This window comes from Lucilia sericata, unplaced genomic scaffold, assembly GCF_015586225.1.
Source record: "Lucilia sericata isolate MDLA Ls3-8-SP2 unplaced genomic scaffold, ASM1558622v1 Contig000764F_arrow, whole genome shotgun sequence".
NCBI classification, from domain to species: Eukaryota; Metazoa; Arthropoda; class Insecta; order Diptera; family Calliphoridae; genus Lucilia; species Lucilia sericata.
Genome location: NW_023994761.1, coordinates 122,259 through 194,347, shown reverse-complemented (window position 1 = coordinate 194,347; position 72,089 = coordinate 122,259). Strand labels below are relative to the sequence as shown.

At 35.0% G+C, this 72,089-nt stretch overlaps 2 protein-coding genes across 2 annotated transcripts; one reads left to right on the top strand and one right to left on the bottom strand.

Moving 5' to 3' along the window:
• Positions 1 to 16,602: 16,602 nt before the first annotated feature.
• LOC119607936 lies at positions 16,603 to 48,532 on the bottom strand. Its single transcript, XM_037962097.1, is given in 7 exon segments — positions 16,603 to 17,210; positions 18,580 to 19,530; positions 19,533 to 20,344; positions 20,346 to 21,878; positions 26,636 to 27,105; positions 39,538 to 39,849; positions 48,104 to 48,532. Coding segments are annotated over 7 exon segments (5,115 nt in total).
• A 10,436-nt stretch (positions 48,533 to 58,968) lies between these two features.
• On the top strand, positions 58,969 to 59,580 carry LOC119607935 (ankyrin repeat-containing protein kinase A-like). The gene has a single exon (XM_037962096.1). It carries the CDS (start codon positions 58,969 to 58,971, stop codon positions 59,578 to 59,580), a length of 612 nt encoding a protein of 203 aa, XP_037818024.1.
• Positions 59,581 to 72,089: the final 12,509 nt, after the last annotated feature.

Here is a 72,089-nt window from a genome sequence, read left to right as displayed (position 1 = left end):
GCGCGTTTAAGTGATTTTCGGGAGGGGACCTTGTATGGGAGCTATGACCAATTATGGACCGATCGAAAAAAAATTTCGTAGTAATATTTCTGTATGTGGGAGCAAAACTTGTACCAAATTCTATATGGTTATCTTTATTTGGTAATGAATTATGTGCGTTTAAGTGATCTTCGGGAGGGGACCTTGTATGGGAGCTATGTCCAATTATGGACCGATCCAGAAAATTTTTTCTCTGAAGGAATTCTATTGACATAAGATTTTAATTTGTAAAATTTTGTAAAGATATCGACATTGTGACGGAAGTTATTAACAAAAAACCCATTTTCCGGGAATATGTACTTTTGTATGGGAGGTATATGAAATTGTGAACCGATTCTAGCAATTTTCAGCAGGGATCAAGTTCTCATGTAGAAACTTATTCCTGGTGAATGAATTTATCTTGCATAGTTTTCGAGAAAATTGCATCCGAATGTGTAAAAAATGCTTATTTTTTTTCGAGGTTGTTTTAAATTTTGATTCATAACTTTTCCCGGTATGAACCGATTTTGCTCATTTTCAATACCAAACTGCTTAGGACAACAATGAATATTTTCGGTGAATTTGGTGTACTTCCTTTGCTTAGTTTTAACGTGAGCGTGTTTTAGGCAGACAGACGGACAGACAGACGGACATAGCTAAATCGACTCAGAATTTGATAAGGACCCAGAATATATATACTTTGTTGGGTCTCAGATGAATATTTCTTGGTGTTACACACGGAATGACAAAGTTATATATACCCTCTATCACCACTGATGGTGGTGGAGGGTATAAAAAAAAGCAAAAACAAAATACACAACGCAATGAAACCAACAGACATCCAAACATACGAAACTGAATGCACCAAGAAACAAAAACAATATACAGAAGGCAATGAAACACACAGCCATCCAAACACATGAAACGAAATGCTAAATGAATAAGCAGTGTTGTTCTTGTTGCGTATATCAAAGCATGAAAAAAATTGTCTTTATGTATTTATGGACCGATTTTGCTGATTTTAAATAGCGATCTTCTCGAAAGCATGTCTAACAGAACTATTGAAGATTTGGATCTCACCGATATCTCGTCCTCTAAAAACTGATTTCAACAAACACACAGACGGACAGACAGACGGACAGACAGAATGACATAGCTTAATCAACTCCGCTACCTATAAGGATCCAGAATATATATAGTTTATAGGGTCGGAAAATTATATTATAGAAATTACAAACGGAATGACAAACTTATATATACCCTTCTCACGAAGGTGAAGGGTATAAAAAGAGCTCCCCGTCTTCTAATACACAGTCGAAGCCAAGCCATACTTCACTCAAAGGAATCTCAAGTGAGAATCCTGCGAGTAAGGGTGACAACGCCAAGCCAGATATTCCGAAGACGAACACGTCGGCGAAATCAACCTCGAAGGTAAGGGAATCTTAAAAGAAGTCCCGAAAAACGAGGAAAAGGAAAAGAGCCGCCATCTTACGCCAAAGTTTGCCAGAAGTAGGCACCGGGACGATCTCTGCTATGCGGTTTACGATGCCGGTAATCTGACAAGCAAAATTCCAATAGACCAACAGAGTAAAAGGATGTGGCAGTAATGAGCGTATACTGGAAATTCTTGGAGGTCAAAATGCTGAGCTGGCCTTGGAAAAATGGGATGTCTTTTACAGGAAAGAAGAACCTGAGGGAACTTTATTTGTAATAGGTATCGACCAGAAATCCATGGCTAGCCTTGCCAAGAATAAAGGTAGGGCTTACTTCGCCTCTAAAGCTGTCATATTCAAAATTGGGAAGGTGCTGATTGGAAGGGCTGTTACAACAAGCCTCGAAAAGGACACTAAAAAACCTAAGACCACAGCATCAGTATCCACTACTGATAACGTTGAGGAGTCAAATCCTAAAATTGAGGAATTTACCATTAACTCGCCGGTCCCGACAAGGACACTAAAACACCTAGACAGTACCCAAAGCATCATAAGCAAGTACTGGCAATGTTGAGGACTCAAATCCTAAAAGCGAGGAGGAAATCACTGCTATTATTATGCCTGATAAGGACACCGCAGAGCCATCAACAGTACCCACTGAATTAATAGCCACTTCAGGCTATCCGGAGGAGTCAAATCCAAAGAGCGAGGAGGTGACCACCAACTCGCTGGAAGACAGTTTAATGGATGACCATGATTGAGGTTATCCAAATAAACCTCCATCGGAGCGAGACAGCTACCAACGCTCTGATGGCTAAAATTAACACAGGTAAAATACATATTGCTTTAATCCAGGAACCTTGGACGATTCGCAACAAGGTTTCTGGATTAAATCACGTAAATTTCCAACTTTTCTACGCTGATACAGGATCTCGCCCGAGAACATGTATCTTATGTCAGAAGAACTTATGTTTTCTCCTCTCAACAGGATTATCGGATGCATCGGATGCAACGGTGCTGAAGCAAGGTCGTGGCAACATATTCCTTGCATCTGTTTACCTGCCTTTCGATTCTCCGACACTACCATCAACGTCGGATCTGATGAAACTGGTTGAAGAGGCACAAAGAAAAAATAAGAAAATTGTAATAGGTTGTGATGCCAACCTATGTAGCTTGGGGTAGTACAAACACCAATTGCAGAGGACAAGCCCTCATGGATTTCCTTAATACTAAAGACTTGATAACATTGAACTTAGGTAATAAAGCTACCTTCAATAGAATCAGAGAAGAGGTATTAGATATAACTATATGTTCAGAAGAGCTTATAAACGAAATTCAGGATTGGAGAGTTTCGGACGAGCACTCCTTTTTTGATCATCTAAGGCCACCACCAAAGCCGATAAAGTTTCGGAATAAGTCTAAAACTAATTGGACAATGTTCGGGACCTTACTAAAGAACCGTTTAGGTCAGGACACTTTTCAATGTCGAAATAAAGAGGATATAGATGCCAAAGTGGAAACGTTCACAAGTGCCCTGGTTGAATCGTTCGAGGACAGCTGCCCTCTGCGAGAGCGGAGATCTACCCAGGAAAAAACCCTGGGTAACTGGGGAGATCCGGAACCTTGGGAAGACTCTTCGCAAACTATTTAACCGGGCACGGCGTAAAAAGGCCGCAGTATACTGGGATGAGTATCGTAATAAACTTGGTGAATATAAGAAAATCGTTCGAAAAGCCAAACGAGACTCCTGGAAACTTTTCTGTGAACAGGTAGATAGCGTAAATGACGTATCGAAGATAAAAAAATTCCTATCCAAAACTCATGTCCAACCAAAATCTATGATCGATGACACGGGCAGGAGGCTTAAGGATATGGAGGAGACAATTAAACTCCTAATGGATTCTCATTTCCCACCCGGTATATCGAATAACATAGATGAACCGATATTGGAGGAAGGGGAGGGTAACACGGAAATAGTTATTACAACTGACATGGTTAAAGGGGCAATCAAGTGTTTTGCTTCCTATAAAGCTGCAGGGCCGGATGGAATTTTCCCGGCACTTTTGCAGATGGAGGCGGGACTGGTTTCCGTACATCTGTCACAGATATTCACTGCATGCTTAAAATTGGCATATACCCCAGTTAAATGGCAGGATGCAAGGGTAATATTTATACCCAAACCAGGGAAACCTAAGTTCTATCGACCGATAAGTCTTACGTCCTTCCTACTTAAAACCTTGGAACGGATAGTTGATAGCATGGTTAAAAGCAGCATACCATACAAAGACCTTAAATATAAGCAGCATGCTTATGTAAAGGGACGATCGGTGGAAACCGCTTTAAACGAAGTTGTCCACTACATAGGTGAATCTTTCGATAACAAACTGTATACACTCGCGGTATGCATTGACATCGAAGGCGCCTTCAACAACGTGCACACTGATACCCTTATCCAATCCCTAGACCAGTTTTATGTTGACCGGGTGCTCCGTAACTGGATCAACTACATGCTAAGGAACAGATGGATAAGCTGCGAGATGTACGATATAACTATCAGGAAAAAGGTATTTCGCGGTATACCACATGGTGGCATTTTGCCACCTTTAATCTGGGTCACCACAATTAATAGCCTCCTAAGGACCCTAACCGAGAAAGAATTTAGACCTGTCTGCTATGCAGACGATGTCGTAATACTTTTAAAGGGAAAGGATCCAAATTACTTGTGTAGAAGAGCTGAGGAGGCTCTGAATACGGCCTTCAGCTGGGCTCAACCGAGAGGCCTCAATGTTAACCCGGCGAAGACGGAAATCTGTTTTTCACAAGAAAGACAAAAATTTCTACATATACTGAACCTTGCTTCCTGGGCAAGAAGATACCGGTGACAGACAAAGTTAAGTACTTAGGTGTAATACTTGACCGGAAATTAAAATGGAGACACCACATAGAGGATAGGATCAACAAGGCACATCGGCGCTAGGCGATATGTAGGAGAACCATAGGCATGAAATGGGGTCTTAGTCCTACTATGACAAATTGGCTTTATAAAAGTGTAATTAGACCAATTCTAGCTTATGCTTCAATAATCTGGTGGACTGCTTTGGACAAAAAGTGCAATATCAAACTACTACAGGGAGTTCAGCGTACATGCTGCTTGGGTATAAGTGGTGTCATGTGTACTACTTCAACCAAGGCTCTGGAAACGTTGCTAGATATTCCACCCATTGAAACATATATAAGATATGAGGCGGCGCTTACAGCCGAACGGCTCTTTACTTTAGGCGAACTGGCCAAAAACGGTTATAGGACACGTCATCAATGTATACTGGACACATTGGAAGGTTATACACATTCATCGGACGTGCCTGAGCTCGATGTAGTTAATCTGAAAAACGCAAAACCATTCGACGCAACAAATGCTGAACTAAAAATATGGATGAGAGAATCCCATAAGGCCTCTTGGAATAATGAAACGGTGGGTAGAACCACAAAGATTCTATGGGGTGACCCTGATGAGAGCAAGACGAGAAATCTTCTCAAAATGAGCAAGTCTGTGGTTAATATGATGGTACGTACGTATTCTGAGTGGACACACAGGATTACGAGCACATCTATAAAAAATTGGACGTGCGGATTCAGACGAATGTAGAGCATGTGGAGAGGACAGTGAAACTCTGGAGCACTTTCTTTGCCATTGTCAGGCATTCGTCGAAGATAGATCCAAGTATCTTGGAAGTGATGTTATTCCGGAAATAACATTCTTAACCAACACCGATTGGAAGATTCTTAGGAATTACGTCCAGGAAACTGAGTTTCTGAACATGGAAAAATAATACATTCAGTGAACAAATATATCGAAATCAGTCCACAATTTCTTGTACCACCCATAGGGATTAAAAAATTGATTATTTTTCGGAAAAAAATATATAAAAACTGTCTAAAACGAACAGGATTCGAACTTAAAATCTCCCAGTTGCTAGTTTTACGCCATTCCCACTACACTATTTACTAGCTTCGTAATTGTTTGCAACTAATGTTCACACAGAAATTCTCTTTCATGTTTGTGTAAAAAATTGTTGTTAACACAAGATCAAATAAAATGTGCGCATTGAGAAAGTGTAACTGTTAATTTCTTATGCTATTCAGCAACATCAGTGTTGATAAAAGTTATTCAGCAGCAATATTTTGTACAAACAGAAAATAACATATATGAAAAGTATTAGTTAACTCAGGACAAAATAGTGAAGTGGTGTAGTGGATGGAAGGAAGAATTAACAAACTGAGCATTGCAGGTTCGATTCCTGGTCGATTTATCTTTTTTTGTCATAAATAATTATTTTTTTTTAAATCAAATTAAGTGTCGAAATTCGGTTCAACAATAAAAATTTAAAAGCAATTTTTTTTTTATTTTTTTTGCATAGGATCAACAACGTTGAAAATCTATTGTACCTCCCGTACAAAATTATATAAGTTTTATAACTATAACTATTGCCATACATTTTTCTCACATATAGAAATTATTTTAAATACAGAACATAGGTTAAATTTAGTACGCTCTATAACAGTCTGTTAAGTGGTACTTTTGTTTTTAATTGCATATTGTAAGGCGTAATGAAAGTAAGTCTAAAATATTAAAGTAAATTTAAATCAATCCATAAAAATTGATAATTTATGAAACCAGTTTAAGGTGGAGGGTATTTAAGATTCGGCAGAGCTGAGTATAGCACTCTAACTTGTTTTTATATAAATATGCCATGTTATTTTCTGTTTGTACAAAACGTTGCTGCTGAATAACTTTTATCAACACTGATGTTGCTGAATAGCATAAGAAATTAACAGTTACATTTTCTCAATGGGCACATTTTATTTGATCTTGGGTTAACAACAATTTTTTACACAAACAGGAAAGAGAATTTCTGATTTTCTTCAAATTTGGAACATGGTTAGATCTATACTTAGAGAGTGTTATAGGCTATATATTGGACTAGGAGGGGGAAAAATCAGATAAAATGGGTGAAAAACGGGCAAAATGAGTACTTTTGATAGTAAATACTGGTTTTGTCTATCCTTAAGCAAAATCATTTTCGATTAAACTACTTAATTTGTTAGAAATATATATTACCAAAGTGCCGTTGCGAAAATTGGACCGGAAGGGGACAAAAGAAATAGGCCAAATGGAGAAAATATGACAAAATTAGTACTTTTGTGCTTTAAGAACGATTTTTTCTATTCTAAAGCCAAAATATTATAAACTATGATTTTGATAGTCTCAGACATATGTACATATATTTAGAAATCCCACCCTTAGGGGAAAAAACGGGTAAAAAAGGGAAATCTGTTTTTGCTGCGTAAAGAGACTTAATAAATCCATATTTTCAGACAATTCAAACTACTTCAATGAATAAATAACACAAATAAATAAACAAGTAAAAATTTATAGTTGGGTATGGCTGACCATATGATGCCCTACACCAGTGATTATGATACAAATGTTGATTATTTTTTAATAATAAAGCATTTAATTTTATTTTTACCTTAATTCAGAAATATTTTAACAATTTATTGACAAAAAAGGATTTTCTAAAAGAGGGTTATATGGGGGTAGATGGTTAATATGGGCCTATCCTTATAAATTTTGGTAAAGGGATTTACGTCTACATTAAAGTTATTTATGTAGAATATCGCCGTAATATTAGTGTTTATAAGTGAATTTGAACCATCAAGTCCTTTTATGAAGGGGACTTTATATGGGGGTTGTGATCAAATGAGGACCGATCATTACGAAAATCAGCAGTGTCATTAAAAATTATAAAAAACTTAGTTTTGCCGATTTTTGGTGTGATACAAGAACATTTAACATATTTATGAACTCAAAAGCCATATTCAGGGGTGCGATTGTATGGGGGCTATGCGAAATAATGGTCCGATTTTAACCATTTTCAATAGGATTCGTCCTTGGAAGAGTATGTGCCAAATTTCATCAAATTATCTTGCAAATTGCGACCTGTTGCTTGTGCATAATGTTTTTAATTACACTTAATTTGAAACATATGTAGTTAGATATATCGTGTGATATACTATATTGTTTTCCAAAACATGGATAAGAAGGGACAAGAAGGGGTATGTAGATGAAAAAGAGACAAAATTCGTACTTTTGGGAGTAAATACTAATTATTGTCTAATTATTGTTTAAAGTGTCTAAAATATGTATTATGTAGCAAAGTTCCGTTTCGAAATAGGAGAAAAGGCGAAAAAAAGGAAAAATGTTTACTTCTATGTTATAGTCTGATTTTTTTTTTCGTTATAAAGTAAAAATATTTTAGACGATGAGTTTTTAGTTTCAGAGATATGTGTATTCGAAAGTCCACCCCTAGAGGGAAAAACAGGAAAAAGAAATTCAATCTAAACGGCTAATTAAAAACGGCTAATTATGTGTTCCTTTGCTAAATTTTTTTTGTACTTATTTTTTTATTAATATTTTTCCGTAATCGGTCAAAGAATGTGTTTTTCAAAAATGTTTTTGCAAAACATCATTTAAGAGGGAAAGGTTCCTCTCTGTCGTGATTTTCTTAATATATGTTTTACAATATCGATTTCTGAAATGATACAAAATATATTAAACAAAATACATAAATTTGAATAATTCAATGGAGAAAGAGGTATGGGTAGTATTTTTGTACTGTGTCGGTACCTTTTATAAATATTCAATGAAATTTCTTTTATAGCTTTATAAGATCACAAAGAAATTGTAAGGAGTTTCTTCATAAGGAGACCTTCAGCATTTTTTGAAACATGATTAAGTTAGGGATAAACTATCACTTTATGCTTTAAGTCAAGAATTATTCTTTCTCCTAAGTTAAATATATATATATGTTATGGTTTTACCTAACTAGATAGTATTAGAATTATAATTTTGGAATCTTTTAGCTTTGTAAATTGGAAAAAAAATTGTGAAGTAATCTCTTAGTGAGGAGTAAAATGAGTACAATTTTTTCATTTCGTAAATGCAATGTTATGTTATTTAAATCAACGAAATTTTTATATTTCTGAATGTTGAAAAATTTCAGAAATTGATCTATGGACATAAATCATATTTTTTAATTTACTCTAACGGGAGAATACTTAAGTATAATGTTATGAAACCACTTAAAACCCCGGGCAACGTCGGGTACAAAAATCTAGTATAATATAATTTTAAATTTTATGCTTCTTGAAAAAAATCTTAAAAATATAAATTTTGATCCTCGATAAAATCTAAACTGTAATGAATTTGGAAATTTTGGAATACCTTAAATTTAGTAAAAATCTAAAAAATCGATAATTTTTGATATCTCTCGGTTTATTTTAACGAAAAAACTTTCATATCAAAAATTGCTTATAATCATCAAAATCAAGTAAAATCGTCACTACCAAAATATATACCGAGCGAAAAAAAGTTCCCCCACCCAAACGCTTGAGCTGGATCCGCGTCTGTCTGAGACTCAACAAAGTATATATATATTCTGGGTCCTTATGAAATTCTGAGTCGATTTAGCTATGTCTGTCCATCCGTCTGTCTGTGTAAAACACGTTCACGTTAAAACGAAGCAATGGAATTTAACGAAATTCAGCCAAAGTATTCATTTTTATCCGGTACAGTTTGGTATTGGAAATGAGCAAAATCGGTTCGCATCGGGAAAAGTTGTGAATCAAAATTTAAGACAACTCCGAAAAAATTAGCATTTTTTACACATTCTGATGTAATTTTCTCGAAAATTATGCAAGATAATTTCATGAAAGTCATCATACATTCGATTCTACACAAGATCTTGATTCCTGCGGAATCGGTCCATAATTTCATATACCTCACATACAAAAGTACAAATTCCCGGAAAATGAGTTTTTTGTTAATAACTTCCGTCAGAATGTTTTACAAATTAAAATCTTATGTCAATAGAATTCATTGAGGGAAAAAAATTTCTGGATCGGTCCATAATTGGTCATAGCTCCCATACAAGGTCCCCTCCCGAAAATCACTTAAACGCGCATAACTCATTACTAAATTAAGTTATCCATATAAAATTTGGAATAAGTATTGCTCATATGTACAGAAATATTACTATGAAATTTTTTCCGATCGGTTCATAATTGGTCATAGCTCCCATACAAGAACCCTTCCCGAAAATCACTTAAACGGGCATAACTTATTACTAGATTAAAATATTCATATAAAGTTTGACTCAAGTATTGCTCATATACACAGAAATATTACTATGAAAGTTTTTTCGGATCGGTCCATAATTGGTCATAGCTCCCATACAAGGTCCCCTCCCGATAATCACTTAAACGCGCATAACTCATTACTAAATTAAAATATCCATATAAATTTTGACACAAGTATTGCTCATATACACAGAAATATTACTGTAAAATTGTTTTCTTATCGGTCCATAGTTGATCATAGCTCCCATGCCAGGTCCCTTTCAGAAAAACACTTAAAGACACATAACTCATTACCAAATAGTGATACCCATAAAAAATTTGGCATACATACTATTTTTTTTACACAGAAATGTTATTTCAAAATATTTTCACGATCGGTTCATTTTTGGTCATAGCTCCCATACAAGGTTCCCTCCCGAAAATCACTTAAACGCACATAACTCATTACAAAATATTGATATCCATACATTTAGCACAAATATTTCTCTTATATACATAAATTACACTATAAAATTGTTTTACGATCGGTCCATATTTGGTCATAGCTCTCATACTAGGTCCCCTCCAGAAAAACACTTAAATGCGCAATATTCATTACCAAATAATGATATAGATACAGAATTTTGAAATTTTGTCTTTATATGCAAAATTGGTCATAGCTCCCATACAAAATTGATACAAAATTTAGCACAAATATTAGTTTTGTATACACAAATTCTATTTCAAGATTTTTCGATCGGTTCATAACATCCTTGCGGCCGGTCCCATACAAGGTTCCCTTCTGAAAATTTTTGTTCTTTTTCATTTTATTTATTCTTTATTGAATCTTTCTTATATAGAACTTTACAATAAGTATTAAAATCTTAACCTAAACTATAACTAACGTAGTTATTGCGGCTGCAACAAAGTTCTCGATAATTTGATTATCCGGCAAAATCCAATGTTTCCGTTCTTCTCAGTCGTCTATGACCCTCAAATGACAGCAACTCCCTGGCAAGGGGATTTTGGCGATCCATTAGTTTCGACATGTAGGTTAAACATGAGAGTTTGATCTACTCGCGTATTATGGGGACATTGAGATCCCTATGAATATTACTATTGCGAATGTACCACGGGGCACCTGTTATTGACCTTAACAGTGCTGACTGCTTGCTTTGTAATTTTTCAACATTAGATGAGGAGGCTGTTCCCCACAGCACAGTGGGGCAGAATCGAAATTTTTTGGATATAAATCTGGCATTTCTAAACGGCTGATCCGATCGGTATAAAATTTGGCGTTAGCGTAGCCAAGGAGTATTCGAGTTTAAGTTTTGAAGATGAACCCCGCAGATGCCCCAGGGACGGCACTGTGGCGGCTCAAAGTAGGGTACCTACGACATGTAAAATTTTTAAACTCGTGCCATTTTTTTGTTTTTCATCCAAATACAAAGGTTTTTATATTTTCTGAAAGCGCTCGACGAGATCTCGTCGCTCGACGTGCTTGGACATACTACTTATCTCTTATAATATCCGAGATATAGGCATTTAAAAATTTAGTAATACAAAATTTACCATACCTTGGTCCGCTTTTTTTTGAATACCGGGTGTAATTTTTGACCAAATGGTCTCAATTTTTCCTTGTTAGTTAGACAACAAAATTTCCAATAATATACAAAAAATTTCAGATCAATATCATTTACAGATCCAAAAATATACGTTTTTTAATTTAAAAATTAAAAAAATTTTAGATTTTTGCCGTTTTTTGCCAAAAATGTGTCTTAACTCTTTTATTAATAAAATAAAATTTTCTTTAAGAACAAATAACATTTATAGTTTTCTAAAAGGTATCTTTACGCAGAACGCTTTGACGTAAAAAACTTGTCCTATTTTTTTGAAAATGTTGCCACTGCGTCCTTCCGAATATGAACTATTTTTTATCAAAACTTCAACTTTGGGCGACATGTTCTAAAATCCTAAAGCTGGGATCAGAAAACTGAAAGCAGTTTTGCAAACCTCAATATGTTTTATATTTACTCCAAAAGAATTTTCCCAGCCCTGAAAGAAATGTGGACCCTATGGGCAAAAATGTAAAAAATCCCATTTTTGGGATTTTCATTCATATTTTTGGGAATTGCGGGATGCCCTTTGACCTTTTCAATATTTTTTTTTTTGCATTTTCTTATTTGAAATGACAAATTTAACAAGCGTTGAAAATTTCATTGAGTTTTGTTCATAAATAAAGAGTTTGTCTTATATTACATATTTGTTAAATTTCGAAATATAAAACACAATTTATTACAATATCATCAGTTAGTATAGCTTTTTTTATTTGAACTGTTTATCTTAAACATAATACAATTAATTCTTACAACCTACTTATATAGTTAATTCCTAACACTACTTATTTTCTATAAAATAATCTGTCATATCGGTATATGTACATATCCAGAAGGTAATATAAGTCCTTTAAATCTTCCTTGTTTTGAGATGATAGAGTTTCATAACAAATCCATCTTTTTCGCATAGTTGAAAGAACAGGATCAGAAGATAGAAGTAAACTATTAAAAATATCTTCATTCTGTGATTGCCTGGAGCATTTTCTTGAGCTGAATAGTTGAACATGCTTAAAATCTCGATTCCTCGCTTCCTGGGCTTCTTCTGTTAACTCTCCAAGTGGAAGAATATTCGATTCAATTATTATATGACCATGACACAATACTTTGTGTACTGTTGGTGTTAGTTCCCTCCATGGATACAGAGATACAAGTAATTTTGAAATTTCAGATGTATATTCCCCAAATCGATTTCCATTAATTTTATGTTTACTATTCAGTGCCATTAAAATAGTGTTAACTCTTCGAAGCAACTCCTTGTCGATTCCAGTTATTTTTAAAGTAATTTCAAAATCACGATAAAATCTTCTCGCCGTATTACCGTCATTTGTACTACCGCAACTTGGAAGTAGTTTGTCGATGTTTAATCCCATCTGAACTTTAAATTCTTCTTGGATTCTGCGGCACACTTCTATATTTCAGGTCGCATGCTATGTGTAAAAAGTAATAAAATCGTATTCTGGCATGAAGTGGTGAAATTCCGAAAGACAGGACTTCTTCATTAATAATTCTGCTTTTGTTTATATTTCAGAATTGCGACTTTTTCTCATTACATATTGAGCATCTCCAGAAGGAAGAAGTTTCTGTTATGGCATTGTTGACCTTTCCATCAATCATTGTTAAGCTTAGCTGATATGATACGTTAATAGAGAATTCCTTTATTTTTATGCAAAAGGGCTCCAGTGCATTTATTTCATCTTTTAAATATTCCACTAAATCTTTTGTTGTTTTCTTTGACTCCTTTATATATTCAAATCCAATGGGTCTACAAAAATTTTTTGAACCCGGAGTTGTATTGATCCATATATCTTCAAATGAATTTCCAATGCTTGACGATGATGGATTAAGGGAATATGAACGAATTCGTAATGGCACTAATGATGACATAAATACACTTTTGTAGTTTGCTAATGTCCGATTTCCACAAGCTTGTTTGTATTCTGGAAGTGCTGATAAACCGTCACATCCCCACTTACACATTAAGACAACATCACAGTTATGAATTTTCCTTAGTTGGTCTTCTGAAAAGTCTGACACAATTCTTGATGCTGTGTTTTCGAGCAAAGATGATATATCAATACAAGCTTCCATATCATTAACAGCAATAGGTGATGGTAGGATAGTTTGTTTTTTTTCCTGGATCGCCTTGTATGATGGTAATATAATGTGTCCTTTTTCATGCAGAGCTTTACTTAATATTTGGTACTTATTTCGACTGAGACCCAGTTCCAACATAAGCGCTATTGCTTCCTCTTCAGTAAAATTTGATTGTGATGTTGGAGTTGGTATACTTTCCACAATTCGCTTAAGTCGTTTTGGTGATGCATTAGGAAGAATAGTTGCAATATGTACGGCATCCATAGGTTGGTTTTCCTTTTTCAGCATTTCGTTAAATGTATCAGCAATTTCCTCATTTGAGATTGAAAAAAGTTTTTGTGTGACCCTCTTTTTTTTTGACCTTGAACATAAGTCTTCGTATGACTTGCAAGGCGCTCCTGTTGATGTGTTGTAAGTTGAGATTTCCGTAGTAGTTTCCATCCAACTACAAAATTTTAATCGAAATTTCTTTTGATTTCCATCCACAGACTTACTTTTTACATCAAAAAGTTTTCAATTTTTGATATGCCTGTTTTGTCTACTTTTCTACTATATGTAGTTTTTATATAATTTGAAATGTTTTCAATTCTTTCTGGCCCTTTTGAAGATACACTCCATAAAACGGAACACAACTCTTCGTACTTTAATGTAATCTTCATTGTAGATTTATTAAATATGGTACTTAAAATCTGAGAATTTTACTTATATACCAATTCTTGTCATTTCCGATACAGGTATTCCAAAGTAAAAAATTACGAATTGTCTACCTATTAACATTAGGACTATATTACTATAACCTGTAATTCAGTCATTGATATTTCTTATTAGTGAATGAATCGAAATTATCATTACCTGTATATTTTTACCTACATGATCATAAACGAAACAGAACGAAATGATCTGTCGAAAAAATTGAGGTAAAAAATAGTTATAAATTTCTGAAAATTTAAGCAAACAAATAGAAAATAGGTAAATATAAGATTCAAATATGTTCTGTCATATTTAATACTAAAATATGAAAAATATGAAATTTAAGGATACAGGTTTAAATGAACATATTTTTGAATGTAATTGAGATATTGGCTTGAAAATTTTTGTAAAGAATCGAGAATTTCCATATCTAACTAAAAAATATATTAAGGGATAAATATGGACTAAATTGTTGTAGCTATCTGCGACCCTATTAAAATTTTGATATAAATCATAGTTTTAGAAATTAAACAAATATGTAATATATGACAAAATCTTTATTTATGAACAAAACTCAATGAGATTTTCAACGCTTGTTAAATTTGTCATTTCAAATAAGAAAATGCGAAAAAAATTGAAAAGGTCAAAGGGCATCCCGCAATTCCCAAAAATATGAATGAAAATCACAAAAATGGGATTTTTTACTTTTTTGCCGATAGGGTCCACATTTCTTTCAGGGCTTGGAAAATACTTTTGGAGTAAATAGAAAACATATTGAGGTTTCCAAAACTGCTTTCAGTTTTCTAATCTCAGCTTTGGGATTTTAGAACATGTCGCCCAAAGTTGAAGTTTTGATAAAAAATAGGTCATATTCGGAAGGACGCAGTGGCAACATTTTAAAAAAATAGAACAAGTTTTTTACGTCAAAGCGTTCTGCGTAAAGATACCTTTTAGAAAACTATAAAATTGTTATATGTTCTTAAAGAATATTTTATTTTATTAATAAGAGAGTTAAGACACATTTTTGGCAAAAAACGGCAAAAATCTAAAATTTTTTGAATTTATAAATTAAAAAACGTATATTTTTGGATCTGTAAATGATATTGATCTGAAATTTTTTGTATATTATTGGAAATTTTGTTGTCTAACTAACAAGTCCATTTGGTTCAAAATTACACCCGGTATTCAAAAAAAGGCGGACCAAGGTATGGTAAATTTTGTATCACTAAATTTTTAAATGCCTATAACTCGGATATTATAAGAGATAAGTAGTATGTCCAAGCATGTTTTTTCAAGATCTCGTCGAGCGCTTTCAGAAAATATAAAAATCTTTGTATTTGGGTGAACGAGTGAACGAGGCACGAGTTTAAAAATTTTACATGTCGTAGGTACCCTACTTTGAGCCGCCACAGCGCCGTCCCTGGGGCATCTGCAGGGTTCATCTTCAAAACTCCTTGGCTACGCTCACGCCAAATTTTATCCCGATCGGATCAGCCGTTTAGAAATGCCAGATTTATTTCCAAAAAATTTCGATTCTGCCCCACTGTGCACAGTTCAATGCCGTATAGCAATATCGGTTTTATAACTGTTTTGTACAAAAGCACTTTGTACTCCAAGTCTAGAGCAGACCGTGGTCCAATTAGGCAGTACATTTGAGTTGACTTTAATTTTATCTGTGTAATCTTGGCTTCTATGTGGTGAGTCCATGTTAAGCGGCGATCAAGGTGGATACCATAATATCTCACATGGCTTCGTTTATCTGTACTGGAGTACAATTTTCCCGTCTTAAAGTAAATGTAACGTGAGTACATTTTGTGGCATTGACTTTTATTTTCCATTTGTCCAGCCACTTTTCCAATTCGCCGATGTGAGACTGGAGTTGTTCAGAAGCTATTGAAGGGTTTTCATGTATACTTACAAAAGCGGTATCGTCCGCAAATGTAGATGTGTGAGTCAGTGCGCTCGTTGGCATATATGCAGTGTAACGACGGAATTTCTCCTCAACGCTGGGGTAGCTCAGCGTTGTCCAAGATCGTACAGAAATTTATTAATAAAAACAAATTATGATTATTTTTTCTTTAACCGTTATAAAAAAAATCATATTTATTAAAAGGATAATTAAAGAGAAATATAAACATTTAACACTTAATACGCGCACTAATTATTAAAAAAACATATTTAATAACAAAGCAGGACAAACCAACTCCGCATTGTTATTTTTATATTTTTTTATAAGTAAACTAGCCAACAAACTAGTTAACTCACCAACAGCCAATATCAAACTGCCCCTTGTATTATTGTTGATCTTTCTTTTATACTTTTCTACGAGCACACAGACGCACACATACATGTAAACACACATTTGACAGAATGGTACAACTCTGTTGTAGAGTTGTAGTTACACAAAACAAATCATTCACAATAGACGACTATTTGAATTTAACGGACAAACACATTACACAAAACATTTAATATAATAAAATTATTTTATTTAACATAAATTCATTGTAAAACATAAAATTAATAAGTTTTTTTTGTTGGTGGAACCAAAACACGGGTACCAACTTTGGTTCTCACACATCTTCCCTTCTTCGGTTGATGAGCTTGATCAAGAAGAGATTTGGTCGACGGAATAATATTCGATAAACACTGTCATCGAGAGTTACTATCATGCTCGTTCTACGAGTAGTTGAGGTGAGACGGCTGCGTATTCTTAACAACAGTTCATCAATTATGGTTTGAGGAAGATTTCCTGCTTCCACAATATCTTCCAAAGTATTCGATAGTGTTGAAGAGGAAATGTCATTCGTTGAATTTGTTCCCATAGATTGTTGCCGTTCTTGGTTTTGTGACTCGATCCATTTTTCGACTAAGTCAATTTTCTCGGAACCTTCTTCACTAGCAGTAGTTATATTGGTAGATGTTACTGGTCCTGGCTCCTCTATCAATATTACGTCTGGTGTTGGGATACGCACCTCCATTGCTGATAATGTTGAAGATGTTGAAGAAGATGATGTTGATGATGACGACGATGTTGACGCTGATGATGATGTAGTGGATGATGCCGGTTTGGTGGATGATGAAAGCGTTTGCAATGTTTGCGTAACTCGATTATCCCTTCCGGTAATGGACAGACTTTCAAAAGACTTAACGGTCTCTCTGACACTAATGTTGTCATCCCCTGGGGTCCGGGAGTTATGAAATCCTTCTCTTAAGAACAAGGTATCCTTGGAGTAGGTGGACACATGGTAGATTCAGCGGTTGCAAAGAAACCAAATGATGCCTCAGAAGAACTTGATTTCTTGTACAGCGTTCCTTTGAAAGATTCTGGGATCGTCGGGGTTATAGGCCTACCCTCATCTATAGGTTGACTAGAAAACCGAATCATTCTTCTTGGTGAGTCGTTTGAGGTGGATTGGTTCATACTAGCCTCCAAGGCTTCATCTTGTGAAGTAGGGTGGTGTGGTTGATCCGAGATCTGCTCTTGAGGAGTGCTTTTAATCAAGTAGGTGTATCTAATCACCCCCTCTACCATTTTAAGATCTCCTAGAACATTCCGATGTCTTTCCACCGTATCTACCGACATAAAATAACGTTTAGGTGGTTAATCTTCTTCCTTATGAGGTAGAGGTCTTGACGTTGTTGGTGATGAGGATGTTGAGGATACAAAGGTAGATGGCAAGGTTCTCGTTGTACGGGCTCTCCATCAGAATCAACATCGGCAGAATACGGCGGATCAATTGGGAAAAAACTTTGTTGGTGTGGGTAAACAATGTTTTCTATGTCTTCATATTGTTGGCGAAGGAGTCGATATGCTTCGTCTGATTCAGTTAAAATATTCTCAACTGAAGGTGCATAGGGCGATCTCTGAATGTTGTTGTTGTTTTCAGTATGATCCGGGGATGTTGAAAAATTTACATGTTCGACTTCCGAACTGGTACTGGATATGGATAGCCGAGTGCTGTTTTGTCTCATGGGGCTGACTATAGCTACTGATGGCATTCTCCATGACATGTGCGATGGAAAATCGTTCATTGTTGCTTCATATCGATGTCTAATTAATGCGGCTGATGGCATAGTGGAGTCGATTCCTGGTCTTATAACCGAGCGAAAGAGGCGATTTGCAGACGGTGAGGGTTGAGGGTCGGCCGGTAATAAAATAGATCGCCTTCCTCTGGATTGTTCTTCCTGTAACCGTCGCCGAAAGTTTTCTCCAGATTGCTGGAATCTTCTCTCTTCTGCCATTTTCTCCTTTTCTTTCTTATATAGTTTGCTATAAGATAGAAAGGAAAATTTATGAGTGCATTGTAAAAGTTATTAGTGGTAATTTTTTTTATTTTTGTAAATAAAAATATAAAATGAATTAAATATTGAAATAAGGTTTGATATCGTTTATATATGAAGTTTTGATGTCTCCTTTATCACGACCCTTAAGTTTTACGATGACCTTTGAAGGCATTTCTACTATAGTGTAAGGTCCATCAAATTTTGGAGCTAGTTTTGCGGCAAACTGGTCCACTGCTTTAGATAGCTGGTGTTGACGGACTAACACTTCTTGGCCAACTTAGATTGTAGTTGATCTTGGCTAGCCTTAATCAATTTATTCTGAATGATTTTAAATATTTCCTGTAGTCGAATAGATTTATCTTTCGGATCTTGAGCTATTTCTCCCGTTCCGTTGGTCACTTCATCGAATAGCGCGTTTGGTAGTCGAGGTTCTCGACCTTGAATTATAAAGGCTGGCGAATAACCGGTTGTCTCCGACAGACTTGTGTTTGTAGCCAACGTTATTTCTGGTATTAATTCATCCCAAATAGTATGTTTATTTTCGGAAAATTGTGATATCATTGTTTTTATAACTCTGTTAACTCGTTCGGTAGGATTTTGCTGGGGGGTATTGGGTGCTGTGTACTGTAGTTTGACTCCAATGTCTTCCAGATATTTTTGAAATAGTTTACTGGTGAATTGAGTACCATTATCGGTAATGGCTACTTTTGGAACACCAAATATCGACAATATACGTTCTCTGAAGGCTTTTATTAAATTTTCTGATGTGGCTTTTCATAGGGGTATAATTTCCGTCCATTTTGAAAATCGGTCTACTATCACGAGTATCATTGTATTTCCATGTTTGGTTCGTGGTAATGGACCTACAAAGTCTAGGCAGATTGTGGCCCAAGGTTCTTCGGGTAATCTTATCAACATTTCTCCGACTGGTTTGCGTTGGCTAACTTTGTATTTTTGACAAGACTGACATTTTCTCACGTAACGGGTAATATCTCTAAACAAGCCTGGCCAATAGTACCGATTACATACGCGATTTATAGTCTTCCGAATTCCGAGATGGCCAGCTGTTGGATCATCATGATTCTCTTTCAATACACGTTCTCTGTCATTAATACCAACACAAAGTTTCCATGGATGGCAGTCTTCATCGTTGTGGTTACGTGGAAAATGTCTGTAAAGAGAATTATTTATTATTACAAAATCAGGATATTTTTCCATGGACATTCTATTTTCTGCTCACTAGTTACCATTCTCTGAAAAGTTTCTAAAGGTTGTCGAGATAACGCGTCGGCGACCACATTTTGAGATCCTTTTCGGTACTGTATGGAGAACTGGTATTGCTGCAACTCTAGAGCCCAGCGGGCTAATCGGCCTGTTGGTGATTCTATAGAATTTAGCCATTTTAGCGATAAATGATCCGTGATAACTATGAAATTATATCCTTCTAAGTACATTTTCATCTTTCTTATACCCCATACGATGGCTAGACATTCTTTCTCCGTCGTAGTATAATTTTTCTCCGCTTGATTTAAGTGACGACTTGCGTAGGCAATGACTCGTTCCGACCCATCAAGTTCTTGGGTGAGTACTGCGCCAAGTCCAAAATCACTTGCGTCAGTTTGAAGATGAAATGTTTTTGAAAAGTCCGGGCAAGCCAGTATTGGAGATTCTGTTAATTTTTGTTTTAGTTCGTCGAATGCTGTTTGTTGCTCTTTGTTCCATTTAAAATGTTTTCCTTTTTTCAATAATGACGTTAACGGTTGGGATAATTTCGCGAAGTCGGGAACAAAGCGTCTGTACCAGGACGTGATTCCTAAAAATCTTCTGACATCCTTCAAGGTTTTAGGAGGTTGCATTTGGGAGATGGCTGCTATTTTATCGGGGTCCGTTTTGATACCATCGTCACATACAACGTGTCCCAAGTATTTAGTCTCGCGTTTGAAGAATTCACATTTTTCCGGGTTTATCTTTAGTTTGGCTTCTCGTAATCGTCGGAAAACCTCCTTCAGGTGCTGGACATGTTGTTCAAATGTCTGCTCCAATAACTTGATCGAGTGTTCGCTGGAATGTTGCCGGTGTTGAATGAAGACCAAAGGGCATCACTCTCCATTGATATAGTCCACGGCCGGGTACTGTAAATGCCGTATACTTCTTACTGTCTGCTGCCATTGGTATTTGCCAATAACCGTTTTCCAAATCGAGGCAACTGATAAATTTCGCTTCTCTTAAGCGATCCAAAATGTGATTTATACGCGGTAGAGGGTAAGCATCGGGGGAAGAACGGCTGTTTAGTTGACGAAAATCCATACAAAGTCTCCATGATCCATTTTTCTTCTTGGCTAGAGTTATTGGGAAACTATATGGACTTGATGAGGGCTCTATACATCCTTTTGCGAGTAATTTGTTAACTTCTTTATCTATTATTGACTGCATCGCGGGGTTTCGATTAGCATATCTAATTTTAATGGGACGGTCATCCTGCATTATAATTTTATGTTCGGTTAGATTCGTGGGTCCGCGAATATTTCTAAACTCCTGTAATTCATCTTCAATAAATTTTTTAATTATTTCCTGGTTTTCGGTGACGTTGTCAGTATTATTGGTCCAGTCTGTCGTTGGAATGGATACACTCACCGGATTAGTTATTTCCTGTTGTTCATCCGAGGGATTTGAATGTGAAATATGGTCGGAGGGGGTTACCTCAATTACTTCTGGGGATGTTACACATTGGTTTTCCGCGGTATTTTTAGTTACTATTACCATGCATGTTGGGTCAATAGTTGATGATGTTTCGTCTAAATACAATGATAGACCGCCAAATGACACAGTTGTCTTGAAGATTTTCAGTAAATTTAGTCCGATAATCATCTCTTCTATGGCTGTTGGCATGATCAGGAACGTTATGGTTTGTGTCTCCTGACCAATTTTTATAGGTGTCCGAATAGCGCTCCATATTTTGTTTACTGATCCATCGGCTAGTATGACCTCTAGGTTGGTGTTGATTTTTGGATAGGCAGTAAACATTTTTTCAGCTAAATTTTCGCTAATATAGCTGCTGGTTGCTCCCGTATCAATCGTAGCGATTAAGGTGTTTGCTCCTACTTTCACAAGTGCGCTTAATCGATTCGTATCACATTTTATATCAGTTAATTCTAAAGGTGTCAGTGGTTCTTGAGTCGCATCTTCTGATGTTTGGCGACGATGGTAACTGAGGTCAGGTTCTATTTCCATGGAGTTATCATAACTGACAGGCATTTGGTTTGTCATCATTCGGTGTTGTTCATATCGTGTGGGTTGCGAGTTATTTGGTGGGTTGTTTGCTGTTGGAATGCTTTCCAGATCTTCTGCTAGGCATAGCAGCTCGTGAAGATTTCTGAAGTCTTTTCTATGAATATACCATAAGTAGTTGGGTTGAGCGTTTCGATAAATTCGTTCCAACTTTTGGTCTTCAGTCATCTCAGCATGCCGCATTAAATTCTGGAGGGCTAGGACATAATCTTTGAAAACTTCTCTTGGTCGTTGGTATCTTCTTCGGATGTCATCTTCCAATTTTTCAAAGTATCTAGCAGAGAGGAAAAATTTAAGAAAATCGGATTTAAAGGATTCCCACTTATCCCAATGTTTATTATTATTTCGGAACCATATCAATGCTCTTTCCTTGCATAACTCTGGCATAATGTTTGACAAGAAATTTTTATTGACTTCATATAATTCCGACATTTCTTCTAATCTTTCAATAAACAATAATGGGTCTTTTCCTCCGTCATAATATATTCCCCACTTTCGGACTAAATCAATAATTAATTGTTTATCCTATCTCGCAATTCCGTGCGCGTTATTTTCATTAAAATCATCATTCCCAGGATTACAATTTTGTACAGACATACCTGATTCCATTTTTAGTGGGCTCGATTCTCCGTTTATTTGAATTTTGGGAGCTTTCGATGGTGACACTGATGGGTTTGGAGAGTTACCTGAATTTTCATACTTAGCCGCAGTATGCAGTTCGAGTAACCGGTTTAATTGGTCAGGAGAGTGTGGGCTACCAATAAATTGTGCCATCTGCCTTCTCATCTCTTCCACGCTGCCAGCTGGTTGAATTCCAAACTCGTCCAAGTAGCATAACAGGTCGTCTTTTCGTAATGCATACGCCCAGGAAGTTTTCAACATGATGTTATTTTTATTTCTTTTTAATGAAGCCAGTGTTAAATATTTTACTTTAATTTATTTTGTAAAGTTTTTAAAGTTTATTTCAAAACGTATTTTATAGAGTGTAAATCCGCGATTATAAATTTATATTTAATAGTATTATTTTCGACCCAATAATTTTCTCCACGACACGCGTAAATATACATTTATTTATTTTATTCTAACGTTTAACGCGACACAAACACAAATCACGACAGTCAGGTTGGTTTGGTATCACTTTAATTTATTTATATAACTTAAACCGCGCTGTAAAATATATTTGTTTTATATGTCCCGTTTTAAATTTCGAAAAATATTTAAGTTATAAAATTTTTCATGACACCACTAGTTCATAATGTTCGTTGATTTTTTTTTGTTTATTTATTTACACGATCCTGATTTATTTAACTTTTTGTTTTGTCCCGCTTTTACATTTTCGATTTTTCATCCACTTGTTCGTACCGTACCGCTTTTATCTCTCAATATATATTTTTTTCTCCACTCTTTTGCTTTTATTATACAGTCTCTCCTTTTATTTAATTTTTATTGTTCGTAGTCCCGGTTTTATATTTTTTTTTTACGATTTGTGCTTTTAATGTCCCGTTGATTTTTTTTTTTTTACACTCAATAACACGAACACAGTTCACAAAAAAAAACTTTTCACTTCACAATTAAATTTCCATTTCAAATAATTAAAAAAAATGTCCGTTGTTTATTTAAAATATATTTAATTTTTTTATATATCCTTTTATTTGTTTTAAAAGACTCCTTTATTTATTTAAAGAAGTCCCTGCTCGGGCGCCACTGTAACGACGGAATTTCTCCTCAAAGCTGGGGTAGCTCAGCGTTGTCCAAGATCGTACAGAAATTTATTAATAAAAACAAATTATGATTATTTTTTCTTTAACCGTTATAAAAAAATCATATTTATTAAAAGTATAATTAAAGAGAAATATAAACATTTAACACTTAATACGCGCACTAATTATTAAAAAAATATATTTAATAACAAAGCAGGCCAAGCCAACTCCGCATTGTTATTTTTATATTTTTTTATAAGTAAACTAGCCAACAAACTAGTTAACTCACCAACAGCCAATATCAAACTGCCCCTTGTATTATTGTTGATCTTTCTTTTATACTTTTCTACGAGCACACAGACGCACACATACATGTAAACACACATTTGACAGAATGGTACAACTCTGTTGTAGAGTTGTAGTTACACAAAACAAATCATTCACAATAGACGACTATTTGAATTTAACGGACAAACACATTACACAAAACATTTAATATAATAAAATTATTTTATTTAACATAAATTCATTGTAAAACATAAAATTAATAAGTTTTTTTTGTTGGTTTTTTTTGTTGGTGGAACCAAAACACGGGTACCAACTTTGGTTCTCACAGCAATATATTTTATATAGGAACGGACCTAGAATACTCCCCTGGGGTACTCCAGCAGATATTTTTCGACGTGAAGAGATCACATCTTTTGATCTGATTTGAAAAGATCTTTCATATATGTAATTTTTAAGCAGTTTGTGAACATTCGCAGGTAGTAATGTGATAATTTTGTGTATTAGTCCATGGTACCAGTCTTTATCGAAAGCTTGAGAAATATCTGTGAATAATGCTGAGCAATATTGCTTGCTCTCGAAGGCCTTCCGAATAAGAGTAGTTATTCGATGTACCTGTTCGATAGTGCTGTGCTTTCTTCTGAAACCAAACTGATGGTCAGAAATAATGCAATTATCGTTGAGGTGTTCAAGAAGGCTTTCAAGTAATAACTTTTCAAAAAGTTTTGAGAATATAGACAACAGGATAATGGGACGGTATCTTTTCCCGGTTTTGGTATCATAACAATTTCGGATACTTTCCATGAGGTAGGGAAATATCCAATACGTAGCATCGAGTTAAAGATGAACAAAATAATTCTTAGTGCTGAATTGGGCAGGTTACTTATAATTGTGGTAGTAATTTTATCTATACCAGGTGATTTTCCTGCCTTTAGACCTTTGATTGTCGTTTTCACGGTAGAGAACCCGAATTTTATTGGGCGTGGAACCACATTATTTATAATGTTAGCACTAATAGAAGAATCAGTATCATTTCGAGTAAACACATTCTCCAAGTGATTGGCGAATGCTTCAATTTTTTCTGATTATTTCTTGCCCATTCACCATTCTGGAGGCGTATGGGTGACTCATACGCAATAGAGCGTATGGGTGACTCATATGCAATAGAGAGTATGGGTGACTCATATGCAATAGGGCATTGCATATTCTTAATTGCTTTCCAGAGACTATATTCTGTTTTCTTAGTAGGGTCTAAGTTTTTGAGATAGTTTCTCAGATTAGATTCCTTATTAGTTTTTAAGGCGATGTGAAGTCTTCTTTGGCACTGATTAAGTTTAACCTTTATGTTTGGAGATCGCGATTGTTGCCATTGACGTCTGAGTGTTCTCTTTTCTTTAATAAGAGACTCAATGTTTCTAGGACATTTCGAATTTTATTATTCTCCCAAGGTGACTGGGGGTGTAGACACTTTGACAGCATCTTGTAAGATATCCGTAAATATATCGACAGCGGATTGTATTTCATGGTAATTTTTCAATGAAATGTTTTGTGGCAAGTGTGAGCTAACATACATTTTATACTTTAACCAGTTCGTCTCCTTGTTAGGGAAACAAGAACAATAGTTTTCCAATTTATTTGGGGTTTCTAATAACGTTAAAAATGTAGGCGAGTGGTCTGACGAAAGGTCCAGTGAAGGGATCACTGAAATAAATTCTCGTTTTATATTTTTGATTACAACAAAGTCAATTAGATCGGGAATCTTATTGAGGTCTGTAGGCCAATAGGTAGGTTGGCCACTAGATATGGCATCTAGTCTGTTATGCGATATTGCTTCTAGCAATTGTCTGCGAGAGCCCCAAAACGTATGTTTTGCATTATAACCACCAGCTGCTATGAATCTTGTTCTCGATTAACATTATACCTAGGAGGACAATATATTGAAGATATTGTAACTCTACTATCGGGTATATTTATAGAGGTGGCCTGGATATGGTCCTTTTTGTATTCTGGCATTGGGAAATGTCTAATATTTTTTCTCACTAAAATAGCTGTTCCACCACTGGCTCTGCCACTTGGATGTTTAAGTATAGTATCCATTAATTCTGAAACAATTCTTTAGGGTAAAGTGTGTTTCAGAGACGAGTAGTACGTCAATTTCCTGAAGTAGCAGAAATTGTTCTACTTCATTCTTGTGTTGGCTAAGGCCGTTAGCATTCCAAAAACAAATTCTTAGCGAATTCATTTTTTATTTAGCAGGATCTGCATGAGCATGCTTTGATTCTGCATTAATTGTTGAAACATATTTTGCATATTTGCCATGAAACTGTTCATGGTTTGAATTCGATTCTCAATAGAGCTTTGAGAATTTGTTTCGGGTGCGGGTACACCCTTTTTTAATGCATGTGCATATGAAAATAATGGAGTATTATTTTCATTATTTGTCTGCAAATTTTCATTATTCTATATTGGACTCTAGAAGTTTGTTTTGCATTCATTTGGGTAACGGAGCCATCTTTTGTCGTACGATTTATTCTGATTACTTTTATTTGTAATACTTTTATATTGAGCACTAGAAGTATTAGGAAGGTTTGTGAAGTTAGAAGCTTTATATTGAGCATATAAAGGTCTTCTGGCCTTATTTGATTGTTGGATGTGTAGATATACTGGACATCCGCGATAGTTTGCAGTGTGATTTGGGCCACAGTTACTTGGGTTTTATGGATGTCTCCGCATGTCACACAAACAGATGGTAATTTGCAGAAAGTTCTGGTGTGACCGAACTCTTGGCAATTTAGGCATTGAAGAGGACCTCTGTGCTTAATTGGTTCCTCTACAGTTATTTTGCGATTAAGAAGATATCTCAAACTGTATATTGGATGAGTATCACCCTTTTTCTTCAATTGTGAAGAGTTAAAAGTAATTTCAACTCTAAACATTGGTTGAGGAATTTTGTCCTTGTTAAATATATTGTGAATGGAATTCACTTCATAACCTTCAGACTCTAGCGCATTTTTAATGTCATCAGTTGGTACAGAGCTGTCTGTACCCTTTGATAACTACTGTCAAACCCTTTGCACTTTTTAGTTGATACGTGTAATAATTTCTTTTCTCAGAATCAAAATTATCAACTATTGTCCTAAAAGACTTTTCTGAATAAGTCTGTATTTTTGTTTCCTGAATGTTTCCTTTGCGTAGAGAGACTACGTGGAAATTTTCTTTGCCAAGTTGGGACAACTTATAACCCAATAGATTGGTGGTAGGTTCGTGCAAATACAAGGGAGGTGGCTTGCAGTCTTTTAAAGGCATGGATGGTATTTTTTCACTTTCTTGGTTATCAAGGAGTGCAAAACGATTTTGACTTACCGAATTTGTTTTCGCCTGTTTTGGATTTGGTTCCAATTTTGAAGTCCTAGGGCTCGACTTACGTTTTGTATAAGTGACATAACGGTCCATTCCCGTTTGGATCTTTTCCGTTTTATGCGAGCTCAATGTATTTTTTGGTATGGCACCAGTATACTTTGACATTGACATAAAATATTTGGACAATTTTTGAAAATTATTTAGTTAATTATTTTATTAAAGACTATAACATTGTATATACAATAAAAAATGATAATTTTATTATGAGCCACGCACAACAACACCTAAATCACCCCACACAAACCACCTTTCCCGACCAGTTAGTATAATAGCTTTTTTTATTTGAACTGTTTATCTTAAACATAATACAATTAATTCTTACAACCTACTTATATAGTTAATTCCTAACACTACTTATTTTCTATAAAATAATCTGTCATATCGGTATATGTACATATCCAGAAGGTAATATAAGTCCTTTAAATCTTCCTTGTTTTGAGATGATAGAGTTTCATTACAAATCCATCTTTTTCGCATAGTTGAAAGAACAGGATCAGAAGATAGAAGTAAACTATTAAAAATATCTTCATTCTGTGATTGCCTGGAGCATTTTCTTGAGCTGAATAGTTGAACATGCTTAAAATCTCGATTCCTCGCTTCCTGGGCTTCTTCTGTTAACTCTCCAAGTGGAAGAATATTCGATTCAATTATTATTTGACCATGACACAATACTTTGTGTACTGTTGGTGTTAGTTCCCTCCATGGATACAGAGATACAAGTAATTTAGAAATTTCAGATGTATATTCCCCAAATCGATTTCCATTAATTTTATGTTTACTATTCAGTGCCATTAAAATAGTGTTAACTCTTCGAAGCAACTCCTTGTCGATTCCAGTTATTTTTGAAGTAATTTCAAAATCACGATAAAACCTTCTCGCCGTATTACCGTCATTTGTACTACCGCAACTTGGAAGTGGTTTGTCGATGTTTAATCCCATCTGAACTTTAAATTCTTCTTGGATTCTGCTTTTTTCCGCAGCTCTCAGTTCTTTCAATTCTTCATTATTTTTTGTTGATTTAGTAAGATTCTCTGGCACACTTCTATATTTCAGGTCTTGATTTCAGGTCGTATGCTATGTGTAAAAAGTAATAAAATCGTATTCTGGCATGAAGTGGTGAAATTCCGAAAGACAGGACTTCTTCATTAATACTTCTGCTTTTGTTTATATTTGAGAATTGCGACTTTTTCTCATTACATATTGAGCATCTCCAGAAGGAAGAAGTTTCTGTTATGGCATTGTTGACCTTTCCATCAATCATTGTTAAGCTTAGCTGATATGATACGTTAATAGAGAATTCCTTTATTTTTATGCAAATGGGCTCCAGTGCATTTATTTCATCTTTTAAATATTCCACTAAATCTTTTGTTGTTTTCTTTGACTCCTTTATATATTCAAATCCAATGGGTCTACAAAAATTTTTTGAACCCGGAGTTGTATTGATCCATATATCTTCAAATGAATTTCCGATGCTTGACGATGATGGATTAAGGGAATATGAACGAATTCGTAATGACTCTAATGATGACATAAATACACTTTTGTAGTCTGCTAATGTCCGACTTCCACAAGCTTGTTTGTATTCTGGAAGTGCTGATAAACCGTCACATCCCCACTTACACATTAAGACAACATCACAGTTATGAATTTTCCTTAGTTGGTCTTCTGAAAAGTTTGACACAATTCTTGATGCTGTGTTTTCGAGCAAAGATGATATATCAATACAAGCTTCCACATCATTAACAGCAATAGGTGATGGTAGGATAGTTTGTTTTTTTTCCTGGATCACCTTGTATGATGGTAATATATTGTGTCCTTTTTCATGCAGAGCTTTCCTTAATATTTGGTACTTATTTCGACTGAGACCCAGTTCCAACATAAGCGCTATTGCTTCCTCTTCAGTAAAATTTGATTGTGATGTTGGAGTTGGTATACTTTCCACAATTCGCTTAAGTCGTTTTGGTGATGCATTAGGAAGAATAGTTGCAATATGTACGGCATCCATAGGTTGGTTTTCCTTTTTCAGCATTTCGTTAAATGTATCAGCAATTTCCTCATTTGAGATTGAAAAAAGTTTTTGTGTGACCCTCTTTTTTTTTACCTTGAACATAAGTCTTCGTATGACTTGCAAGGCGCTCCTGTTGATGTGTTGTAAGTTAAGATTTCCGTAGTAGTTTCCATCCAACTACAAAATTTTAATCGAAATTTCTTTTGATTTCCATCACAGACTTACTTTTTACATCAAAAAGTTTTCAATTTTTGATATGCCTTTTTTGTCTACTTTTCTACTATATGTAGTTTTTATATAATTTGAAATGTCTTCAATTCTTTCTGGCCCTTTTGAATATACACTCCATAAAACGGAACACAACTCTTCGTACTTTAATGTAATCTTCATTGTAGATTTATTAAATATGGTACTTAAAATCTGAGAAGTTTACTTATATACCAATTCTTGTCATTTCCGATACAGGTATTCCAAAGTAAAAAATTACGAATTGTCTACCTATTAACATTAGGACTATATTACTATAACCTGTAATTCAGTCATTGATATTTCTTATTAGTGAATGAATCGAAATTATCATTACCTGTATATTTTTACCTACATGATCATAAACGAAACAGAACGAAATGATCTGTCGAAAAAATTTAGGTAAAAAATAGTTATAAATTTCTGAAAATTTAAGCAAACAAATAGAAAATAGGTAAATATAAGATTCAAATATGTTCTGTCATATTTAATACTAAAATATGAAAAATATGAAATTTAAGGATACAGGTTTAAATGAACATATTTTTGAATGTAATTGAGATATTGGCTTGAAAATTTTTGTAAAGAATCGAGAATTTCCATATCTAACTAAAAAATATATTAAGGGATAAATATGGACTAAATTGTTGTAGCTATCTGCGACCCTATTAAAATTTTGATATAAATCATAGTTTTAGAAATTAAACAAATATGTAATATATGACAAAATCTTTATTTATGAACAAAACTCAATGAGATTTTCAACGCTTGTTAAATTTGTCATTTCAAATAAGAAAATGCAAAAAAAAATGAAAAGGTCAAAGGGCATCCCGCAATTCCCAAAAATATGAATGAAAATCACAAAAATGGGATTTTTTACTTTTTTGCCCATAGGGTCCACATTTCTTTCAGGGCTGGGAAAATACTTTTGGAGTAAATAGAAAACATATTGAGGTTTCCAAAACTGCTTTCAGTTTTCTGATCCCAGCTTTGGGATTTTAGAACATGTCGCCCAAAGTTGAAGTTTTGATAAAAAATAGGTCATATTCGGAAGGACGCAGTGGCAACATTTTAAAAAAATAGGACAAGTTTTTTACGTCAAAGCGTTCTACGTAAAGATACCTTTTAGAAAACTATAAAATTGTTATATGTTCTTAAAGAATATTTTATTTTATTAATAAAAGAGTTAAGACACATTTTTGGCAAAAAACGGCAAAAATCTAAAATTTTTTGAATTTATAAATTAAAAAACGTATATTTTTGGATCTGTAAATGATATTGATCTGAAATTTTTTGTATATTATTGAAAATTTTGTTGTCTAACTAACAAGTCCATTTGGTTCAAAATTACACCCGGTATTCAAAAAAAGGCGGACCAAGGTATGGTAAATTTTGTATCACTAAATTTTTAAATGCCTATAACTCGGATATTATAAGAGATAAGTAGTATGTCCAAGCATGTTTTTTCAAGATCTCGTCGAGCGCTTTCAGAAAATATAAAAATCTTTGTATTTGGGTGAACGAGTGAACGAGGCACGAGTTTAAAAATTTTACATGTCGTAGGTACCCTACTTTGAGCCGCCACGGCGCCGTCCCTGGGGCATCTGCAGGGTTCATCTTCAAAACTCCTTGGCTACGCTCACGCCAAATTTTATCCCGATCGGATCAGCCGTTTAGAAATGCCAGATTTATTTCCAAAAAATTTCGATTCTGCCCCACTGTGCACAGTTCAATGCCGTATAGCAATATCGGTTTTATAACTGTTTTGTACAAAAGCACTTTGTACTCCAAGTCTAGAGCAGACCGTGGTCCAATTAGGCAGTACATTTGAGTTGACTTTAATTTTATCTGTGTAATCTTGGCTTCTATGTGGTGAGTCCATGTTAAGCGGCGATCAAGGTGGATACCATAATATCTCACATGGCTTCGTTTATCTGTACTGGAGTACAATTTTCCCGTCTTAAAGTAAATGTAACGTGAGTACATTTTGTGGCATTGACTTTTATTTTCCATTTGTCCAGCCACTTTTCCAATTCGCCGATGTGAGACTGGAGTTGTTCAGAAGCTATTGAAGGGTTTTCATGTATACTTACAAAAGCGGTATCGTCCGCAAATGTAGATGTGTGAGTCAGTGCGCTCGTTGGCATATATGCAGTATATAAAATATATAGGAACGGACCTAGAATACTCCCCTGGGGTACTCCAGCAGATATTTTTCGACGTGAAGAGATCACATCTTTTGATCTGATTTGAAAAGATCTTTCATATATGTAATTTTTAAGCAGTTTGTGAACATTCGCAGGTAGTAATGTGATAATTTTGTGTATTAGTCCATGGTGCCAGACTTTATCGAAAGCTTGAGAAATATTTATGAATAATGCTGAGCAATATTGCTTGCTCTCGAAGGCCTTCCGAATAAGAGTAGTTATTCGATGTACCTGTTCGATAGTGCTGTGCTTTCTTCTGAAACCAAACTGATGGTCAGGAATAATGCAATTATCGTTGAGGTGTAGTATACGGCTTTCAAGTAATAACTTTTCAAAAAGTTTTGAGAATATAGACAACAGGCTAATGGGACGGTATGATGTCACTTGAGTGACATCTTTTCCCGGTTTTGGTATCATAACAATTTCGGATACTTTCCATGAGGTAGGGAAATATCCAATACGTAGCATCGAGTTAAAGATGAACAAAATAATTCTTAGTGCTGAATTGGGCAGGTTACTTATCATTGTGGTAGTAATTTTATCTATACCAGGTGATTTTCCTGCCTTTAGACCTTTGATTGTCGTTTTCACGGTAGAGAACCCGAATTTTATTGGGCGTGGAACCACATTATTTATAATGTTAGCACTAATAGAAGAATCAGTATCATTTCGAGTAAACACATTCTCCAAGTGATTGGCGAATGCTTCAATTTTTTCTGACGTATTTCTTGCCCATTCACCATTCTGGAGGCGTATGGGTGACTCATACGCAATAGAACGTATGGGTGACTCATATGCAATAGAGAGTATGGGTGACTCATATGCAATAGGACATTGCATATTCTTAATTGCTTTCCAGAGACTATATTCTGTTTTCTTAGTAGGGTCTAAGTTTTTGAGATAGTTTCTCAGATTAGATTCCTTATTAGTTTTTAAGGCGATGTGAAGTCTTCTTTGGCACTGATTAAGTTTAACCTTTATGTTTGGAGATCGCGATTGTTGCCATTGACGTCTGAGTGTTCTCTTTTCTTTAATAAGAGACTCAATGTTTCTAGGACATTTCGAATTTTTGTATTCTCCCAAGGTGACTGGGGGTGTAGACACTTTGACAGCATCTTGTAAGATATCCGTAAATATATCGACAGCGGATTGTATTTCATGGTAATTTTTCAATGAAATGTTTTGTGGCTAACATACATTTTATACTTTAACCAGTTCGTCTCCTTGTTAGGGAAACAAGAACAATAGTTTTCCAATTTATTTGGGGTTTCTAATAACGTTAAAAATGTAGGCGAGTGGTCTGACGAAAGGTCCAGTGAAGGGATCACTGAAATAAATTCTCGTTTTATATTTTTGATTACAACAAAGTCAATTAGATCGGGAATCTTATTGAGGTCTGTAGGCCAATAGGTAGGTTGGCCACTAGATATGGCATCTAGTCTGTTATGCGATATTGCTTCTAGCAATTGTCTGCGAGAGCCCCAAAATGTATGTTTTGCATTATAATCACCAGCTGCTATGAATCTTGTTCTCGATTAACATTATACCTAGGAGGATAATATATTGAAGACATTGTAACTCTACTATCGGGTATATTTATAGAGGTGGCCTGGATATGGTCCTTTTTGTATTCTGGCATTGGGAAATGTCTAATATTTTTTCTCACTAAAATAGCTGTTCTACCACTGGCTCTGCCACTTGGATGTTTAAGTATAGTATCCATTAATTCTGAAACAATTCTTTAGGGTAAAGTGTGTTTCAGAGACGAGTAGTACGTCAATTTCCTGAAGTAGCAGAAATTGTTCTACTTCATTCTTGTGTTGGCTAAGGCCGTTAGCATTCCAAAAACAAATTCTTAGCGAATTCATTTTTTATTTAGCAGGATCTGCATGAGCATGCTTTGATTCTGCATTAATTGTTGAAACATATTTTGCATATTTGCCATGAAACTGTTCATGGTTTGAATTAGATTCTCAATAGAGCTTTGAGAATTTGTTTCGGGTTCGGGTCGAAAAATTTAGGTAAAAAATAGTTATAAATTTCTGAAAATTTAAGCAAACAATAGAAAATAGGTAAATATAAGATTCAAACATATTGAGGTTTCCAAAACTGCTTTCAGTTTTCTGATCCCAGCTTTGGGATTTTAGAACATGTCGCCCAAAGTTGAAGTTTTGATAAAAAATAGGTCATATTCGGAAGGACGCAGTGGCAACATTTTAAAAAAATAGGACAAGTTTTTTACGTCAAAGCGTTCTGCGTAAAGATACCTTTTAGAAAACTATAAAATTGTTATATGTTCTTAAAGAATATTTTATTTTATTAATAAAAGAGTTAAGACACATTTTTGGCAAAAAACGGCAAAAATCTAAAATTTTTTGAATTTATAAATTAAAAAACGTATATTTTTGGATCTGTAAATGATATTGATCTGAAATTTTTTGTATATTATTGGAAATTTTGTTGTCTAACTAACAAGTCCATTTGGTTCAAAATTACACCCGGTATTCAAAAAAAGGCGGACCAAGGTATGGTAAATTTTGTATCACTAAATTTTTAAATGCCTATAACTCGGATATTATAAGAGATAAGTAGTATGTCCAAGCATGTTTTTTCAAGATCTCGTCGAGCGCTTTCAGAAAATATAAAAATCTTTGTATTTGGGTGAACGAGTGAACGAGGCACGAGTTTAAAAATTTTACATGTCGTAGGTACCCTACTTTGAGCCGCCACGGCGCCGTCCCTGGGGCATCTGCAGGGTTCATCTTCAAAACTCCTTGGCTACGCTCACGCCAAATTTTATCCCGATCGGATCAGCCGTTTAGAAATGCCAGATTTATTTCCAAAAAATTTCGATTCTGCCCCACTGTGCACAGTTCAATGCCGTATAGCAATATCGGTTTTATAACTGTTTTGTACAAAAGCACTTTGTACTCCAAGTCTAGAGCAGACCGTGGTCCAATTAGGCAGTACATTTGAGTTGACTTTAATTTTATCTGTGTAATCTTGGCTTCTATGTGGTGAGTCCATGTTAAGCGGCGATCAAGGTGGATACCATAATATCTCACATGGCTTCGTTTATCTGTACTGGAGTACAATTTTCCCGTCTTAAAGTAAATGTAACGTGAGTACATTTTGTGGCATTGACTTTTATTTTCCATTTGTCCAGCCACTTTTCCAATTCGCCGATGTGAGACTGGAGTTGTTCAGAAGCTATTGAAGGGTTTTCATGTATACTTACAAAAGCGGTATCGTCCGCAAATGTAGATGTGTGAGTCAGTGCGCTCGTTGGCATATATGCAGTATATAAAATATATAGGAACGGACCTAGAATACTCCCCTGGGGTACTCCAGCAGATATTTTTCGACGTGAAGAGATCACATATTTTGATCTGATTTGAAAAGATCTTTCATATATGTAATTTTTAAGCAGTTTGTGAACATTCGCAGGTAGTAATGTGATAATTTTGTGTATTAGTCCATGGTGCCAGTCTTTATCGAAAGCTTGAGAAATATTTATGAATAATGCTGAGCAATATTGCTTGCTCTCGAAGGCCTTCCGAATAAGAGTAGTTATTCGATGTACCTGTTCGATAGTGCTGTGCTTTCTTCTGAAACCAAACTGATGGTCAGGAATAATGCAATTATCGTTGAGGTGTAGTATAAGGCTTTCAAGTAATAACTTTTTAAAAAGTTTTGAGAATATAGACAACAGGCTAATGGGACGGTATAATGTCACTTGAGTGACATCTTTTCCCGGTTTTGGTATCATAACAATTTCGGATACTTTCCATGAGGTAGGGAAATATCTACTACGTAGCATTGAGTTAAAGATGAACAAAATAATTCTTAGAGCTGAATTGGGCAGGTTACTTATCATTGTGGTAGTAATTTTATCTATACCAGGTGATTTTTCTGCCTTTAGATCTTTGATTGTCGTTTTCACGGTAGAGAACCCGAATTTTATTGGGCGTGGAACCACATTATTTATAATGTTAGCACTAATAGAAGAATCAGTATCATTTCGAGTAAACACATTCTCCAAGTGATTGGCGAATGGTTCAATTTTTTCTGACGTATTTCTTGCCCATTCACCATTCTGGAGGCGTATGGGTGACTCATACGCAATAGAGCGTATGGGTGACTCATATGCAATAGGGCATTGCATATTCTTAATTGCTTTCAAGAGACTATATTCTGATTTCTTAGTAGGGTCTTAGTTTTTGAGATAGTTTCTCAGATTAGATTCCTTATTAATTTTTAAGGCGATGTGAAGTCTTCTTTGGCACTGATTAAGTTTAACCTTTATGTTTGGAGATCGCGATTGTTGCCATTGACGTCTGAGTGTTCTCTTTTCTTTAATAAGAGACTCAATGTTTCTAGGACATTTCGAATTTTTGTATTCTCCCAAGGTGACTGGGGGTGTAGACACTTTGACAGCATCTTGTAAGATATCCGTAAATATATCGACAGCGGATTGTATTTCATGGTAATTTTTCAATGAAATGTTTTGTGGCAAGTGTGAGCTAACATACATTTTATACTTTAACCAGTTCGTCTCCTTGTTAGGGAAACAAGAACAATAGTTTTCCAATTTATTTGGGGTTTCTAATAACGTTAAAAATGTAGGCGAGTGGTCTGCCGAGAGGTCAAGTGAAGGGATCACTGAAATAAATTCTCGTTTTATATTTTTGATTACAGCAAAGTCAATTAGATCGGGAATCTTATTGAGGTCTGTAGGCCAATAGGTTGGTTGGCCACTAGATATGGCATCTAGTCTGTTATGCGATATTGCTTCTAGCAATTGTCTGCGAGAGCCCCAAAATGTATGTTTTGCATTATAATCACCAGCTGCTATGAATCTTGTTCTCGATTAACATTATACGTAGGAGGACAATATATTGAAGATATTGTAACTCTACTATCGGGTATATTTATAGAGGTGGCCTGGATATGGTCCTATTTGTATTCTGGCATTGGGAAATGTCTAATATTTTTTCTCACTAAAATAGCTGTTCCACCACTGGCACTGCGACTTGGATGTTTAAGTATAGTGTGACCATGTTAAGCGGCGATCAAGGTGGATACCAAGATATCTCACATGGCTTCGTTTATCTGTACTGGAGTACAATTTTCCCGTCTTAAAGTAAATGTAACGTGAGTACATTTTGTGGCATTGACTTTTATTTTCCATTTGTCCAGCCACTTTTCCAATTCGCCGATGTGAGACTGGAGTTGTTCAGAAGCTATTGAAGGGTTTTCATGTATACTTACAAAAGCGGTATCGTCCGCAAATGTAGATGTGTGAGTCAGTGCGCTCGTTGGCATATATGCAGTATATAAAATATATAGGAACGGACCTAGAATACTCCCCTGGGGTACTCCAGCAGATATTTTTCGACGTGAAGAGATCACATCTTTTGATCTGATTTGAAAAGATCTTTCATATATGTAATTTTTAAGCAGTTTGTGAACATTCGCAGGTAGTAATGTGATAATTTTGTGTATTAGTCCATGGTGCCAGACTTTATCGAAAGCTTGAGAAATATCTATGAATAATGCTGAGCAATATTGCTTGCTCTCGAAGGCCTTCCGAATAAGAGTAGTTATTCGATGTACCTGTTCGATAGTGCTGTGCTTTCTTCTGAAACCAAACTGATGGTCAGGAATAATGCAATTATCGTTGAGGTGTTCAAGAAGGCTTTCAAGTAATAACTTTTCAAAAAGTTTTGAGAATATAGACAACAGGCTAATGGGACGGTGTGATGTCACTTGAGTGACATCTTTTCCCGGTTTTGGTATCATAACAATTTCGGATACTTTCCATGAGGTAGGGAAATATCCAATACGTAGCATCGAGTTAAAGATGAACAAAATAATTCTTAGTGCTGAATTGGCAGGTTACTTATCATTGTGGTAGTAATTTTATCTATACCAGGTGATTTTCCTGCCTTTAGACCTTTGAATGTCGTTTTCACGGTAGAGAACCCGAATTTTACGCAATAGAGCGTATGGGTGACTCATATGCTATAGAGCGTATGGGTGACTCATATGCAATAGGGCATTGCATATTCTTAATTGCTTTCCAGAGACTATATTCTGTTTTCTTAGTAGGGTCTAAGTTTTTGAGATAGTTTCTCAGATTAGATTCCTTATTAGTTTTTAAGGCGATGTGAAGTCTTCTTTGGCACTGATTAAGTTTAACCTTTATGTTTGGAGATCGCGATTGTTGCCATTGACGTCTGAGTGTTCTCTTTTCTTTAATAAGAGACTCAATGTTTCTAGGACATTTCGAATTTTTGTATTCTCCCAAGGTGACTGGGGGTGTAGACACTTTGACAGCATCTTGTAAGATATCCGTAAATATATCGACAGCGGATTGTATTTCATGGTAATTTTTCAATGAAATGTTTTGTGGCAAGTGTGAGCTAACATACATTTTATACTTTAACCAGTTCGTCTCCTTGTTAGGGAAACAAGAACAATAGTTTTCCAATTTATTTGGGGTTTCTAATAACGTTAAAAATGTAGGCGAGTGGTCTGACGAAAGGTCCAGTGAAGGGATCACTGAAATAAATTCTCGTTTTATATTTTTGATTACAACAAAGTCAATTAGATCGGGAATCTTATTGAGGTCTGTAGGCCAATAGGTAGGTTGGCCACTAGATATGGCATCTAGTCTGTTATGCAATATTGCTTCTAGCAATTGTCTGCGAGAGCCCCAAAACGTATGTTTTGCATTATAATCACCAGCTGCTATGAATCTTGTTCTCGATTAACATTATACCTAGGAGGACAATATATTGAAGATATTGTAACTCTACTATCGGGTATATTTATAGAGGTGGCCTGGATATGGTCCTTTTTGTATTCTGGCATTGGGAAATGTCTAATATTTTTTCTCACTAAAATAGCTGTTCCACCACTGGCTCTGCCACTTGGATGTTTAAGTATAGTATCCATTAATTCTGAAACAATTCTTTAGGGTAAAGTGTGTTTCAGAGACGAGTAGTACGTCAATTTCCTGAAGTAGCAGAAATTGTTCTACTTCATTCTTGTGTTGGCTAAGGCCGTTAGCATTCCAAAAACAAATTCTTAGCGAATTCATTTTTTATTTAGCAGGATCTGCATGAGCATGCTTTGATTCTGCATTAATTGTTGAAACATATTTTGCATATTTGCCATGAAACTGTTCATGGTTTGAATTCGATTCTCAATAGAGCTTTGAGAATTTGTTTCGGGTGCGGGTACACCCTTTTTTAATGCATGTGCATATGAAAATAATGGGGTATTATTTTCATTATTTTTGTGCAAATTTTCATTATTCTATATTGGACTCTAGAAGTTTGTTTTGCATTCATTTGGGTAACGGAGCCATCTTTTGTCGTACGATTTATTCTGATTACTTTTATTTGTAATACTTTTATATTGAGCACTAGAAGTATTAGGAAGGTTTGTGAAGTTAGAAGCTTTATATTGAGCATATAAAAGTCTTCTGGCCTTATTTGATTGTTGGATGTGTAGATATACTGGACATCCGCGATAGTTTGCAGTGTGATTTGGGCCACAGTTACTTGGGTTTTATGGATGTCTCCGCATCTCACACAAACAGATGGTAATTTGCAGAAAGTTCTGGTGTGACCGAACTCTTGGCAATTTAGGCATTGAAGAGGACCTCTGTGCTTAATTGGTTCCTCTACAGTTATTTTGCGATTAAGAAGATATCTCAAACTGTATATTGGATGAGTATCACCCTTTTTCTTCAATTGTGAAGAGTTAAAAGTAATTTCAACTCTAAACATTGGTTGAGGAATTTTGTCCTTGTTAAATATATTGTGAATGGAATTCACTTCATAACCTTCAGACTCTAGCGCATTTTTAATGTCATCAGTTGGTACAGAGCTGTCTGTACCCTTTGATAACTACTGTCAAACCCTTTGCACTTTTTAGTTGATACGTGTAATAATTTCTTTTCTCAGAATCAAAATTATCAACTATTGTCCTAAAAGACTTTTCTGAATAAGTCTGTATTTTTGTTTCCTGAATGTTTCCTTTGCGTAGAGAGACTACGTGGAAATTTTCTTTGCCAAGTTGGGACAACTTATAACCCAATAGATTGGTGGTAGGTTCGTGCAAATACAAGGGAGGTGGCTTGCAGTCTTTTAAAGGCATGGATGGTATTTTTTCACTTTCTTGGTTATCAAGGAGTGCAAAACGATTTTGACTTACCGAATTTGTTTTCGCCTGTTTTGGATTTGGTTCCAATTTTGAAGTCCTAGGGCTCGACTTACGTTTTGTATAAGTGACATAACGGTCCATTCCCGTTTGGATCTTTTCCGTTTTATGCGAGCTCAATGTATTTTTTGGTATGGCACCAGTATACTTTGACATTGACATAAAATATTTGGACAATTTTTGAAAATTATTTAGTTAATTATTTTATTAAAGACTATAACATTGTATATACAATAAAAAATGATAATTTTATTATGAGCCACGCACAACAACACCTAAATCACCCCACACAAACCACCTTTCCCGCCCACCGAAATATAAAACACAATTTATTACAATATCATCAGTTAGTATAATAGCTTTTTTTATTTGAACTGTTTATCTTAAACATAATACAATTAATTCTTACAACCTACTTATATAGTTAATTCCTAACACTACTTATTTTCTATAAAATAATCTGTCATATCGGTATATGTACATATCCAGAAGGTAATATAAGTCCTTTAAATCTTCCTTGTTTTGAGATGATAGAGTTTCATAACAAATCCATCTTTTTCTCATAGTTGAAAAAACAGGATCAGAAGATAGAAGTAAACTATTAAAAATATCTTCATTCTGTGATTGCCTGGAGCATTTTCTTGAGCTGAATAGTTGTACATGCTTAAAATCTCGATTCCTCGCTTCCTGGGCGAGTGGAAGAATATTCAAGTGGAAGAATATTCGATTCAATTATTATTTGACCATGACACAATACTTTGTGTGCTGTTGGTGTTAGTTCCCTCCATGGATACAGAGATACAAGTAATTTAGAAATTTCAGATGTATATTCCCCAAATCGATTTCCATTAATTTTATGTTTACTATTCAGTGCCATTAAAATAGTGTTAACTCTTCGAAGCAACTCCTTGTCGATTCCAGTTATTTTTGAAGTAATTTCAAAATCACGAAAAAACCTTCTCGCCGTATTACCGTCATTTGTACTACCGCAACTTGGAAGTGGTTTGTCGATGTTTAATCCCATCTGAACTTTAAATTCTTCTTGGATTCTGCTTTTTTCCGCAGCTCTCAGTTCTTTCAATTCTTCATTATTTTTTGTTGATTTAGTAAGATTCTCTGGCACACTTCTATATTTCAGGTCTTGATTTCAGGTCGTATGCTATGTGTAAAAAGTAATAAGGAAGAAGTTTCTGTTATGGCATTGTTGACCTTTCCATCAATCATTGTTAAGCTTAGCTGATATGATACGTTAATAGAGAATTCCTTTATTTTTATGCAAATGGGCTCCAGTGCATTTATTTCATCTTTTAAATATTCCACTAAATCTTTTGTTGTTTTCTTTGACTCCTTTATATATTCAAATCCAATGGGTCTACAAAAATTTTTTGAACCCGGAGTTGTATTGATCCATATATCTTCAAATGAATTTCCGATGCTTGACGATGATGGATTAAGGGAATATGAACGAATTCGTAATGGCACTAATGATGACATAAATACACTTTTGTAGTTTGCTAATGTCCGATTTCCACAAGCTTGTTTGTATTCTGGAAGTGCTGATAAACCGTCACATCCCCACTTACACATTAAGACAACATCACAATTATGAATTTTCTTTAGTTGGTCTTCTGAAAAGTCTGACACAATTCTTGATGCTGTGTTTTCGAGCAAAGATGATATATCAATACAAGCTTCCACATCATTAACAGCAATAGGTGATGGTAGGATAGTTTGTTTTTTTTCCTGGATCACCTTGTATGATGGTAATATATTGTGTCCTTTTTCATGCAGAGCTTTCCTTAATATTTGGTACTTATTTCGACTGAGACCCAGTTCCAACATAAGCGCTATTGCTTCCTCTCCAGTAAAATTTGATTGTGATGTTGGAGTTGGTATACTTTCCACAATTCGCTTAAGTCGTTTTGGTGATGCATTAGGAAGAATAGTTGCAATATGTACGGCATCCATAGGTTGGTTTTCCTTTATCAGCATTTCGTTAAATGTATCAGCAATTTCCTCATTTGAGATTGAAAAAAGTTTTTGTGTGACCCTCTTTTTTTTGAGCTTGAACATAAGTCTTCGTATGACTTGCAAGGCGCTCCTGTTGATGTGTTGTAAGTTGAGATTTCCGTAGTAGTTTCCATCCAACTACAAAATTTTAATCGAAATTTCTTTTAATTTCCATCCACAGACTTACTTTTTACATCAAAAAGTTTTCAATTTTTGATATGCCTGTTTTGTCTACTTTTCTACTATATGTAGTTTTTATATAATTTGAAATGTCTTCAATTCTTTCTGGCCCTTTTGAAGATACACTCCATAAAACGGAACACAACTCTTCGTACTTTAATGTAATCTTCATTGTAGATTTATTAAATATGGTACTTAAAATCTGAGAAGTTTACTTATATACCAATTCTTGTCATTTCCGATACAGGTATTCCAAAGTAAAAAATTACGAATTGTCTACCTATTAACATTAGGACTATATTACTATAACCTGTAATTCAGTCATTGATATTTCTTATTAGTGAATGAATCGAAATTATCATTACCTGTATATTTTTACCTACATGATCATAAACGAAACAGAACGAAATGATCTGTCGAAAAAATTGAGGTAAAAAATAGTTATAAATTTCTGAAAATTTAAGCAAACAAATAGAAAATAGGTAAATATAAGATTCAAATATGTTCTGTCATATTTAATACTAAAATATGAAAAATATGAAATTTAAGGATACAGGTTTAAATGAACATATTTTTGAATGTAATTGAGATATTGGCTTGAAAATTTTTGTAAAGAATCGAGAATTTCCATATCTAACTAAAAAATATATTAAGGGATAAATATGGACTAAATTGTTGTAGCTATCTGCGACCCTATTAAAATTTTGATATAAATCATAGTTTTAGAAATTAAACAAATATGTAATATATGACAAAATCTTTATTTATGAACAAAACTCAATGAGATTTTCAACGCTTGTTAAATTTGTCATTTCAAATAAGAAAATGCAAAAAAAAATTGAAAAGGTCAAAGGGCATCCCGCAATTCCCAAAAATATGAATGAAAATCACAAAAATGGGATTTTTTACTTTTTTGCCCATAGGGTCCACATTTCTTTCAGGGCTGGGAAAATACTTTTGGAGTAAATAGAAAACATATTGAGGTTTCCAAAACTGCTTTCAGTTTTCTAATCCCAGCTTTGGGATTTTAGAACATGTCGCCCAAAGTTGAAGTTTTGATAAAAAATAGGTCATATTCGGAAGGACGCAGTGGCAACATTTTAAAAAAATAGGACAAGTTTTTTACGTCAAAGCGTTCTGCGTAAAGATACCTTTTAGAAAACTATAAAATTGTTATATGTTCTTAAAGAATATTTTATTTTATTAATAAAAGAGTTAAGACACATTTTTGGCAAAAAACGGCAAAAATCTAAAATTTTTTGAATTTATAAATTAAAAAACGTATATTTTTGGATCTGTAAATGATATTGATCTGAAATTTTTTGTATATTATTGGAAATTTTGTTGTCTAACTAACAAGTCCATTTGGTTCAAAATTACACCCGGTATTCAAAAAAAGGCGGACCAAGGTATGGTAAATTTTGTATCACTAAATTTTTAAATGCCTATAACTCGGATATTATAAGAGATAAGTAGTATGTCCAAGCATGTTTTTTCAAGATCTCGTCGAGCGCTTTCAGAAAATATAAAAATCTTTGTATTTGGGTGAACGAGTGAACGAGGCACGAGTTTAAAAATTTTACATGTCGTAGGTACCCTACTTTGAGCCGCCACAGCGCCGTCCCTGGGTCATCTGCAGGGTTCATCTTCAAAACTACTTGGCTACGCTCACGCCAAATTTTATACCGATCGGATCAGCCGTTTAGAAATGCCAGATTTATTTCCAAAAAATTTCGATTCTGCCCCACTGTGCACAGTTCAATGCCGTATAGCAATATCGGTTTTATAACTGTTTTGTACAAAAGCACTTTGTACTCCAAGTCTAGAGCAGACCGTGGTCCAATTAGGCAGTACATTTGAGTTGACTTTAATTTTATCTGTGTAATCTTGGCTTCTATGTGGTGAGTCCATGTTAAGCGGCGATCAAGGTGGATACCAAGATATCTCACATGGCTTCGTTTATCTGTACTGGAGTACAATTTTCCCGTCTTAAAGTAAATGTAACGTGAGTACATTTTGTGGCATTGACTTTTATTTTCCATTTGTCCAGCCACTTTTCCAATTCGCCGATGTGAGACTGGAGTTGTTCAGAAGCTATTGAAGGGGTTTCATGTATACTTACAAAAGCGGTATCGTCCGCAAATGTAGATGTGTGAGTCAGTGCGCTCGTTGGCATATATGCAGTATATAAAATATATAGGAACGGACCTAGAATACTCCCCTGGGGTACTCCAGCAGTGAAGAGATCACATCTTTTGATCTGATTTGAAAAGATCTTTCATATATGTAATTTTTAAGCAGTTTGTGAACATTCGCAGGTAGTAATGTGATAATTTTGTGTATTAGGTGTAGGGATTTTTCCCTTTTTGTAGGGATTTTTTTCAAAAATTTCACGTGTAGGGAAAAAGGGAAAGATTTCTTACTATTGTCAAATTGTAGGGATTTTTCAATTTCATAGTTTTTAACAACTAAAAATATACTCTTTCATGTATTAAACTTTTAAATTAAAAATGAAATCAGTTTTAAGTGTATCGTTAGTAAAAATTCCGCTTGTAATTTCTAATTCGGCTTTCTTGAACTAAGGTCTTCAAAACATGCGACATACTAAAATCTTTCATATAGATTTATGAAATTTCAAATATGTCTATTATTTTCGATGTGAAATCGATTTTTTGTAAACGTAAAAACTAAAACCCACGTTTTTGTGAATATTAGACAACTAAAAATTTAATTTCAATTTAGATGAGAAACATATTAACCTCAACTATCTGAATCTGGATTTTTAAAACCCCTTGATTTGTTTAAAAGTTATTAAAAAAATAGTTAAATGTCATTAAATATTCATATCCATTTTTCTTGAAACGACTTTTTGGATTATGCCAATTCTGTAGGGCGATATATTCTGACTCCTTATAGATAGAGTAGTCGGGGGCTTAATGCAGTAACTCAGGATTGAAAAAATGAATTTAATGTTCTGAAAATTTATAAAAGTAAACCGCAAAAAGTAAACGCAAAAGTAAACCTTATTTAAAATAATTATTTTATGAAATTTTTTTTGTTGGAGGCACATAAAATAAATTTTTATCACGATTCGATATACTGCCATAAATCTTTCAATTGTTTTTTTTTTAATCTTAACTAAAGAGTCAGGGTTAGAAGATTTGTATGATGTAAAATTGAAAGAAAAAAAAAATTAAAATTTAAATTCTAGAAATCTCATTCCTAAAAATTAAAAAAAAAATACATATATGTATATTATAAAACGGAGCTAATATTTTAGTTTTTGATGTTATTTTTGTATTTTTTTAAGATAAACTTTGAAAAAAAATGGAAAAAAGTAGTGTAGGGAAAAATGTAGGGAAAATAAAAAGTGGGTGTAGGGAAAAAAGGGATTTTTTCTCATAAGCGTAGGGATTTCTGAAAAAAATCTCCTGGCATCACTGAGTCCATGGTACCAGACTTTATCGAAAGCTTGAGAAATATCTATGAATAATGCTGAGCAATATTGCTTGCTCTCGAAGGCCTTCCGAATAAGAGTAGTTATTCGATGTACCTGTTCGATAGTGCTGTGCTTTCTTCTGAAACCAAACTGATGGTCAGGAATAATGCAATTATCGTTGAGGTGTTCAAGAAGGCTTTCAAGTAATAACTTTTCAAAAAGTTTTGAGAATATAGACAACAGGCTAATGGGACGGTATGATGTCACTTGAGTGACATCTTTTCCCGGTTTTGGTATCATAACAATTTCGGATACTTTCCATGAGGTAGGGAAATATCCAATACGTAGCATCGAGTTAAAGATGAACAAAATAATTCTTAGTGCTGAATTGGGCAGGTTACTTATCATTTTGGTAGTAATTTTATCTATACCAGGTGATTTTCCTGCCTTTAGACCTTTGATTGTCGTTTTCACGGTAGAGAACCCGAATTTTATTGGGCGTGGAACCACATTATTTATAATGTTAGCACTAATAGAAGAATCAGTATCATTTCGAGTAAACACATTCTCCAAGTGATTGGCGAATGCTTCAATTTTTTCTGATTATTTCTTGCCCATTCACCATTCTGGAGGCGTATGGGTGACTCATACCCAATAGAGCGTATGGGTGACTCATATGCAATAGAGCGTATGGGTGACTCATATGCAATAGGGCATTGCATATTCTTAATTGCTTTCCAGAGACTATATTCTGTTTTCTTAGTAGGGTCTAAGTTTTTGAGATAGTTTCTCAGATTAGATTCCTTATTAGTTTTTAAGGCGATGTGAAGTCTTCTTTGGCACTGATTAAGTTTAACCTTTATGTTTGGAGATCGCGATTGTTGCCATTGACGTCTGAGTGTTCTCTTTTCTTTAATAAGAGACTCAATGTTTCTAGGACATTTCGAATTTTTGTATTCTCCCAAGGTGACTGGGGGTGTAGACACTTTGACAGCATCTTGTAAGATATCCGTAAATATATCGACAGCGGATTGTATTTCATGGTAATTTTTCAATGAAATGTTTTGTGGCAAGTGTGAGCTAACATACATTTTATACTTTAACCAGTTCGTCTCCTTGTTGGGAAACAAGAACAATAGTTTTCCAATTTATTTGGGGTTTCTAATAACGTTAAAAATGTAGGCGAGTAGTCTGACGAAAGGTCCAGTGAAGGGATCACTGAAATAAATTCTCGTTTTATATTTTTGATTACAACAAAGTCAATTAGATCGGGAATCTTATTGAGGTCTGTAGGCCATTAGGTAGGTTGGCCACTAGATATGGCATCTAGTCAGTTATGCGATATTGCTTCTAGCAATTGTCTGCGAGAGCCCCAAAATGTATGTTTTGCATTATAAAAACCAGCTGCTATGAATCTTGTTCTCGATTAACATTATACCTAGGAGGACAATATATTGAAGATATTGTAACTCTACTATCGGGTATATTTATAGAGGTGGCCTGGATATGGTCCTTTTTGTATTCTGGCATTGGGAAATGTCTAATATTTTTTCTCACTAAAATAGCTGTTTCACCACTGGCTCTGCCACTTGGATGTTTAAGTATAGTATCCATTAATTCTGAAACAATTCTTTAGGGTAAAGTGTGTTTCAGAGACGAGTAGTACGTCAATTTCCTGAAGTAGCAGAAATTGTTCTACTTCATTCTTGTGTTGGCTAAGGCCGTTAGCATTCCAAAAACAAATTCTTAGCGAATTCATTTTTTATTTAGCAGGATCTGCATGGGCATGCTTTGATTCTGCATTAATTGTTGAAACATATTTTGCATATTTGCCATGAAACTGTTCATGGTTTGAATTAGATTCTCAATAGAGCTTTGAGAATTTGTTTCGGGTGCGGGTACACCCTTTTTTAATGCATGTGCATATGAAAATAATGGGGTATTATTTTCATTATTTTTGTGCAAATTTTCATTATTCTATATTGGACTCTAGAAGTTTGTTTTGCATTCATTTGGGTAACGGAGCCATCTTTTGTCGTATGGGCATACGATTTATTCTGATTACTTTTATTTGTAATACTTTTATATTGAGCACTAGAAGTATTAGGAAGGTTTGTGAAGTTAGAAGCTTTATATTGAGCATATAAAGGTCTTCTGGCCTTATTTGATTGTTGGATGTGTAGATATACTGGACATCCGCGATAGTTTGCAGTGTGATTTGGGCCACAGTTACTGCATTTTCTTTTATTGTTATCTGTTTTTGGGTGGGGACAATCTTGGCTTTTATGGATGTCTCCGCATCTCACACAAACAGATGGTAATTTGCAGAAAGTTCTGGTGTGACCGAACTCTTGGCAATTTAGGCATTGAGGAGGACCTCTGTGCTTAATTGGTTCCTCTACAGTTATTTTGCGATTAAGAAGATATCTCAAATTGTATATTGGATGAGTATCACCCTTTTTCTTCAATTGTGAAGAGTTAAAAGTAATTTCAACTCTAAACATTGGTTGAGGAATTTTGTCCTTGTTAAATATATTGTGAATGGACTTCACTTCATAACCTTCAGACTCTAGCGCATTTTTAATGTCATCAGTTGGTACAGAGCTGTCTGTACCCTTTGATAACTACTGTCAAACCCTTTGCACTTTTTAGTTGATACGTGTAATAATTTCTTTTCTCAGAATCAAAACTATCAACTATTGTCCTAAAAGACTTTTCTGAATAAGTCTGTATTTTTGTTTCCTGAATGTTTCCTTTGCGTAGAGAGACTACGTGGAAATTTTCTTTGCCAAGTTGGGACAACTTATAACCCAATAGATTGGTGGTAGGTTCGTGCAAATACAAGGGAGGTGGCTTGCAGTCTTTTAAAGGCATGGATGGTATTTTTTCACTTTCTTGGTTATCAAGGAGTGCAAAACGATTTTGACTTACCGAATTTGTTTTCGCCTGTTTTGGATTTGGTTCCAATTTTGAAGTCCTAGGGCTGGACTTACGTTTTGTATAAGTGACATAACGGTCCATTCCCGTTTGGATCTTTTCCGTTTTATGCGAGCTCAATGTATTTTTTGGTATGACACCAGTATACTTTGACATTGGTCTTGAATGACTTTCCTTATTATTAATGGTTTTAATAGTGTTAATATTGTTATTATTACTATTTGTGGTATTGTTCACATTAGCATTACTATTTACATCAACCATTAAATCAGTTGTTTGTTTATCTATTTTTTCTTTTTCGTTGTCTTCCACACAATTGTCTTGTTTTGGCGCACTTGAGAGAGCAGATCTCTCGTTTCTTGTTGTTCTTACACTTAAATAGTTTTTATAATTTTTTGGATCATAATTATTGTTGTTGTATGGAGAGCTCATAACAAAGTATGCATTTTTTCCATTGCTACTAAGCCTCCTTTCACTTGTTGGAGAGTTAGAGAAACTCATGCACAATAACACAAACACTACACTTTATTGAAGGTATTGTTGTTATTTATTATTTTTTTTCTTTATGCTTTTTTTTGCTACAATTTGTTATTGTTAATAATTGCATTAAAAAAATGAAAATTTATTTAATTTAAATGTATTTTTAATATTTAAAATATATATAAGTATGTATTTAATTAGCGTCCATTCGCTGTTACTTATCTTTTTTTATATTTTTATTAAGAATTTATGTTCACAATGTTATTTTCTCGTGAGAGCGATTTTAAACACGTCTATCCACTATGAGAAACACTACAAAAAAATTACTTAAACACACATTACTTATTACCAAATTACGATATAGATACAAAATGTGACTGGAAATATAGCTTTTATGTACAAAAATTTTGCCTACAGAATTTTTTACGATCGGTCTATAATTGGTCATATCTCCCATACTAGGCCCTGCCCTTAAAGTTGCATTATCAATTTGTGTAGAACAAAATTATATATATGTATTTTGAAAACCTTTAAATCTTTCACACACATGCATACATTATTAAATATTTCTAAAGCATATCTTATGGAGCTATATAAATATAAAAGAAAATGGTGTTTGTAATGTTCAATAAATCTTGGAATTGTAATAAATTTAAGCTGTTTAAATCTTGGGCTTTTTCTATTTAAGACATGAGAAAACTTATTTCTACAAATATTTGATCAATTAGAAAAATATGAATATAGAAGTAGGGTATTTAAGATTCGGCTCAGCCGAATATAGCTCTCTAACTTGCTATACCCTCCACCACCATCAGTGGTGATAGAGGCTATATATAAGTTTGTCATTCCGTGTAACGCCAAGAAATATTCATCTGAGACCCAATAAAGTATATATATTATGGATCCTTATGAAATTCTGAGTCGATTTAGCTATGTCCGTCCGTCCGTCTGTCTGTCTGTGTAAAACACGCTCACGTTAAAACGAAGCAATGGAAATTAAAGAAATTCAGCCAAAATATTCATTATTATCCGGTACAGTTTGATCTTAAAAATGAGCAAAATCGGTTCACATCGGGAAAAGTTGTGATTCCTGCTGAAAATTGCCAGAATCCCTTCATAATTTCATATACCTCCCTTACAAAAGTACATATTCCCGGAAAACGAGTTTTTTGTTAATAACTTCCGTCAGAATGTTGATATCATCAAAAAATTTGACAAATTAAAATATTATGTCAATAGAATTCATTGGAAGAAAAAATTTTCTGGATCGGTCCATAATTGGACATAGCTCCCATACAATGTCCCTCCCGAAAATCACTTAAACGGGAATAATTCATTATTAAATTAAGATATCCATATAAAATTTGGTACAAATATTGCTCTCACATACAGAAATAGTACATACAAGGTCCCCTCCCGAAAATCACTTAAACGCGCATAACTCATTACTAACTTAAGATATCTATATAAAATTTGGAATAAGTATTGCTCATGTGCACAAAGATATTACTGTGAAAGTTTTTTCGAATCGGTCCATAATTGGTCATAGCTCCCATACAAGGTCCCCTCCCGAAAATCACTTAAACGCACATAACTCATTACTAAATTAAGATATCCATATAAAATTTGGTACAAGTATTGCTCTCACATACAAAAATAGTACTATGAAATTTTTTTCCGATCGGTCCATAATTGGTCATAGCTCCCATACAAGGTCCCCTCCCGAAAATCACTTAAACACGCATAACTCATTAGTAAGTTAAGATATCCATATAAAATTTGGTACAAGTATTGCTCATATGCACAGAAATATTTCTGTGAAATTTTTTTCTTATCGGTTCATAATTGATCATAGCTCACATCCAAGGTCCCTTTCAGAAAATCACTTAAAAGCACTTAACTCATTACCAAATATTGATACCCATAACAAATTTGGCATACATACTATGTTTGTACACAGAAATGTTATTTCAAAATTTTTTCACGATCGGTCCATAACATGGGTGCGGTCGGTCCCATGCAAGGTTTCCTTCAGAAAATCACTTGAACACACATTACTTATTACTAAATTACGATATAGATACAAAATTTTACTGAAATATAGCTTTTATGTTTTGCTTAAAGAATTTTTTACGATCGGTCTATAATTTGTCATATCTCCCATACTAGGTCCTGCCCCTAAAACCAATTTAACCGTATTTAACTAGCTGCATTATCATTTTGTGTAGAACAAAATTATATACATATGTATATGTATTTTGAAAATCCTTAAATCTTTCACACACATGCACATTATTAAATATCGTTAAAGTATATCTTAGGGCGCTATAAAAATATAAAAGAAATGTTCAATAAATCTTTGAATGTAACAGATTTTAACTGTTTATATCTTGGGGTTTTTCTATTTAAGACATGGGAAAACTTATTTCTACAAATATTTGATAAATTAAAAACGTATTAATATAAAAGTAGCTGGTGGAGGGTATTTAAGATTCGGCTCAGCCGAATATAGCACTCTAACAACTCCCAAACAATGGTTTTAATGACACAAAATTATTGAAAATTTCGTTGAAAAATTCTTAATAAATCTTGATGTATAGATGTCAGAAAAATATGTATGAGAACGATTTACTCTGATCCATAAGTTTGTAATTCTGGAATAAAATGTCAATATTTTTTTGAACTTTATTTACTTTTTTTTAAAGGACGTTGTATAAATATTCCAAAAAATTTGGTAAAAAGTAACCAATTCCTAAATTTTATATTATTACTAGCTATACCCAGTGTGCTTTGCTACCCTAAAAGCAATATAAATAAAAAACCCCACTTAACGATTTTGAAGATTCAAACTATAATATTTTTTTTATATAGATATATGTATATTAAGATGCAAATTTTTCCAAACTTTAATTAACATTTAAATGTAACCCATGAAAAATGTGAATAAAATTATAGTTTCCCAGATATACGCAATTTTGTATTTAATTCATATGGGAGGTGTCAATCCTGCATTGAAATTCCGCCCATTTTTCTCTAAATGTTTACATGAATGTCAAAGTTCTTCACTTAAAAGATTCTAGCTCTAATAGTTTCTCAGATATACAAATTTTTCAATTTAATTCATATGTGGGCTTTAAGCCCCCCAGATGAAAGTCCGATCTTTTTCCTCTAAAATGTTCAGGCGAATATTTAAGTTCTTCGTGAAAAATTTTAAGAATCTTGTTCTATTAATTTTCCTGATAAAAGAATTTTTGTATTTAATTCATATGGGAGGAGCCGCTGCACAGTCGTATAGGAAAAAAAAGAGGGAAATAATTCGGTAACTTCTAAACGGTTAATCCGATTTTAATGAAATTTGGTATGCACAAACAGGAGGTATTGTCGAGTTTAGGTATAGAATCTCCTCATCGAGCACTATGAGCAGTAAATTATCTCTTAAATTATTATTTAAATTTTATATACATCTTCTTAGAAACTTTTTAGATAACTTAAAAAGAAAAAGATACTTTTTTCCCAAAAAAATGACAAAAAATCGCATTCTTTTATTTTTTAAATTAAAATGCCTATAACTTTGGACTCTATAGTCATGATTTTTACATAATTCTTTCACTGCTTGATATATAAACTTGTTGTTAAGCGAATAAAAAAAAATGGCGAAAATCGGGAATATTTGGACCCGCTATTATCAAAAAAACTAAAGTAAGGACGGTAAAAATTTTAAAATTTTAATTTTCAAATGCGAATGTCTCCTAAACTATAAGAGATAATTTACTGCTACATTTTTTATAGTGCTCGATGAGGAGATTCTATATACGATTTTTTTTTTTAAATCGGAACTCAAATGAAGAAATAGGATCGTTTTAAAAATTTAGCATAGCCGAGGTGTCCTAATTTGAGGACCCCCCGCCGGGCCCCTGGTTGGCCTATAAGGTCCAAATTCAAAACCTAAACTCGACAATACCTCCTCTTTGTGCATACCAAATTTCATTAAAATCGGATTAACCGTTTAGAAGTTACCGAATTATTTCCCTCTTTTTTTTTCCTATACGACTGTGGAGCGGCTCCTCCCATATGAATTAAATACAAAAATTCTTTTATCAGGAAAATTAATAGAACAAGATTCTTAAAATTTTTCACGAAGAACTTAAATATTCGCCTGAACATTTTAGAGGAAAAAGATCGGACTTTCATCTGGGGGGCTCAAAATCCCCCATATGAATTAAATTGAAAAATTTGTATATCTGAGAAACTATTAGAGCTAGAATCTTTTAAGTGAAGAACTTTGACATTCATGTAAACATTTAGAGAAAAATGGGCGGAATTTCAATGCAGGATTGACACTTCCCATATGAATTAAATACAAAATTGCGTATATCTGGGAAACTATAATTTTATTCACATTTTTCATGGGTTACATTTAAATGTTAATTAAAGTTTGGAAAAATTAGCATCTTAATATACATATATCTATATAAAAAAACTATTATAGTTTGAATCTTCAAAATCGTTAAGTGGGGTTTTTTATTTATATTGCTTTTAGGGTAGCAAAGCACACTGCGTATAGCTAGTAATAATATAAAATTTAGGAATTGGTTACTTTTTACCAGATTTTTTGGAATATTTATACAACGTCCTTTAAAAAAAAGTAAATAAAGTTCAAAAAAATATTGACATTTTATTCCAGAATTACAAACTTATGGATCAGAGTAAATCGTTCTCATACATATTTTTCTGACATCTATTCATCAAGATTTATTAAGAATTTTTCAACGAAATTTTCAATATTTTTGTGTCATTAAAACCATTGTTTGGGAGTTGTTAGAGTGCTATATTCGGCTGAGCCGAATCTTAAATACCCTCCACCAGCTACTTTTATATTAATACGTTTTTAATTTATCAAATATTTGTAGAAATAAGTTTTCCCATGTCTTAAATAGAAAAACCCCAAGATATAAACAGTTAAAATCTGTTACATTCAAAGATTTATTGAACATTTCTTTTATATTTTTATAGCGCCCTAAGATATACTTTAACGATATTTAATAATGTGCATGTGTGTGAAAGATTTAAGGATTTTCAAAATACATATACATATGTATATAATTTTGTTCTACACAAAATGATAATGCAACTAGTTAAATACGGTTAAATTGGTTTTAGGGGCAGGACCTAGTATGGGAGATATGACAAATTATAGACCGATCGTAAAAAATTCTTTAAGCAAAACATAAAAGCTATATTTCAGTAAAATTTTGTATCTATATCGTAATTTAGTAATAAGTAATGTGTGTTCAAGTGATTTTCTGAAGGAAACCTTGCATGGGACCGACCGCACCCATGTTATGGACCGATCGTGAAAAAATTTTGAAATAACATTTCTGTGTATCAATATTTGGTAATGAGTTAAGTGCTTTTAAGTGATTTTCTGAAAGGGACCTTGGATGTGAGCTATGATCAATTATGAACCGATAAGAAAAAAATTTCACAGAAATATTTCTGTGCATATGAGCAATACTTGTACCAAATTTTATATGGATATCTTAACTTACTAATGAGTTATGCGTGTTTAAGTGATTTTCGGGAGGGGACCTTGTATGGGAGCTATGACCAATTATGGACCGATCGGAAAAAAATTTCATAGTACTATTTTTGTATGTGAGAGCAATACTTGTACCAAATTTTATATGGATATCTTAATTTAGTAATGAGTTATGTGCGTTTAAGTGATTTTCGGGAGGGGACCTTGTATGGGAGCTAAGACCAATTATGGACCGATTCGAAAAAACTTTCACAGTAATATCTCTGTGCATATGAGCAATACTTATTCCAAATTGTATATAGATATCTTAAGTTAGTAATGAGTTATGCGCGTTTAAGTGATTTTCGGGAGGGGACCTTGTATGTACTATTTCTGTATGTGAGAGCAATATTTGTACCAAATTTTATATGGATATCTTAATTTAATAATGAGTTATTCCCGTTTAAGTGATTTTCGGGAGGGACATTGTATGGGAGCTATGTCCAATTATGGACCGATCCAGAAAATTTTTTCTCCCAATGAATTCTATTGACATAATATTTTAATTTGTCAAATTTTTTGAAGATATCAACATTCTGACGGAAGTTATTAACAAAAAACTCGTTTTCCGGGAATATGTACTTTTGTAAGGGAGGTATATGAAATTATGAAGGGATTCTGGCAATTTTCAGCAGGAATCAAGATCTTGTGCAGAAGCGAATGTATGATGATTTCCTGAAAGTATCTTGCACGGTTTTCGAGAAAATTACACCAGAATGTGTAAAAAATGCTAATTTTTTCGGAGTTGTTTTAAATTTTGATTCACAACTTTTCCCGATGTGAACCGATTTTGCTCATTTTTAAGATCAAACTGTACCGGATAATAATGAATATTTTGGCTGAATTTCTTTAATTTCCATTGCTTCGTTTTAACGTGAGCGTGTTTTACACAGACAGACAGACGGACGGACGGACATAGCTAAATCGACTCAGAATTTCATAAGGATCTATAATATATATACTTTGTTGGGTCTCAGATGAATATTTCTTGGCGTTACACGGAATGACAAACTTATATATAGCCTCTATCACCACTGATGGTGGTGGAGGGTATAGCAAGTTAGAGAGCTATATTCGGCTGAGCCGAATCTTAAATACCCTACTTCTATATTCATATTTTTCTAATTGATCAAATATTTGTAGAAATAAGTTTTCTCATGTCTTAAATAGAAAAAGCCCAAGATTTAAACAGCTTAAATTTATTACAATTCCAAGATTTATTGAACATTACAAACACCATTTTCTTTTATATTTATATAGCTCCATAAGATATGCTTAGAAATATTTAATAATGTATGCATGTGTGTGAAAGATTTAAAGGTTTTCAAAATACATATATATAATTTTGTTCTACACAAATTGATAATGCAACTTTAAGGGCAGGGCCTAGTATGGGAGATATGACCAATTATAGACCGATCGTAAAAAATTCTGTAGGCAAAATTTTTGTACATAAAAGCTATATTTCCAGTCACATTTTGTATCTATATCGTAATTTGGTAATAAGTAATGTGTGTTTAAGTAATTTTTTTGTAGTGTTTCTCATAGTGGATAGACGTGTTTAAAATCGCTCTCACGAGAAAATAACATTGTGAACATAAATCTATAGATATAAAATTCTAACGTTACTGACTGACTGACTGACTGATTGACTGATTCATCATCGCACAGCCTAAACGGTTCAAGCTAAAGAGCTGAAATTTGGACAGGGGGTTGGTCTCCCACCAAATAGATCCACTAAGACGGGATTTTTGGAAATTCGAATGTTTAGGGGGTAAAAAAGGGTAAAAACGGGTAAAATCGGTATCCTCATATCTCCGAAACTAGAAAAGATACAAAAATAGTTTAAAGCTTATCGTCGTTCATTTAAAAAATAAGCGGACAGGTGTCTGGTACTTTTTTCAATTTCGGCCCCTTTAGGGAATAAACGGGTAAAAACTGTATTTTGGTACTTTTTTTGCACCCCATGTATCTTTTAAACCAGTGAACATTCAAACAATATTTTTGACTCCTTCATAACTTGACGAAAAAATAAAAATATATATATTTAGTACTTTTTGGTTATTCGGATGTTTAAGGGGTGAAAATTGTACCTATTTTTGGTACTTTTTTCATAAAACATTGATTTTGGTTTATTAACTTATACATATAAATACATAACAGCGGACTCCCACTACGATGTTGCAACATTTTGGAATATAATTTTTATTTCGTTAATGGGTAGAAAAAAAGTACCAAAAGGGGTTAAAACGGGAAATTTGATTTTATTCAAACACAATGATCCAGTTTAGATAAAATTTTTAGATTTAGAAACACTAAATAAGCTAATGAGGTGTTATTTGGAACCCCGGTACCAAGTGATATTTTTTGGTACTTTTTCATTCTCCATCTGGTACTTTTTGAGTTTTCTTTGATATTGAAATCGAAACATGAAATTAATAATAAAGGGACTTTTCGGTACTTTTTCGTTCTACACAGGTATTTTTTTGAATTTTCTTTAAAATTAAACCTAGAAGCATGAAATTAAGCATGTAGAACCCGGAGTAAGTGAGAATGAATTTTCTATAATATTGAACCTAGAAACATGAAATTAAGCATGTAGAGCCCGTAGTAAATGAGAATCTATAAAAGCGGACTTTTTGGTACTTTTTCGTTCTACAAAAGTTACTTTTTGAGTTTTCTATAAGATTTAACCTAGAAAAATGAAATTAAGTATGTAGAGCCCGGAGTAAATGAGAATCTATAAAAGGGGAGTTTTTGGTACTTTTTCGTTCTTCAAAAGGTACTTTTTGAATTTCCTATAATATTGAACCTAGAAACATGAAATTAAGTATGTAGAGGATGGATTAAGTGAGAACCTATAAAAGGGGACTTTTGGTACTTTTTCGTTCTTCAGAAGGTACTTTTTGGATATTTGTATAGTATTGAACCAAGAAACGTGAAATTAAGCATGTAGAGCCCGGAGTAAATGAAAATCTATAAAAGGGAACTTTTTGGTATTTTTCGTTCTTCAAAAGGTACTTTTTGAATTTCCTATAATATTGAACCTAGAAACATGAAATTTACTATGTAGAGCCTGGATTAAATGAGAACCTATGAAAGGGGACCTTTTGGTACTTTTTCGTTCTTCAAAAGGTACTTTTTAGATTTTTGTATAATATGGAACCTAGAAACGTGAAATTAAGCATGTAGAGCCCGGAGTAAATGAGAATCTATAAAAGGGGACTTTTTGGTACTTTTTCGTCCTTCGACTGGTACTTTTTGAGTTTTCTATAAAATTTAACCTAGAAACATGAAATTAAGCATGTGGAGCCCGGAGTAAATGAGAATCTATAAAAGGGGACTTTTCGTTCATCAAAAGGTACTTTTTGAATTTTTTATAATATTGAACCTAGAAACATGAAATTAAGTATGTAGAGCCTGGATTAAGTGAGAACATATAAAAGGGGACTTTTTGGAACTTTTTCGTTCTTCAAAGGTACTTTTTGGATTTTTGTATAATATTGAACCTAGAAACGTGAAATTAAGCATGTAGAGCCCGGATTAGGTGAGGACCTATAAAAGGGGACTTTTTGGTACTTTTTCGTTCTTTAAAAGGTACATTTTGAATTTTCTATAATATTGAACCTAGAAACATGAAATTAAGCGTTTAGAGCCTGGATTAAGTGAGAACCTATAAAAGGGCACTTTTTGGTATTTTTTCGTTCTTCAAAAGGTACTTTTTGTGTTTTTTATAATATTGATCCTAGAAACATGAAATTAAGCATGTGGAGCCCGGAGTTAATTAGAATCTATAAAAGCAATCAGGAATTGAGTGAATAAAAATTTAAACTGAAATATTTTCTGGTACTTTTCGAATTTTCTATAATATTGAATCTAAAAACATAAAATTGGACATGTATGATTGTATAAAAATCTTTATGCGATTTTTTTGGTTTCTGGTTGAAAATTAAACATGCGTCATCCTGATTTAATGAAAATATATAAAAAGGCACTTTCTCGTACTTTTTCGTTCTTCAACTGTTTTTTTAATTTTCTGTAATATTGAGACTAGAATCAAACTTAAAGAGTTCTCTAAAAGGGGCATTTTTGATATTGCAGATATATATACATTTACAATAATGATATTTATTTTATTCCATTACGATGAGGGTAGCGAAGCACACTGGGTATAGCTAGTTCTTAATAAAAATATAAAAAAAGATAAGTAACAGCGAATGGACGCTAATTAAATACATACTTATATATATTTTAAATATTAAAAATACATTTAAATTAAATAAATTTTCATTTTTTTAATGCAATTATTAACAATAACAAATTGTAGCAAAAAAAAGCATAAAGAAAAAAATATAATAAATAACAACAATACCTTCAATAAAGTGTAGTGTTTGTGTTATTGTGCATGAGTTTCTCTAACTCTCCAACAAGTGAAAGGAGGCTTAGTAGCAATGGAAAAAATGCATACTTTGTTATGAGCTCTCCATACAACAACAATAATTATGATCCAAAAAATTATAAAAACTATTTAAGTGTAAGAACAACAAGAAACGAGAGATCTGCTCTCTCAAGTGCGCCAAAACAAGACAATTGTGTGGAAGACAACGAAAAAGAAAAAATAGATAAACAAACAACTGATTTAATGGTTGATGTATATAGTAATGCTAATGTGAACAATACCACAAATAGTAATAATAACAATATTAACACTATTAAAACCATTAATAATAATGAAAGTCATTCAAGACCAATGTCAAAGTATACTGGTGCCATACCAAAAAATACATTGAGCTCGCATAAAACGGAAAAGATCCAAACGGGAATGGACCGTTATGTCACTTATACAAAACGTAAGTCGAGCCCTAGGACTTCAAAATTGGAACCAAATCCAAAACAGGCGAAAACAAATTCGGTAAGTCAAAATCGTTTTGCACTCCTTGATAACCAAGAAAGTGAAAAAATACCATCCATGCCTTTAAAAGACTGCAAGCCACCTCCCTTGTATTTGCACGAACCTACCACCAATCTATTGGGTTATAAGTTGTCCCAACTTGGCAAAGAAAATTTCCACGTAGTCTCTCTACGCAAAGGAAACATTCAGGAAACAAAAATACAGACTTATTCAGAAAAGTCTTTTAGGACAATAGTTGATAATTTTGATTCTGAGAAAAGAAATTATTACACGTATCAACTAAAAAGTGCAAAGGGTTTGACAGTAGTTATCAAAGGGTACAGACAGCTCTGTACCAACTGATGACATTAAAAATGCGCTAGAGTCTGAAGGTTATGAAGTGAAGTCCATTCACAATATATTTAACAAGGACAAAATTCCTCAACCAATGTTTAGAGTTGAAATTACTTTTAACTCTTCACAATTGAAGAAAAAGGGTGATACTCATCCAATATACAGTTTGAGATATCTTCTTAATCGCAAAATAACTGTAGAGGAACCAATTAAGCACAGAGGTCCTCCTCAATGCCTAAATTGCCAAGAGTTCGGTCACACCAGAACTTTCTGCAAATTACCATCTGTTTGTGTGAGATGCGGAGACATCCATAAAAGCCAAGATTGTCCCCACCCAAAAACAGATAACAGTAAAAGAAAATGCAGTAACTGTGGCCCAAATCACACTGCAAACTATCGCGGATGTCCAGTATATCTACACATCCAACAATCAAATAAGGCCAGAAGACCTTTATATGCTCAATATAAAGCTTCTAACTTCACAAACCTTCCTAATACTTCTAGTACTCAATATAAAAGTATTACAAATAAAAGTAATCAGAATAAATCGTATGCCCATACGACAAAAGATGGCTCCGTTACCCAAATGAATGCAAAACAAACTTCTAGAGTCCAATATAGAATAATGAAAATTTGTAGACAAATAATGAAAATAATACCCCATTATTTTCATATGCACATGCATTAAAAAAGGGTGTACCCGCACCCGAAACAAATTCTCAAAGCTCTATTGAGAATCTAATTCAAACCATGAACAGTTTCATGGCAAATATGCAAAATATGTTTCAACAATTAATGCAGAATCAAAGCATGCTCATGCAGATCCTGCTAAATAAAAAATGAATTCGCTAAGAATTTGTTTTTGGAATGCTAACGGCCTTAGCCAACACAAGAATGAAGTAGAACAATTTCTGCTACTTCAGGAAATTGACGTACTACTCGTCTCTGAAACACACTTTACCCTAAAGAATTGTTTCAGAATTAATGGATACTATACTTAAACATCCAAGTGGCAGAGCCAGTGGTGGAACAGCTATTTTAGTGAGAAAAAATATTAGACATTTCCCAATGTCAGAATACAAAAAGGACCATATCCAGGCCACCTCTATAAATATACCCGATAGTAGAGTTACAATGTCTTCAATATATTATCCTCCTAGGTATAATGTTAATCGAGAACAAGATTCATAGCAGCTGGTGATTATAATGCAAAACATACATTTTGGGGCTCTCGCAGACAATTGCTAGAAGCAATATCGCATAACAGACTAGATGCCATATCTAGTGGCCAACCTACCTATTGGCCTACAGACCTCAATAAGATTCCCGATCTAATTGACTTTGTTGTAATCAAAAATATAAAACGAGAATTTATTTCAGTGATCCCTTCACTTGACCTCTCGGCAGACCACTCGCCTACATTTTTAACGTTATTAGAAACCCCAAATAAATTGGAAAACTATTGTTCTTGTTTCCCTAACAAGGAGACGAACTGGTTAAAGTATAAAATGTATGTTAGTTCACACTTGCCACAAAACATTTCATTGAAAAATTACCATGAAATACAATCCGCTGTCGATATATTTACGGATATCTTACAAGATGCTGTCAAAGTGTCTACACCCCCAGTCACCTTGGGAGAATACAAAAATTCGAAATGTCCTAGAAACATTGAGTCTCTTATTAAAGAAAAGAGAACACTCAGACGTCAATGGCAACAATCGCGATCTCCAAACATAAAGGTTAAACTTAATCAGTGCCAAAGAAGACTTCACATCGCCTTAAAAACTAATAAGGAATCTAATCTGAGAAACTATCTCAAAAACTTAGACCCTACTAAGAAAACATAATATAGTCTCTGGAAAGCAATTAAGAATATGCAATGCCCTATTGCATATGAGTCACCCATACTCTCTATTGCATATGAGTCACCCAACGCTCTATTGCGTATGAGTCACCCATACGCCTCCAGAATGGTGAATGGGCAAGAAATACGTCAGAAAAAATTGAAGCATTCGCCAATCACTTGGAGAATGTGTTTACTCGAAATGATACTGATTCTTCTATTAGTGCTAACATTATAAATAATGTGGTTCCACGCCCAATAAAATTCGGGTTCTCTACCGTGAAAACGACAATCAAAGGTCTAAAGGCAGGAAAATCACCTGGTATAGATAAAATTACTACCACAATGATAAGTAACCTACCCAATTCAGCACTAAGAATTATTTTGTTCATCTTTAACTCGATGCTACGTATTGGATATTTCCCTACCTCATGGAAAGTATCCGAAATTGTTATGATACCAAAACCGGGAAAAGATGTCACTCAAGTGACATCATACCGTCCCATTAGCCTGTTGTCTATATTCTCAAAACTTTTTGAAAAGTTATTACTTGAAAGCCGTATACTACACCTCAACGATAATTGCATTATTCCTGACCATCAGTTTGGTTTCAGAAGTGTAACGTGGCAGTTACAAAAACCTATACATACAATAGATAAATTGTATGAATAAACCATCTTACATTAAACATCCCATACAACAAGTACATTATACAAAACGTTACACATTAAACAATCTATAAAACAAGTAAGTAGTTAATAATTCCTAACTTGTTTATGTTGAAATATGTATAAGTGGTCAGAGTTTTGTGACTAGAGGGAGAGCTGATATTGCCGTTCGTGCTGCACTCGTGCATGATACCGAAGTACCGCCCGAACCTAACACAATACCTGCTCTAACTCGTGTAGTATTTGCGATTGTATTCTTAGTCGGACTCAAGAACCCCCGAATACTTCTTGACTTCGTGTAGTATTTGCGATTGTATTCTTAGTCGAACTCAAGAACCTCCGAATACTTCTTGACTTCCTGTAGTATTAACGATTGTACTCTTAGACGAAATCAAGAACCTCCGAATACTTCTTGACTTTGTGTAGTATTTTCTTAGTCGAACTCAAGAACCTCCGAATACTTCTTAACTTCGTGTAGTATTTGCGATCGTATTCTTAGTCGGAATCAAGAACCTCCGAATACTTCTTGACTTCGTGTAGTATTTGTGATTGTATTCCTAGTCGAACTCAAGAACCTCCGAATACTTCTTGACTTCGTGTAGTATTTGCGATTATATTCTTAGTCGAACTCAAGAACCTCCGAATACTTCTTGATTGTATTCTTAGTCGAAATCAAGAACCTCCGAATACTTCTTGACTTCGTGTAGTTCCTCTCTTTCAAACAACTAATCGTAGAACGAATAGACCCTGAAATTAACAGAAACCTCGCCAGAATACGGCGATAAAATTCCTTTTCCTCCCACTTGTCTAGCTAACGCCGTCAACACCGCCGAATAACCATCGTTCAACGATCACTTCCCGAATAATCATCGTTCAACGATCACTTCCCGAATAAGCATCATTCAACGATCGCCTCCCGAATAACCATCGTTCAACGATCACCTTCCGAATAATCACCATTCGCCGATCGCCTCCCGAATAATCATCGTTCAACGATCACTTCCCGAATAACCATCGTTCAACGATCGTCTCCCGAATAACCATCGTTTAACGATCACCTTCCGAATAAACACCATTCGCCGATCGCCTCCCGAATAATCATCGTTCAACGATCACTTCCCGAATAACCATCGTTCAACGCTCATCTCCCGAATAGCCATCGTACACTTAAGTAGATCATAAGTAGTTTAAGGTTTTCAATAATAAAGCTTTGTTCCGAATTACACATCACATTTTAAATATTTGTGTTTTCATTTAAAGGAAGCAGACCTTTGAACTGAACCTGGACAGGCTGAGTCATACCTCAGCTGGAAAATAAACTGCATTACAATGGCGCCCGAGCAGGGACCCGATTCCAAGAACGCACCTAGTGGAAAAACCCCGCACCAAACCACCAACGGGAATGGATCGGGCCAGGAACAAAGCCAGGAGGACCAACCTGCACAAACTACTCTACAAACGGAATCACTCGGTTGGATTTATCTCCTTCGACGAGATAAATTGATTGAGGTATGTCGTCAAAATCATATTCCTATTACCGAAAAGGTTACGGTGGACCAACTTCGTCGGCAACTGAGCGAGCTTTTACGAGCCAAACGTCTGCGAGCATCCTCAGAGAACCTTCTGCGTTCCCTAGAAGTGGAAGTGATTGACGAAGAAAGAAAGCCTCTAGAGGACTATCAGGTAAAGATACCGGTACCTTCAGTGGAACCGCGGAAAATTTCGGTAAATACTCTAAGTGACGCTGAAGTAATGTCTACTATTCGGAGATGGGATCTGACATACGACGGTGGAGATAATTTAACGGAATTTATCGAGCGGCTGGAGGAACTCGCAGAATGCTACGGATTTGATAGAGGCAGATTGCTCTTCTCATTATTGGAAATCTTGAAGAATAAAGCATTGCAGTGGTACCGTGTGAAGAGGGAACAAATAACGACCTGGGATCAATTTAAAGAAGAGGCTACCCGATTTTTCTTACCGAGGCGCTACCTGTCGCACCTTGAGGAAAACATATATCACCGTAAACACGGTCTGAGGGAAAAGGCCAAGGATTATATTATGTCCTTACAGGCTCTTATTCGGCAACATCCTGAGTTAAGAAAATTGAATCACACGGATAGGATCTATGATGGGCTGCGATACGAATACAAGTTGTATGTCCGCCGGAACGACTTTGTCACCATAGACGAGTTAATGGAGTTAACCGACGAGTACGAGCTTCTACGGAAGGAGGAAGCGAAGCAAGGAAAGCCCCAACCCAACCACTACATCGACGTTTCCTCTACAACCGGAATATATAATCGGGAAACACATTGTTGGCACTGCAAGCAAATAGGCCATTTCCGCGGGCTATGCCCCAATCAAGGTCGAATTTTCTGCTCATGGTGTGGACAGGATGGGATTATGTCTCGTGATTGTCTATGTTCTCGGGAAGAGTCACTTTCTGACGGACGCTACTACCTTAGTATCTCAATTTTTGGCACTTCTATTACGGCTTTAGTGGACACAGGATCTACTCTCACTTATTTGGGGAAGACGGTCCGACAGTTGCTCGAAGCACACAATATACGACCTCGAAACCATCAACGAACAATCCAGTTAGCGGACGGTTCGTGTATACCCAGTGTTAATGTATACCCTATTGCCGTAGAAGCTAACGGAAAAACTACCCACCTATTGGCTTCTTCCCTTGATAGCTTAGCGGAACCCGTCATTCTTGGGATGGATTTTCTGCGACGACGCAAGGCAACCCTGTTAATTGATGGGAAGGAACTACGAGCTTCAGAGCCTAGTCGAGTAAGCTCACTCCATGCAATACATTCCATCGTGGAACGTAAATCTCTTGATTCTGAACAGAATCTTCAATTGCAAGCAGTCTTGGATGCCGCTAAAGTATCCTTTGCAGCTATTCAAGAGCCATGTAATATGGGAGAGCACATAATTCGGATGAAACACGAGCGGCCTATCAAACAACGATACTACCCTCGCAATCCCGCTATGCAGAGTATCATCAACAAGGAGGTAGATGAATTGCTTTCTATGGATCGGATTGAACCGTCCCACAGTCCGTATAGCTCACCTGTTGTCCTCGTCCGAAAGAAACAAGGGACATGGAGGATGTGCATTGATTACAGGCAAATAAATGCAGCTGCTGAACCCGATGCTTATCCCCTACCTCACATCAATGCCATACTCGATCAATTGAAAGAAGCCACATTTATTTCAACTATTGATCTAAAGAACGGATACTGGCAGATTCCTGTAGCAACCCAATCCCGTCAGTATACCGCCTTTACCGTTCCCGGCCGAGGATTATACCAGTGGAAGGTCATGCCATTCGGCTTGCACTCGGCCCCGGCCACATTTCAGAGAATCCTTGATAACGTCATAGGACCCGAATTGTACCCGAAAGTTTTTGCATATCTAGATGACATCATTGTGTTGGGGAGCACGTTTGAAGAACATCTTGACATGTTAAAATCAGTTTTTTCTAGGCTCCTGACAGCTAACCTGCAGATAAACTTCGATAAATGTGAATTCATGCGAACCAGTTTGAAGTATCTAGGCCACGTAGTGTGTACCGACGGAATCCATACAGATCCAGAAAAAATAGAGGCCGTACAAAAATTAGAGGCACCGAAAACTATACGAGAACTACGTCGCGTTTTGGGAATAGCGTCGTGGTATCGAAGATTTATCCCAAATTTTTCTAAATTGGCCGAACCGTTGACCCGTTTGCTGAAAAAGAAAATCCCCTGGATCTGGGGTCCTGAACAAGAACAATCCTTTGAGAATTTAAAGCTAAAATTAACAGAGGCCCCGATATTGAGCTGTCCCGATTTCGAGAGACCATTTTTTCTACAGACAGATGCTAGTAAAGAAGGTTTAGGAGCGGTACTGTTCCAGAGGCATGGGGAGCAAGAAAGGGTCATTGCATATGCCAGCCGTACTCTTAACGATCTTGAGCGGAAATATTCCGCAACGGAACAGGAATGCCTAGCCGTACTATGGGGCATTCGTAAAATGAGACCCTACTTAGAGGGATATCGGTTTACGGTAATAACCGACCACCAGTCCCTAAAATGGTTACATTCCATTCAAAACCCCTCCGGTCGTCTAGCCCGGTGGGCTCTGGAAATACAGCAGTATGATTTTGAAATCGAATATAGGCGTGGAAAGCTTAACGTGGTGGCTGATGCACTTTCCAGAAACCCGATAGCCGACTGCAATTCGGAACCATTGGCAATGGTCGTATCCAAGAAGCTCAGTTGGTATGACAAAATAGTGAAAAAGGTCTGTAACTCTCCCAAGGATCTTCCGGACTATCAAGTTATTGGAGATCGGCTTTTCCGTCATTTTTCGAGACCCTCATCTGTTATAAATACCCCGAACTGGAAACTTTGTGTCGCACCCCACGATGTCGCTCGAGTACTGGCGGAGGTTCACGATTCGAAAACAGCAGGACACTTAGGAATACACAAGACCGTTCGTCGCGCGCAAGAGAGTTATTATTGGCCAGGTATGATTCGGGACATCCAACGCTATGTTCAAACATGTACAACTTGTGGCCGGTTCAAAGTAGAGCAACAACAAAAAACTGGATTAATGACAACCATGCCGAGTAATCGCCCTTGGGAGATAGTCAGTATGGATTTTATAGGACCTTTGCCACGGTCATCATCGGGTCGTAATTGGCTACTCGTGTTCGTAGATAAATTCAGCAAATGGATTGAGCTGATTCCTCTACGGAGCGCCACATCCGCAGCTGTAATCGGTGCTCTTAAAGAGAGGATCATATACAGATTCGGCTGTCCCTCGGCAATCATTTCGGATAACGGCCCCCAGTTCGTAAGCAAGGCCGTAGAAACGTTTTTAAATGAATGTGGAATTAAACATATACTAACTGCTCCTTACACGCCCCAAGAAAATCCCACCGAAAGAGCAAATCGGGTAATAAAAACTCTGATATCTCAGACCACGGAGGGGAATCACCGTCACTGGGACAATTTCTTGGCAGAAATCGCGTTTTGTATTAACACCGCGGTCCACGAAACAACAAAAACCCCCCCAGCCGAAGTCTTATTTGGAAGAAATCTTAAACCGCCGAATCAAATTTATGAAGAAGGAGATTCTCCAAACTATGTTTCTCCTCAGATACCGGGACCGAAGGAATGGAACAAAATAAGGGAAATAGCCAAACAGGCATCCGAAAGACAAAAGAAGTATTATAACCTTCGAAGACGAGAATGGTATCCGAAAATTGGTGAGAAGGTGTATAAACGAAACCATTTTTTATCCTCCGCAGCCGAACACTTCGCAAGTAAACTGGCGCCAAAGTATTCGGGTCCTTACGAGGTATTAGAAAAATCGTCAAGGAACATATATAGTACAGTCGAACGTGGGTAAACAGTATAGGGCACATGTTCAAGACCTTAAGCCGTATTACGATCGACACGATACACCAAAAATTTGAAAGAAGAAAAAAAACTATAAAAGGCCGCCTACCGAAATTTAATCCATCAGTATTAAAATGGAGCGCCAACATACAAGACCTTTAGCACCAGGCAAGATTAAATCGTATTTGCGTAGGACGGCTATGCCCAAGCATGTACCACCGTTCCTTCCTCCATTCGAGGCAAGACCAAAGATCCACTCTGTGGAGAGGGCACCACTGGCCAAATCAGGCACCCCTGAGGTGGATGATTTAGCAAGGAAAGTGTGGGAAAAACGGATAATTAATCCACTGCACACCATTATATCCAAAGATCCTCCACCTTTAGCGCCCTTATCTAACCACGACGAGGCTACACCAAGTCCCTCCATAACATTAGGTCCGGTCCCAGCATTGCAGCCAATTAACAGAGCTACAAATATTGAGGATGAGGTAGTAAACACCGAAGAGCTGGGAATACAAGAAAATCCGCCCCAGGAAGCATGGACAGAACAGGACCAGGAAGACTTGCTAAATGACATCCTTAACCTTAACGCACCGGAGCTGAGTGAAGAAGAGGACTCTGATGATCCATTCCGGGGTATAGTCATCAATGCCCCGAGGTCGGCGAAACTTTCGCAGTGGATGATATACCCTAAGGGCCGACCAAAAGTTCAGGTTAGGGTAAAAAACGGAATGGTGCGACTCAGATGCCAAGGAAGAACCAAAACCTTTCCTTTGGGTAAATAAAATAAAATTTTGTTAAAAAAAAAAAAAAAAACACATAAAACAAAAAAAAAAAAAACATAAGCACATATAAGTTTCGAGCCGAAGCTTTCCTAAGTTCGGTAAATGATACCTTCGGGTAGTGCAGGTCGTATGACCGAAAACTCGCTTTGTGCAACAATGTTTTTTTTTTCGGAAGAAGGAGGGGAATGTAACGTGGCAGTTACAAAAACCTATACATAAAATAGATAAATTGTATGAATAAACCATCTTACATTAAACATCCCATACAACAAGTACATTATACAAAACGTTACACATTAAACAATCTATAAAACAAGTAAGTAGTTAATAATTCCTAACTTGTTTATGTTGAAATATGTATAAGTGGTCAGAGTTTTGTGACTAGAGGGAGAGCTGATATTGCCGTTCGTGCTGCACTCGTGCATGATACCGAAGTACCGCCCGAACCTAACACAATACCTGCTCTAGTAGTGTGAGTTTGTAGAATTGCCGATTGTAAGAACCCCCGAATTCTTCTTACATTCGTAACTAACTCGTGTAGTATTTGCGATTGTATTCTTAGTCGAACTCAAGAACCCCCGAATACTTCTTGACTTCGTGTAGTATTTGCGATTGTATTCTTAGTCGAACTCAAGAACCTCCGAATACTTCTTGACTTCCTGTAGTATTAACGATTGTACTCTTAGACGAAATCAAGAACCTCCGAATACTTCTTGACTTTGTGTAGTATTTTCTTAGTCGAACTCAAGAACCTCTGAATACTTCTTAACTTCGTGTAGTATTTGCGATTATATTCTTAGTCGAACTCAAGAACCTCCGAATACTTCTTGATTGTATTCTTAGTCGAAATCAAGAACCTCCGAATACTTCTTGACTTCGTGTAGTTCCTCTCTTTCAAACAACTAATCGTAGAACGAATAGACCCTGAAATTAACAGAAACCTCGCCAGAATACGGCGATAAAATTCCTTTTCCTCCCACTTGTCTAGCTAACGCCGTCAACACCGCCGAATAACCATCGTTCAACGATCACTTCCCGAATAATCATCGTTCAACGATCACTTCCCGAATAAGCATCATTCAACGATCGCCTCCCGAATAACCATCGTTCAACGATCACCTTCCGAATAATCACCATTCGCCGATCGCCTCCCGAATAATCATCGTTCAACGATCACTTCCCGAATAACCATCGTTCAACGATCGTCTCCCGAATAACCATCGTTTAACGATCACCTTCCGAATAAACACCATTCGCCGATCGCCTCCCGAATAATCATCGTTCAACGATCACTTCCCGAATAACCATCGTTCAACGCTCATTTCCCGAATAGCCATCGTACACCTAAGTAGATCATAAGTAGTTTAAGGTTTTCAATAATAAAGCTTTGTTCCGAATTACACATCACATTTTAAATATTTGTGTTTTCATTTAAAGGAAGCAGACCTTTGAACTGAACCTGGACAGGCTGAGTCATACCTCAGCTGGAAAATAAACTGCATTACAGAAGAAAGCACAGCACTATCGAACAGGTACATCGAATAACTACTCTTATTCGGAAGGCCTTCGAGAGCAAGCAATATTGCTCAGCATTATTCATAGATATTTCTCAAGCTTTCGATAAAGTCTGGCACCATGGACTAATACACAAAATTATCACATTACTACCTGCGAATGTTCACAAACTGCTTAAAAATTACATATATGAAAGATCTTTTCAAATCAGATCAAAAGATGTGATCTCTTCACGTCGAAAAATATCTGCTGCAGTACCCCAGGGGAGTATTCTAGGTCCGTTCCTATATATTTTATATACTGCATATATGCCAACGAGCGCACTGACTCACACATCTACATTTGCGGACGATACCGCTTTTGTAAGTATACATGAAAACCCTTCAATAGCTTCTGAACAACTCCAGTCTCACATCGGCGAATTGGAAAAGTGGCTGGACAAATGGAAAATAAAAGTCAATGCCACAAAATGTACTCACGTTACATTTACTTTAAGACGGGGAAATTATACTCCAGTACAGATAAACGAAGCCATGTGAGATATTATGGTATCCACCTTGATCGCCGCTTAACATGGACTCACCACATAGAAGCCAAGATTACACAGATAAAATTAAAGTCAACTCAAATGTACTGCCTAATTGGACCACGGTCTGCTCTAGACTTGGAGTACAAAGTGCTTTTGTACAAAACAGTTATAAAACCGATATTGCTATACGGCATTGAACTGTGCACAGTGGGGCAGAATCGAATTTTTTTGGAAATAAATCTGGCATTTCTAAACGGCTGATCCGATCGGGATAAAATTTGGCGTGAGCGTAGCCAAGGAGTTTTGAAGATGAACCCTGCAGATGCCCCAGGGACGGCGCTGTGGCGGCTCAAAGTAGGGTACCTACGACATGTAAAATTTTTAAACTCGTGCCTCGTTCACTCGTTCACCCAAATACAAAGATTTTTATATTTTCTGAAAGCGCTCGACGAGATCTTGAAAAAACATGCTTGGACATACTACTTATCTCTTATAATATCCGAGTTATAGGCATTTAAAAATTTAGTGATACAAAATTTACCATACCTTGGTCCGCCTTTTTTTTAAATACCGGGTGTAATTTTGAACCAAATGGACTTGTTAGTTAGACAACAAAATTTCCAATAATATACAAAAAATTTCAGATCAATATCATTTACAGATCCAAAAATATACGTTTTTTAATTTATAAATTCAAAAAATTTTAGATTTTTGCCGTTTTTTGCCAAAAATGTGTCTTAACTCTTTTATTAATATAATAAAATAAAATATTCTTTAAGAACATATAACAATTTTATAGTTTTCCAAAAGGTATCTTTACGCAGAACGCTTTGACGTAAAAAACTTGTCCTATTTTTTTAAAATGTTGCCACTGCGTCCTTCCGAATATGACCTATTTTTATCAAAACTTCAACTTTGGGCGACATGTTCTAAAATCCCAAAGCTGGGATCAGAAAACTGAAAGCAGTTTTGGAAACCTCAATATGTTTTCTATTTACTCCAAAAGTATTTTCCCAGCCCTGAAAGAAATGTGGACCCTATGGGCAAAAAAGTAAAAAATCCCATTTTTGTGATTTTCATTCCTATTTTTGGGAATTGCGGGATGCCCTTTGACCTTTTCAATTTTTTTTGCATTTTCTTATTTGAAATGACAAATTTAACAAGCGTTGAAAATCTCATTGAGTTTTGTTCATAAATAAAGATTTTGTCATATATTACATATTTGTTTAATTTCTAAAACTATGATTTATATCAAAATTTTAATAGGGTCGCAGATAGCTACAACAATTTAGTCCATATTTATCCCTTAATATATTTTTTAGTTAGATATGGAAATTCTCGATTCTTTACAAAAATTTTCAAGCCAATATCTCAATTACATTCAAAAATATGTTCATTTAAACCTGTATCCTTAAATTTCATATTTTTCATATTTTAGTATTAAATATGACAGAACATATTTGAATCTTATATTTACCTATTTTCTATTTGTTTGCTTAAATTTTCAGAAATTTATAACTATTTTTTACCTAAATTTTTTCGACAGATCATTTCGTTCTGTTTCGTTTATGATCATGTAGGTAAAAATATACAGGTAATGATAATTTCGATTCATTCACTAATAAGAAATATCAATGACTGAATTACAGGTTATAGTAATATAGTCCTAAATGTTAATAGGTAGACAATTCGTAATTTTTTACTTTGGAATACTGTATCGGAAATGACAAGAATTGGTATATAAGTAAACTTCTCAGATTTTAAGTACCATATTTA

Excerpts from the sequence above, each read along its gene's own strand:
- LOC119607935 (XM_037962096.1), top strand. The coding sequence starts at position 58,969 with ATGGTTGATGTATATAGTAATGCTAATGTGAACAATACCACAAATAGT.